This window comes from Nansenia antarctica (assembly GCF_963989245.1).
Source record: "Nansenia antarctica genome assembly, chromosome: 13".
NCBI lineage: Eukaryota > Metazoa > Chordata > Actinopteri > Argentiniformes > Microstomatidae > Nansenia > Nansenia antarctica.
Genome location: NC_137683.1, coordinates 23699530 through 23768128, shown reverse-complemented (window position 1 = coordinate 23768128; position 68599 = coordinate 23699530). Strand labels below are relative to the sequence as shown.

Below are 68599 nucleotides of genomic sequence, written 5' to 3'. Positions count from 1 at the left end.
ACTTCGGTAGAGACCACTGAAACGTGATCAACGGCATGGATTGGACACGGACACGGGATATGGGTATTATCTGGTATCATCTGTATTGGAGCTGGACCTGGTGAAGGACAGGGCCTGACGATTAAGTGTTCCGAAAGAACAGTTCTGCGATAAAGACAATGTTTCCCAGTGGGTACAGGGAGCGCATGGATACATAGCAACACACACACGCACACACGCACAGGCACCTCACCTCAGCAGCTTCCTGCAGACACTATCATTCTAGCCAATGAAGGGAAAGTATTCTCTTTCTGAAGGTTAACTGAAGGATATGAGCTGATAATGGTGCCCCGGAGGCAAGGACCGAAACACCAATGATGTCAAACCCAGAACGTACGTGCTTCTTAGTGGATGTTCAGTTAAGAATACGATATGTTGTAATACTTTTGTAGCACTTACTTTGTATACTTTGTAATACTTACTATTCCTGAAATCTGAATTTTTCGTGTTTTATAGATTTCTGCCAACTTGTCTTTTGTGCAACACTTGGAAGGGGTTGTTGTTGTAACGCCAAACCACCAAATGATAAGATATAATAAGATGTTACTGTTTTCTCCCATGGCAATCCTTGCATTGTGGTGGGACAATAATTATTAGTATTTTATCCACCACCATAAATGTTCGGTCAGGCTTATTATAGCTGAATGCACAGTGGTGGTGGTGGGTGGTTTGGAGTTACAGTACGTTTAGCCAACATTTGATTTGAATAAAGTGCCATTCATGCTGTGTAAAGTTTTTGTGTGTTTTCTCTGCCAGACAGACATGGAAAGTTTAAGATAGCTGTTGGGTTTGACACTGTTCAAGTAGCACTGCAGGAGGTGGTTGAGACAGCAGTGAGTGGATCTGTGACATTGACTGATTGAGTGTGTGTTGAACTACTCTTTTATACAGAGGGCCCTATGGAAAGTGACATATACATCACATATCATATATCAACATACATCATATTTTGAACATTTAGCAGACGTCTTCATCTGAAGCGACTTACAACAAATACAATTGTCTAAGCAAGAGAATCATCTGTCCGTCAGTCATTGTGAGAAACTGTAATCCATGCTATGACCAGGGGCCATTGGCAGTTACCATGTTAGTTTTTTCTTTTCTTTTCTTTTCTTTTTTTCTTTTCTTTGACATGGGAAACATGTCGCCATTCCGTCTTTTCTCTGTAAGTGTCTCAGTTCTCTTTAGGGTTAGAGTTAGGGTTAGGGTTAGGGTTAGGGTTAGCGAGTTGTCAGGTTACCAGTGTAGCAGCCATACTGTCATACGTAACTAAACTGCAAGGTCGCTTTACTTTGTTTTACCTTGGAAATTGGCAAATAACTGATTACATTCAGGCATAATCCTTATTAGTGAGCTGTAGTCGAGGAAGGTTTTTACCTCCACTGGTGCAGCAAAGGAATTACTTACAATCGTAACGTTTTACCAGAAAAAGTATGGTATCGCAGCTAGAAAGAGACGGTACTGAAGTCCCAATGTTGGCTGTCTGTGTAGGCTTCCAACGCTTCAACTGTTGACAGGACGTCCTCTCAGGGATGCTCTTATCTGTATACGCACACACGCACACGCACACACACACACGCACACGCACACACACACACACACACACACACACATACACACACACACACACACACACAATTTAAAACAATTACTGAAACTAAGACAATTGTGTTACAGTGTAAATGCTTAAAGCAGACAGTGGAAGATGGTGCTTGAGGCTAACCTAGACCAGAAGTTGTGTCACAAGCAGCAAAGTCTTGCACAGCACACACCGGGTAGTCTTAAATGTCTTAAATGAACAGCCATCAAAAAGGCTGTTGCCCATAACCACTACTCCCCCAAAGGAAACACCCTATGTGGTTTCTGTTGGTGTTTGATCCTCGGCTACTGAAGTGCATTAGCATCATCTGCAAGCCATTTCGGTGTCCCCCTTCTCATTAACTGAGACAGATCTATTTTTAAAAACAGTCCGCCTGACACACGTCTTTATGTCATCTCAACAAAGATAGATTTGGCCTTGTTGAGTGTTTCTTTCCGTCGTAAGGAAGACGATTACGTATGTCTTTCTGCAGTCTTCAGTACAGCGCATCGGTTGGGTGAGTCAAGCAAGAGCATCTCACTGAGATGATCTCAGTAGCCAGTAGGCCAGCTCTTGTATGAGGAATGTAGCCCTGATACATTCCTCCCAGACAGCAGATAAGTGCCGGAAACAGCAACTATTATGGGCCAGACCTGGTCCAAATGTGGGGGGGGGCGGTTCTGGGTCAGAGTGTACACTTTGCTCATGGGCCAGTTCTGGGATGTGATATCTGATATAAGAGGTTCATTAGATTTTCTCAGGGCGACCCCAGTTTGAAATCAGGGGACCCCCACATGGGGTCCCATCCCCTGAGTTTTGGAACTGCTGATCTAGACTATCTGTCTAACATACAGACCAATTTGACTCTCATTTGGTTTTGATGAGTCTATCAGAATGGCCGGTGAAAACAAAGCCGACTGAAAATATCTGAGCCAATCAACTTGAGATAAGTCTGGAGTTCACCAGACTAAGACAGTAGCAGTTTGAGAAATGACTGGACTGTAACAGAATCTATACATGCTTTTGTTTTTTCAGAACAAATTTCATTCGAATACAAATTGGTTGCACATCAGCTCCCCCTGACTCCCCAAACACACCTGTTGCATCTCCACTGATTCAGGCAGTATACTGTATAAACAGGGTCATTTGGTGGTTTTGGCAGGGGGCCTAAAGCTAGGCGTTTACATCATTGTGTTGCTGGTTAGGTTTAGGGGTACAGTTCAATTGAATGGGAAAGTGTGTCCAAACTTTTGACTGGTACTGGATGTGTTCGTTGTTATTAGTTCTTTTCTATCTCTTCCTCCTAAAGATCTTTTTAAAAATAATTTTCTTAAATGCTCTTCAGTTAAATTGTAGTTAACCTAACCAGAACGGATTTCGTTAAGGTTTTTGATTTGCACTTAAGCTATAAATACCCAGCACAGCCTGGAGTGTCGTTGTGTGTTGAGTCTCTGTATCGTGTCACTACTGCCCTCCTAAGTGCTCAAACCGTTTGCCATCCCTTAAATGATAGGTTTGTGATATTTAATGTTCTAATCAGATGGATCCTTTTTTGGAAAGTCGTCTTTGGGCCAGGAGAAACGTATTTTCCGGTCCAAATTCATGGCACATTGGAACTACGACATTGATATTTCCAACTTGGAAACTCGTTGTAGAAAGATGATACAACTTTTCCACTTGGAGAGTACCAGAACAAACTAATAGGAAGGTCTACAAAAAACGTACTGTACGCTAATTCCAACTCTGAGGTCCGAGTTTCCGACTTGTCATGAATGCAGCATTATCTATGGTTTGGATTTGTTTAAACAAACCTCAGTGAACACCAGCTAAATTTATCCCCCGCTAAAAAAGAAGAGTGCTAGGGGCATTCAACCAAGTTTTAAACACAACCAGGTCTACTCACATTGCCTCAGTTAAATACTTGGTTACACGCGAATTTGATCATTTTGGCCACTTGGTCAGTATTTCCATAGCACTTTTTTGTTAGCAGTGTCTACAATTCGCTGAAGTTAACATTGAATATTTCAACAAATCTGAATGGTAACATTTCTCCTGGCCCAAAGATTGGCTTTAAGACTTATCTGACTATCATGAAAAAGTTATTTAATTGGGTACCATGTCACATATAAGCGCAGCAATTGAAATGTTGATGCATCCCACTTGGAATAAACACTAATAGTTACCATACATGTGAAATCTCTGACAATGCAACAATGATGTGGTTACTATACATAAGGCTGGACCTCAGCTCAGTTATCACTTGATAAATGGTCCACATGTGTACCACATGTCCAAGTGGTAACTGGGCCACTTCTAGATGTTGGCTAAGATTTAACTTGTTCATGGTGATGCTTCGGTAAAGTGACCACTTCTGGCCCAGGGAACAACGTTGTACCTGGACTTCATCAACATTCTGGCCCAGGCTTGGCCTTGGTGTGGCAAAGGACTGGCTTAGTTTTGGAAACCAGACCTGGCCCACCTCTGGACACATCATTCCACGTGGTTACTGGGCCACGTCCACATGCCGACCAAGGCGTGGCCTTGTCATGGCAAAGATCAGGTTTAGGAATGAGAGCTGGGGGGGGGTATTCCATCGACGTCGCTAAAAGAAAATCCAGGCTTATTTTTGATAACTCTCGCGAGATTTAGCGACGTTAATGGAATACCATAGATGTGGGCCAGATCTGGGCCGTGATATTTTTGTAACGATAAACATTAAAAAGATTATAGAAAGAAATGATAAAAGCTTTAAGCTAAATACAATTAAAATAAAATACTAATAAAAAAGAAGATGAAGGAGAGAAGATAAGGAAAGCAAGGAATGGGGAGGAAGAGGAGAGGAGAGGAAGAGGAGCGGAAGCCACTTTAGATTGTTCGGCACCCTGTGAGCAGTGCTGTCCATTCCTAAGATGACAATGTGGTGGGCAGGGGACAAGAAATGCAGGGCGGGTCCACATCCTGCCAAACCACATGACTGTTGTGTTAATCTGTCTGGCTTTCTGTCTTACCTCATCAGTGATAATGGATGCGTACATAAATGTCTCCTCACAAAATACCATATGCTTTTCGGTGTGTGTAACCATGCGGTTACACGCTAAATTACCTCTGCATCTTACTTCCACACAAGTAACACATACTGTGTTATATTATAGGTATCTGATAGAGACAGTTCAGTACATTGCCCTCCATAAGTATTAGAATGAGGAAGCAGTTTGTCTTCTTTAAGATCTATACTCCAACCGTTTGGATTTGAATTCAAACAATTACTCTGGGGTCAAAGAAGATATTATCAGCTTTAATTCAATGGGGTTCACCATTTAGAAAGTACTTTTTTAAAATACTTGGTTACACGCGGAGATATTTCAGCCTCCTAATGGCTTCTTTGACCTTCATTGATGTGTCTTTGGTCCGCGTGTTGATAGACACCAATAGCTAAAAAGCTTCTAAAAGCGTAGAATCAATACTAGACATTGACAGCTCTCCTGCACAAATGATGTTACGGAACACACCTGACTAACCAGAAACAACCCTAGTCGTCTATCTGTACAGTATAGTATAGTGGATAGTGTACATAGCCTTTATATATGTAAACCAGCTCCTTCCCTTCTTGTGTTTTTGTTTTGTTTTTTTGTTTCCTAACACCAGGGGAGCCACCCCTCCTAAATGTCGTTGTTTGGTACCTGTACTGTAGCAATGACAATAAAGACCATTCATTCATTCATTCATTCATTCATTCATTCATTCATTCATTCATTCATTCAAACACCTGTCAAGCCAATTTTCCAATAATTGTGGTGCTCAGAAATAGGGGGACTATGTATATATACTGCATATACTAAAAAGAAGAAGAAAAAAAAAAGGTATGAGGTTAAAGAAGAGATTCTCAGCTGTTATTCAATGTTTTCCTTTTCCTATTAAAGGGTTGTAATTTCTAAATAGAAAAAGGAAAACGTTGAATAAAAGCTGAGAATCTCTTCTTTAACCTCATAACTGTTTGAAACTGTCAAACTGTTGGAGAGCTACTGTAAAAGAAGACAAAATGCTTCCTCTTCAATACTTATGGAGGGCACTGTAATATGTACTGTATGTATACTGTATGTGTATGAGAGAGAGAGAGAGAGAGAGAGAGAGAAAAGGGGGGGGGATTGTGAGTGTGTGTGTGTGTGTGTGTGTGTGTGTGTGTGTGTGTGTGTGTGTGTGTGCGTGCGTGCGTGCGTGTGTGTGTGTGTGTGTCTGTGTCTGTGTCTGTGTCTGTGTCTGTGTCTGTGTCTGTGCATGTGTGCAAAGAGACTTGGTGTGACCACACACTCCTACACTTATCTAAACATGCTTTTGAAAAAAACAGAGACATTTCTCAGGCATTTGTTTTAGTGTACATCCTTTTAACTTTAATGGTGAAGCAAAACAAAACAAAACAATACTGTAAAATAAATTAGATAAAAAACGTAGCCACAAGCACATTTTGATTTGTACAACAAAGCAATGCAACATATTGGTACTGTATCTGGATTTCCATATATACAGAATAAAAAATATATTTTTTATTCTTTGTCCACTTGTTTCAGTGTCAATTCTTTTGTTTTGTTAAAATAAAATGAAAACAAATACAACCACATATTTTTTTCCAATTTTAGATTTTTTTCAACTTTTTTTTTTTCTTTTTCACTATTGACATTTTTGTATGCATCCATGTACACCGTATAGCACAGTAATGAGTTTACATAATGTTTAACGAGTCTCTACTTCAACTAAACAAAAATGTTGTTGGTAATTGTTTCAAATTGCTTCCTCCCAGACGTTGTACCATTGTGTGTACAGTGCTGTGTGAAAGTAAAAAGAATAGACACCAATTCTCCAAATAAAAACTGTCACTTGGTTTATGTAAGATATGAACCTTCCAATATTTGGAGAGATAATTGGAAATGTGTAACAGTTGTAATACTAAATATCCAGGAAACAATATTTCAAACGTTCAAATTTAATGGACACATTCATTTTCTCCCAATACACAATAATGCTGGCCTACAGTAAGTGCTTTTTTTCAGTTACAACAATAAGCCACTCTCCCACAACACATAGCATTGCGCAAAGCATAGGTTAGAGTGAAGCATCGTGGGAAATGGAGTCACTGTGCAGGAGCAGAGGGAATGTAAGACACTGATTTTAATCTATCGCTGGTCTGGATGTCTTTGTGAAGTGATCTGTCACAGCATGGCAGGGATGGTTGGCAACACTCACACAAACTCTTTGGTGTTGTAAAGGGAAAAAAAATATGCAGTCTTACATGTGTATAAGTGTTCTTCAAATCATCTATTAACTTTTTTCACTTCTTCTTCTCTCTGTTTAAAACTCATGTGCTCTATAGATTTGTCAGTTCATAAGTGCTTTATAACCTTTCTTAAAATACCATTTATATTTGTGACTAGGCTGATCAGAATGTTGGTATAGTGCAAACTGAAAACATTTGTAATGTTTCTTTTAACATTTTTTTTAAAAAACAAAAGCAACACAAAAAGAAACAATAATATTATTATTAATAAAAAATTATAATAATTATAATAATTATACATAGAGAAATGTTTGGTTCCAGCAGCTGGTCCAACTTTCAAGTATCTCACGACAACTCCCACACACACACACACACACACACACACACACACACACTTATCCTCTCTCACACCCATGCTCTCTCGCACACACACACACGCTCACACACACACATACACACAAACATAAAACATACTTCTATCACAAAAGTCTTCCTCTTTTTTTTGTTTCGAAAAAGTAAACAAATGAGAAACGAAACACGTAAAAGAATAATACATCGTAATACTTGACAAGTTGCATAGTTTTGAGATTTTTTCAGGCACCTCATCCACATGGTCTCTCGTCTTGCAGTGCATGAAAGGAGCAACTACACCGTGTATGGGTCACATAAATATCCTCCCACCTCTCTCCCTCTGTTTTGTAACAAAAATATATTATTATTTTTCTTTTTTTCGGAAAGTGCCGCAGAGAACTTCTCTGAGTTATAGATACCCACTGGACTTGCCATTGAGTCCAAAGAGAAGTTGGTCTTGACAAGTGTCTTGCGCGCGCAAGAAAATGACAGAGAGATGGAGGGAGAGGAGGGAGGACAGTGATGTCATACACTCTCTCCTCCTTCCATCTCCCTCCTCTGTTTTTTTCTTTTAGTTCTGTTTCTCCGGGCATGAGTCCAGTCTGACCCCCAAGCCCCTCCCCCAGGCCCAAGCCCCTCCCCCAGGCCCAAGCCCCTCCCCCAGGCCTGCCAACCTTTACGAGCAGCCACACTCCTCCACGATCATATTCTGGATGTCCTTCTTAACAATCTTCTGCTCCTCGTTGTAGTAGAGCATGGACATAGCCCGTAGCCGCGTGGGCACGCAACAGGACTTAATGTTCTGGAAGGGGCTGTAGCCCCGCATGCGGTAGTGATTGATGACGGTGGAGTGGAAGGAGAGGGAGGAGCCTGTGATGCTGGCCACATGGCTGGGGCAATCCCCCTCGCAGTAGTTGGCGTGGTAACCAGGGGGCGCTATGATCCAGTCGTTCCATCCGATGTCCTTGAAGTTGACGTAGAACTGGCGCTTGCAGCAGACGCGCACTTTCCCGTCGCACTCCAGCCCGCGCTTGCGGCGCGCCCGCGTGCCTCCCTCGCCCTGCCGCACCACCGCCATCAGGAACGGCCGGTGGGACTGCTCGCGCTCCTGGGCGCCGCTGGCCGACACCAGGATGGGCGTGGCTCCGGCTTCCGCGCACAGCGGGCAGGAGACCCTCAGGCTCAGGGTGCTGCCGCCGCGCCCCAGCAGAGTCTGGACGCTCGCCGACACGGGGAACGTGTGCCAGCCGCTCCGCCGCGTGTCCACGGCCTTCTCGGCCAGCGGCACGGCCGACGTTGTCTCCTCGCGCCCGTCGCCGGTGTGGATCTGCTGCAGCAGTCGTATGGTGACCTTGGCCCGGCTGCGGTTGGTCTTGGCCAGCCGGAGGAAGAGCCACACGTTAGCCTGCTCCACCAGGGACAGATCCCCACCGTCCGCGGAGATGACAAAGTTGATCATGCCTGGGGAGTCGCCTGGAGAGAGAGAGAGAGAGAAAGAAAGAGAGGGTGGAGGGATATGAATGATTAGTCATGAGATCAAATGATACCCTAGTAATAGGCTTACGTAGTGCACTCTTCTTGATCAAAAGTAGTGCACTTGTGTATATGGGGAATAGGGTGTCATTAAGCCGGAGCTTACATCCGTGCTCATTTGAGTGTAAGTAAAGACTTAATACTAGGCTTTTAAACTGTGCCACCCACATCTGAGACTGATGGGGTGCGATGGGGCCACATCAATAGACTACAGTCGTTTAAGTCATACTAGGGCACGTATCATTAGCATTGCCTAGGTTGACATGTCCTTTTGCATACATTTGCATTTTACATTTTTGGCATTTAGCAGACGCCTTTATCCAACGCGGCTTACAACAATTTGTCTAAGTAAGTGAACCATCTATCCGTCAGTCATCACAATAAAAAAGTACTCTATCTCGAGGCCAGGGGCCGTTGGCAGTCAAAATGTTTAGCTTTTTTGTTTGTTCTTTTCACACACACATTAGATCATCATCCAACTTGGCTTACTTCATTCTATCAACAACGGTGGGAATACCACTTTGGAAAGCTCTCTCTTTGTGCAAAGAATGATATTGATTACATTTTCAATAACATGCAAATATCTTTGGTAACACGTATTCACACACAAAAACACACACAGACATACACACACATAGACACAGACACACACACACACACACACACACACACACACACACACACACACACTGACATCTTATACTCTCCATTTCTTCCTGGAAAACCTTGGGGCAGAACATAATTGGGGGCTTAAGCACCAAGCGATAAGTTACGTAACCTATATTATATATTATTTACCTGACCTTTCCTGGACATCTGTCAGTAACAACCTACAAACTGTAGCAGCCAACAGCCCCAGGCAACACTGTCAGAGGGGGCCTGAAGAACGTCAGTTATTACAGTACGTCCTAATAGGTACCCTTACGGCCACATACAGATGGTACACACAGTCACTTCGCTTGTGATGTGGCACGTAGTTTTTTTTACTGATGTCACTAAAGGAAAGGAAAGGCCCGGGTCGGGTTGATGCATCTGGGCTCAGATCTCCGAGCTCACGCTCAAACCTGGCCCGGCTCCAGGGCTCCTCGCTAGCGGATCTACAGAGTGAGCCTCTGGAAAGCTTCTCCTAACAGATCATTTCAAATGTCTCTGGGCTAATCCCTTCCATTTACACAGGCAAATCTTTACAAAGTGATGTCTCAACAACACATAAAGCTCCTTTCTGGCCTTTCAATTTGGCTGTGGTTCTCAGAGTAACAGATTCCTCTCGGGTCTTTATGTGGACAGACACCTCATGTTGTTTCTGTGAGCTGGATGTCCTTATACGAGTGGAGCTGACGCCTGTATTAGCGAGGCTTGCTTTCCTTTGCTTTCCTATGTGGCTCTCGGGTTAGAGAGCTGATGTTTTTTTTTGTTTTTTTTCATGCCCTTTAAAGACCCAATGAGGCATTACCAATGCTTCTTGTGTTTGTCCTCCCTAGTTGCAACAACAATGATGTCACTTCTGTGTGTGTGTGCGTGTGTGAGTGTGTGTGTGTGTGTGTGAGTGTGTGTGTGTGTGTGTGTGTGTGTGTGTGTGTGTGCTAGTGTGTTCTGTGTGTGCGTGTCCGCAGTCCATACCCATCTGTACAAACACAGCCGTGCATCACAATCGATGCCTCAAAAAAAAAAGATCTTTGCCAGCGGTGGTTCCATCATTGTTCTCCCCTTAATCCTGCTAGTGGTCTTAAGAATGGAGTGGCATTAGAGATCGCTAAGCTGTTCAAACCCAAGGGGGATAACCCTAGCCTCTAAGAAAGTCTTCCCTGGGAAGGAAGGCCACTCAACAAGACTCCTGAAAACACGGGTGAGACTAGCGGGAGAAAGACCACTGAGAGGTAGTACAGTAATCCCTCAACAATAAACACCAATCTTGCCGCGAGAGTACAGTTTGCGCAGCTGTCTCTCACACAAAGATGGAAAATAACATTTACACATTCCTACACCCCCCCCCCCCCCCCCCCCCGCCAACCCCCACCCCCCACCCCCACCTCCCTTCCTCTATTCCTATTGCTTGTCTTCAGAAAAGGACAGAGAGAGAGAGAGAGTCACACACAGAGTGAGAGAGAGAGAGAGAGAGAGAGAGGGAGGGAGAGAGGGTGGGCCAAAGTTACCTGATAGCTTAGAGCAGCGTAAGTGGGGGGTTCCTCTCCTATCCAAATACTGTCTTACTTAATGTGTTCAGTAATCCTACCCTTTATCCAGTGTACCTTGGGAGGGGTAACGGCCTTTGATCTCCTCCCTATGGGGTTCCAGTCTCATTGTATGGCCCACTAATACTCCCATCCTCACTAGGAACAACTACAACAGGGTGGACTGTTAGAACATGCCCGAGTGCCCTTTCTTGTTTTTGTTTCACTTGACCGACTGATGCCAATCAATACATGTTTACTTCTGAATGGAATAGAAAGGCATACCTTAAAAGGTATGCCTAAAGATGTGTGTGAACATTCAGTATATGACTGAACTCGTGGACTTTTTTCTATGACCTGAGATGACCAGTCAGTTACTGTAGCAACGACAGTTGAAACAGATCCCATACCTGCCAATGAACAGCCCACAAGTAGTCCTGCTTTCGGAGCAGACTAAACAGAATGCTTTTGGAGGAATATGCTTTTTTACTATTTGTGTTGTTGTTGCCAGTTCCAGTCTTGTTCAACAAATCTAACTGCTAGATTACTGCATACTGTTTCACCTACTGGCAAGATGTGCAGAATGAAAGTCTATTTGTAAACATTGATGTTCAACAAAATCTTCTTGATGAGGATAAGTTATAAGTTATTTCTTAGTAACTGTTATCCTAGAGTTTAGTTTCCTAGAGAGAACAGCATTTTTTCTCTGACAAGGTCTCAACATGCTAGTTGGTTTTAAAAGGAAGACTTGTGTAACTCTAATTCTACTCTAAAAACAACGTCTAGAAGACTAGACTGTTCTAGGAATGTTCCTTAAATGCTGTCGTGACAACGATAACAACGCTAAAAGGCTCGTGCAAAGAAACAACAGAATGTTCCCCAATGTCATTCTAAGAATGTCGGATTATATTACCGCCAAATTGTAGGAGTAACATTACACTTGGTGGCGTAGCACACTAAGGTGTCAGCCATGTAGTCGCAGGGTCCCCCGGTCATCCCTCCTCTCTCTCACCCATCTTTCCTATCAATCTCCACTATCTCTATCCCAGTAAAGCAGAAATGCTCTAAAAACATGTTTCGGATAACGTTGCAGGTCTCTTGGCAATAGTCTGATTATAAAGTACATTGAATTTACAATGATATATCATGTGATGCTTGCAGCATTGTTGTGTAACATTTGCAAAGAGGGCCATGAAAACATGCTAACATGCTAACATGATAACATGCTAACATTCTAACCACTGCACTGGCTGCAAGGTGGGCATGTTCCATCTCCATGAAGAAAAGAACCATGGAACCAAGCCACGAGGAAAGCCTCCATCTCGGCAGGAGCTAATCGATCAGCTGACTAGAAGTGGTAATGGTTAGTGATGCCATCCATCATGTCACTCTTTTCGACTGGCTCCTTGGCCTTCGCCACCTCAGCCTCTCTCTCTCTCTCTCTCTCTCTCTCTCTCTCTCTGTATCTTTCTGGCCTCACACTCTGTGCCGGGCTCTCCTGAGAGAGGGAGATGAACCAGCAGTTGGTGTGATTTATGACCCTGTAAACACAATCAGACACACCGTGTCCAGGAAGGAGCCTGAGCAGCTTCAGAGAGGCACCACAGGACAAGAGCTCCGCAGGCCAAACCAGTCGGAGGAACAATGGGGAGAGGAGGAGAGTTACAGCCCTGCTCGGGCTCCTAACCTTTTAACAGCAGTGGAGTCAGAGACATCTTGTCTCTATCGAGCTGGGCTTTCATATGTAGCTAAAAAAAGACAAAACAAGCCAGCACATTATGATGCTCCTCCTTACACAGCTCTTTGCCCAGCACTTTCTTCTGTAGGCACACAGACCTAGGATCAGCTTAGACCCTCCCCAAATTCAGACCTTAACCATTAGGGAGGGGAACTAAAAACTGACCATAGATCAGACTCTAGACTAGAGGCACATGTCCTGGGAATGTGGGTGCCCTCCTGTCCTATCTAGAAAGCCACCAGAGTCCCAAGACGCTCACAAGTTTATTTTTAATGGACCAGCCAAGAGATATGGGAAACTATTCACAAAGGTCCACTGTTTGTCAAATCTTTCCTCTGCTTTTTTACAGATGCCGGAACTGCTGGCGGTTCCGTTTGTTTTCTGGCTGGGTGAATGAATAAGGTACTAGAATGGTCTGTAGAAGCCAAGGTTTGTGTTAGTGCTTTTTTTCCGATGCCCTTTCAGAGTAGGCCTTGACAGCTACAGCTTCATTTAGAGACCTAGAGATAACAAGAGAGAGTGAGAGAGAGAGAGAGAGACAGACAGACAGACAGACAGACAGAGACAGAAAGTGAGAGAGAGAGACAGAGACAGAGACAGAGACAGAGACAGAGACAGAGAGAGAGAGAGACAGAGACAGAGACAGAGACAGAGACAGAGACAGAGACAGAGAGAGAGAGAGAGAGAGAGACAGAGACAGAGACAGAGACAGAGAGAGAGAGAGACAGAGACAGAGACAGAGACAGAGACAGAGACAGAGACAGAGAGAGAGAGAGAGACAGAGACAGAGACAGAGACAGAGACAGAGACAGAGAGAGAGAGAGAGAGAGAGAGAGAGAGAGAGAGAGAGAGAGACAGAGACAGAGACAGAGACAGAGACAGAGACAGAGACAGAGAGTGAGAGGGAGAGACAGAGAGTGAGAGGGAGAGAGAGAGAGTGAGAGAGCGGGGAGGGGGGAGATAGGCTTCTCAGTCCTGTCAAATACCAATGGTCAAAGGTTTTGTCACGGCTCTGAATTCTGGTCATGACACAAATATTAAATGCAGTGACAGCATCAAGGAAACAAAGTTTCCTTCAGTATGTCAACCGTACTTTTAGCAGCATGGTGGTTCATTATAGACTTAGGCTACTATTCCTAAGGGAGGGCTAACCGAAACCATTCCACACACTTTCAACCCACTTAACCATGCGTGTTAACAATGAGACAAAAGAGACTACTTTATGCATGGCACTTTAAAATAATATGCCCATTGCGTGTCCTTTTTTTTTTTTTTTTTTACCAGAATCCAGATGTAATGTAATATTATTGGTTAGGCCTAGCTGGGATCCGGCCTTTCGTAACTGGTGTGGAATGTGACCAAGTCAATGTCAGCCTCACAAGTCCTTGTAAGATGGGTCCTTGAGGTTGCTAACTGATACGCTGATGTAGAGCTAGTAGAATACACCAAAGCCATGATAGAGCAAGGCATTGGACTTGACATTGACTGCATCCCAATTCTTAGCCCACCCCGGAAACATGAATTTTAAACACATAGGATTGGTGTAAGCATGGGCCTGAGAGAGTTTCCACCGCGTGTACCACTGTCCATTCATTCCATAAAATGAATGTGGGGAGTGCACAAGTGTACTCTTCAGGGAAAAGGGTAGATCAATGAGATGGGAGGGAGGGATCATCTAGAGATCAACAAGCTTCAGTGCAAAGCTCTGGCCAAAGGCAGTAACATAATAGCTAGTGACTTCATGCCCATCCTAAACATTAAACAGTGAATACAACTCTCTCTCTCTCTTTCTCTCTCTCTCTCTCATATGTATATACATCAAATGTATTTCATCTTATGAGGAAGTATGATTCTTTGTGTCAATCTAAATCAAGATTCTGAGCAGGTAACTGCTCGTCTCTTTCTACAGTGGTTGTGCCCAGCAGAGCCAGTGAGAATGGTCAGTGAGGCTAGGCAACTGGGCACTGTACAACCAAGGTGGCCACCGGAGAGCCTGAGTAAAAAGAGAGACACTGCAACAGGAAGATCAGTCAGTGTGAACGTTGGAATTTTGCTAATGATGTGTTTAATAAATCAGTGTACTCTGCGGATAGGAAGGGGGTTGAAAGGGAGAGCAGGCGCAGAGAGAGAGAGAGAGAGGCTGCAGAGGAAATTGGCACTACCAGTATTCAACACTTTTCCCCCCAATGAGCCAGTGGCTTTCATAAAGCTCGGCCCCGTCTGCCCAAAATAATTATTGAGGCCATCTTCTGTTGAATGAAGCAATTATACGCAGCAGAGGGTCCTGCCTGCCATGGCTAACCCCTGTTCTTTACAGTTTGTTTGTTTTAAGTCTGTGAGGCCCTGAACCTCCTTTTTAATCTATAGTTCATTCAAAGACTATTTATAGCCAATGGGGGACTATGGGTTTTTAATGTAGGCAAACAGGCACAGAGAATGCTCGAGCATAACCTAAATTGTGACCACTACAATAGACTGTTTAGACTTTGAACTGTTTGACTTTGAACTGTTTGACTTTGAACAGGTAGCCAACTCCTGTTAAAATCATTTGGAGTAGCCTAATGTTAGAGGCAGCACTGCAGCCACTCACCTTTTTTTTATCAGAAATGACTGATATCCCCTAATGCACAAACATTCAGAAACTATTAATGGACGCATGGCTATTTGTGACTCGTCAATGTATCTCAGTAATTCTAAAAATGAGTATTATCTTATAAATGTGTCCAGGTTGAACGTGCAATTTCAAAAGATTGTTCAATCAATTTAATCATAAGGGTACACCAGCCAGCCCCATGCGGTGTGTGCGGGTATAGCATGCGCCATGCACATAGGTAAAACCAGTGAGCGAGATTGTAATGAACAAAAAAAGCTTTTGGAAATATAGATTTTGTGAAACCCATAGGTCACCGATTAGACTACCTGCGGTAAGTATCAGGTCATGACAAGAGTGTTTCTCTGGGTGAGTGTTTGTTTTCAAAATATTGCGCAGGACAGTTTCATAATTCAGGTGATGAAAGAACAGCATGGGGGTTTGGACGCGCGTCTGTAAAAAGCCGCTTCATCGGAATTCAAGCGAATGTTTCGCCGCACAGAACGGTTGAACTTGCATCTGGATCATGTGTTCTCCCAAAATAGTTTAGTAGAGAGAAAAGTTGATGTCAACGGGGCACCACAGTACGTGAGCTTAGAATGATAAGGTTCTATCTCCGTTTAGGGCAGTTCAGAGATATTGAGCGTCAAAGTGTTTTCATTCCATTATGTTTTGTGAGATGGAACCTTTGTATTTTATGAATTACTAACTCAAAAATGTCAACATTTTAAAAATAACACCACACAGGCATTAATAAACACCTAATGGATCAGATTATGTAAAAAAAACTCAATTATGACAAAAATGGAGATAGAACCTTATCATTCTAACGTCACGGTATGACGTACTGACTTCCATGTTAGTATTTTATAGTTTATGTTAATAGTGTCATGTTTCTGTTAATGTCATAGGCTGCTGCAGGCAAGGCTCGGGAACATGACAACAGATTTATACTACCGACGCATTCTCACACCGCAGAAAGCAACACTTTAAACTCATATGTCCCTCAACAGCAGCATGCACGACTCACACCACCACCTCAAGCATGCACCATACAGGCCTATCATCCCTTTAAAAGAGTTCTCTGTTTTAATTGGTACCCCCATCTGTCGTTTTTACTATATGCTCTGTAAAACACATTTATAAGTGCAATGGGGAAATGTCTCTTGACATTCATTTGTTATACCCTATCAACAACCATTTAACACCACATCTGCAGGTGAATGCCTACTAGAAGAAATGAGAACATTAGAAAGTCTACACAGAATAGTTCTGCATTATCTCTTCTTTGTAGCTACGCCTTCTTCAGTGTATGCACATAACTTAGTGGGACTGTGACACTTGACATCACACAATGAAAGAGTGTCTCTTTAGAGTCCAACAACCACTGGCTTAAGTAAAGTTCTGTTAGTGTTTAGGGTTAGTGTTTACTGCTAGTGTTTAGCCATACAGTAGGGCTGGCTAAATTTAATCAAGTCAAGTCCTCATGAAGAGGGGCTCTTGAACTCACTGCGAATGTCATTCATGACATGGAGTGCACATCCTTCACACTCTTGTATGTCCCCCCCCCCCCCCCATCTCTCTTACATGCTCTCTCATGCTCTCTCTCTCTCCTTCTCTCCTCACATGCGGAAAAAGAATCAGGTCCCTCTCAATACCACCAACTGACATTTATACAGCATTTGTGAATGAGGGATTCATTCAACAACTCTCCTAGACAAACATCAGCAAGTGTGGCATCTAGTTTCCTCTTAATGCTCTCCCTGCGCAGTTATTGTTCAACATTCTGCAGCTTCATTTGCCTGTTGCTGTTTGTTTGCCAGTGAGAGGAAATGGATCACTGCTGTTGTGCTGCCACTGTTTCTCTTTCTCTCTCTTTCTCTCTTTCTCTTTCTCTCTCTCTCTCTCTCTCTCTTTCCCCTCCTGGACCGCGTGTGTGAATCAGAGCGAACTCAGATCTCTCTACACATCACAGGCTTGACAGCGCCTTTGAAAACGCACCACTCTGAACTCGACAGCCCGCTTTAAACCGCCTGCGAAAGAGTAACTGGATACAATTCTTTTTTCCCCCTTTTTTTTTTTTACACCAAACCTGAGGAGTTTCTCTCTCTCTCTCTCTCTCTCTCTCTCTCTCTCTCTCTCTCTCTCTCTCTTTCAGTAACTTCTCTCTCTCTCTCTCTCTCTATCTCTCTCTCTCTCCCCTCATTCAATAACTTTTCTCTCTTTCTCTTTGCCTTGTCTCGGTTGCTACCGTTTCTGAGAAAAGCGTTCTCACAGTTTCGTGGACAGTCTCAAACAGGAGCTGAGAGAGACACAAGCCTGGTTGGGGGGGGGGTTAAGCAGTAAGCAGATAATTGTGTATTCTTTAAAGCAGCAGGAGGTCATTAGGGACCCTCTGGAGGTGTGTCAGGGGGCTAGTGGTATGTGTTTGTGTATGTGTGTGTGTGTGTGTGTGTGTGTGTGTGTGTGTATGGGGGAATGCTGCAGTGCAGCCCAGGCAGTTCTCTAAGGAGTCAACAGGTTGGACTGTTCAATCGCACAGGTGGAATAAGGCAACTACCCCTCTCGTCCTAGGAGGGAGCGCATCGTTTAAAATAATTACGTCTACAAACCTGCCTGACTGGGTTACGATCCTAGTTTAGTAATCCTTGCATGGTGCCTGTAGTTGACTAAACAAGGAGGACCTCTCTTGTCATTTTCTCTCTTTCACAGACACACACACACACACACACACACACACACACCTGTGGCACTCACCAGCCTCGGCAAAGGTTATGACTTCTGTCTGTTCCGCTAGCTCGCTGGCGGTGGGTCGCCCGCGGCCCTCCTCGTCGATCTGCACGCTCCCGTCCTCCCCCACGCGTCCCACATGCAGCTTGCGTATGGCGTTCAGCAGGGCAGCGCGGGGGACCGGGTGGGTGATGTTGGGACGCGACTGCAGATGCAGCATGTTGAGGATATGCCTCTTCACCGCCTCCACCACGTCAGGCTGGGCGCCTTCCTCCTCCTCCCCCTGGCCGTGCTTCATCCTCGCCAGGGCGCAGGACGGGCAGTCGGTGCCCTCCTCCGGGAGCGGCTGAGGCTGTTGTTGTGACCCCGGCGTCTGGCCCCCGCTGCTGCCCACCGCTGAGGACCCGGAGACGGGTAGAGAACCGGAGCAGCTGTGGGCCAACAGCAGAAACAGCCCGCTGAGGAGAGGCAGAGGAGACATCCTGGCAAGGAAGGAGTTTTGCTGCTGGGACCAGGAGGATATTGAAGTGCAACAAACTGTGCAGGAGAAAATGATGAGGAAGAAGGGTGGGGGTGGGGTGGGGGGGGGGAAGGAGTGTAGGTCCCTGTGCCAAAAACACACACACAAAAAAAAGAACTCCCCCCTGAACAAGGTATCTGCAGCTCTTGTAGAAAGGTATTGAGTCTCAGTACTGGTATAGCCTAAGACTTGTAGCTGGAAGTTGGGAAAAAAGTCACACCTAAACTGGGTAAAAAAAGTGTGCAAAAGAGAGTAATCCTTGTCTTGAGAAAGCTGAGGGATGTTTGGAGAAGGAGATGTGAGGACGGAAGGACGGTCTTGCCAGTGCTGGATTTGGAGAGATCAGTCTGGTCCTTAGGAAGCTGAATGTCAGTGTCTGGGAGAAGAAGGGCTGTCTGCCTCTGAAGGTTGCCCCAGGGAAGCTGTAGTTCTCTCTGGTGAGGTCTGGGAATGCTCACTGTGCACAAGTTGAACGGTTTTGTCAGAGTGTTAGAGTGGGCAGGGCTCTCTCTCTCTGCTGTCTCTCTTTTTCTCTCTCTCTTTCTCTCTCTCTCTCTCTCTCTCTCTCTCCCTCTCCCTCTGTACTTCTCCCTGACTGTGTCTTACGGTAATTATACCTCCCTCTTCCCTCCCTCCCTCCCTCCCTCCCTCCTTCCCTATAAATCCCACCCTTACTCTATCACTACATCTGACTCATTTTCAACTATTACCTTATTTATTTATTATTGTGTCTGACTGTAGGAAGGCTTGCTAACTTTTTTCCCCTCACAGTTTTGTGGGCTGTGCATTTTGAAATACTTTAATGACATATGATTTACAGCCACGTTTATTTGTCATGTCACTTTATCCTTGCCAGACCTCAACTTGTTCATTCCCCAACTAACCACTGTTCAATTAGCGTTCGGTGATTTGAGTCTTGTCATTTAAACGCCCATTGATTAGCAACGAGGCACACTGACAACTTTACTTAAGGCATGACTTATATGGATGTATTTTAGAGTTTGTTTGAAGTTTCACCCTTGACGTTGAACTTATCTTAAAGTTTTGTCTCTTGCATTGAACTGGGCTGGCTAGAATGGTCAAAGACGTAGCACACCATATTAGGATGTAGTTGTGCATCCTGCTGGCAAGGACGCATCAGACAAACCACCCCTTTCAGTGTCCTTTGTGGTCATTTGTTTCTTCTTTTGTAAATGGCTCACTGGGTTCGCCAGAACCGCTGGTCGGTCAGTTGGACGTGGTAAAGATCCTGGGTTTTTTGGGGTTCCCCCCCACCCCTCCCTTCCTATGATGCTTACGTTCCCCCCGCCTATTTCCCAGGAAGTGAGCACAGGGTCAACTTCTTGTTTTAATATGTTTGAGGTCAGACGTCTGGGTTTCACCATGACACGATTGTTCTGTGTGACATCATCAAAGGCAAAGTAGGAGGGCTGCCGTGAGTCGTCCCGCCTGTCCGAAAAACAAATGCAAACTCATGCAAACGTCATCTCAGTGTGTGTTACCAAATAAGACATGGATCTTGATCAATGGAAATTAACTGTCGATTTTTAACAGCTCCAGATAGTGACCGCTTATTGCTCACTGTCATCTGTTGTCGTGCGGTTGTGGTTGACATTGATCATTTTTTTGTTTTTGCTTTTTTAAGATGAAAACAAACCTAAGATCATTTTGAATTAGAAAGTTTTAGATATGTTCCATAGCTTTGTGAGACTGCAGTTGGACTATAGCCATAATCTCTGATTGAATATTGCATTGATTATCTTTTTATCTTTCTGGAGTTTACTGTTTATCTACTGTTTACATTTGTGGAAAATCAAGTACAGTTGTACAGTTTTTTGTGTGCTAAACCATTTAGCACTATGTACTACTACTGTTCTATTCAATTATGAATTAACCATTGGTTGAGTTTCTACAGTGTAGACAGACATACGGTACCAGAGGCAGACAGTAGTACAGAAGTCTCACTCAACTATGCCCTCTTGTGGACGTATATCATACATGCACCCACATTATCAGGTGCTTTATTTCATTTCCTTATTTTATCACGCCTCCTATTCTTTTTCCGCCCCCCCTCCCCCCCCCACCCCTTTCTCTCTCCCTTTTTCTCATTCTCTCTCTCTCACGCTCTCTCTTTCTCTGTGTCTCAATCTCTTGTCTGTCTGTCTCTCAGCGTCATCCCTCTCCCTATCCCCCTCCTCATTCCCTCCTCCTATCTCTCAGGCAGGTCAAAGGTCACTTCCTTCCTCTCTGGCATCATGAAAAACATAATAGCACGTCGTTCTGCTCATAACAGATTTACGGCCCTGGAGACCAGGGAATAAGCTCCGTGCTTCTCCACAGACTTTCCCTCCTCTGTGTCAGAGAGTCTTCTGCTGATGGAGCGGCGGAGCGGCGCGATGTGACGCTGAATGTATCATGTCACCCAGAGAAGGACATCAGCTCCTCTGGCCCAGAGGCTGCAGCTGGGATGTCCTGCTGCTGAGAGGTACAATGGGTCCTTCAGGCCTGGATATAAGGCGTTTGTGCGTGTGTGTGTGTGTGTGGTGTGTGTGTGCGTGTGTGTGTGGTTAGTGTGTGTGTGTGTGTGTGTGGTTAGTGTGTGTGTGGTTAGTGTGTGTGTGTGTGTGGTTAGTGTGTGTGTGGTGTGTATGTGTATGTGTATGTGTGTGTGTGTGCGTGTGTGTCTGTGTGTGTGTGGTTTGTGTGGTAAGTGTGTGTGTGTGTGTTTATGATCATTACGATGTCGACGCCAATGATTATGATGATTACGGCGATTATTGTGTATTATTATTATTATTACTACCATTATTATTGTTCTTTATGGTGTGTATCCTGTCTGAGCCGCAGAAGGGGCCTGAGTGTGATGGATGGGTTCACTCCACGTCCACGCTGAGGGAGGGAGAAAGGGATGCCGGGAGTTCAGCAACACTTGAGTCGAGCCATTCCTCACCGTCACGGCAGGGAGCAGTGAGCAGACCCCATTAAAACCAAATCCCCAACAAGGGACACGGGGAGGACCGGAGTGTGAAGCTTGGAGAAGGGGGGGGTGGCGCGGGGGGAGGTTTGCCCTGAGAAAAGGAGAGAGAGAGAGAGAGAGAGAGAGAGAGAGAGAGTACTAGATGAGTAAGTTTTTCTCCAGATGTGTTTTTTCTCCTCTGAGGCGTAACGCTCTCCATCCCCGTTCACGGAAGAAGAGTGTTGACAGAGGCGGGTCCCGGTAATATCCCGCTAATTCTACTGTTACTGTTGTCTGTGTGAGCTGACCTGCGGGTATAGGGAATACCGGTAAATCTTTTTACCTGTAGCAGACCCGTGGTCGTGATCCCGGTAAAATGCCAATCAGGGGTTTTGTGTGTGGAGATGATACATTTCCGTTTCAGCCCCCTTGCTCTGTTTACGTTCAGAGGCGTGATGCTCACTTGATCAGACAGATTAGTAGTTTGGGTATGTGTGACTAAAAACGGTGTCACTATCCTGTTGTTGGACCACTGCTGGGTATTCTTATTTTATTTATTTATTTATTTTTGGTAAGATTTTATTTTCCATTTTCTTTTTACACAAAACATTATACACACCACATCCTAACCTAAATACACCACAACATTTATACGCACCCATTACTTGACAAACATCACAACACATCTCAACTTGACATACATCACAACGCATCACAGCTTGACATACATCACCACACATCACAGCTTGACATACATCACCACACATCACAGCTTGACATACATCACCACACATCACAGCTTGACATACATCACCACACATCACAGCTTGACATACATCACCACACATCACAGCTTGACATACATCACCACACATCACAGCTTGACATACATCACCACACATCACAGCTTGACATACATCACCACACATCACAGCTTGACATACATCACCACACATCACACCTTGATATACATCACAACACATCACAACTTGACAAACATCACCACTGCTGGGTATTCTGGGTGCCCTAAGCGTAATTGCAACTTGTAGTAGTAGATGCCTTCAGAGAAAACGGATAGCGCTAGCACTAACGGAGGTGTAATAATGCTCTAATGGTGCCTATTGTAGTTGTGCTTCATCTTCAATGTCAATAATTCATCATGATGATGATGATTATGATGATGATCATTAGGCTGTTTCGGTGCCCCCTCCGGGCACTTGGCGCCCTACGCACAGCGTGTGACGCACGTGTACATAGTGGCGGCCCTGATGTTATTACACGCCTCACATCTCAATACTGAAATAGATACACCTTGCCTTTTGGCATGAGAGAAACGTGCCCTTAAGGCATCCGGCCCCCTTCACAATAATAAATAAAGCGTGGCGCTAGTGATGCACAATGTAGCGTACCTGAGAAATATCAACGTTGCACACTAATATCTGGAAACTGGGTAGGTAAATCACAGTAAGTCAAGGCCTGGGTAAACGGGGGGGTCAGACGGAAGAAAAAAAAACAGGAATTGGTTTCAGGCATTTTACTGTTATGTTTGTAGGAATAGGGCAGAGAAAACCAGTGCTCAGGTCAGGATGCTGTCTACAGTTGTCCCTCTTCTTATCTCACGGTACTGAAAGAGATTAAGGTAGGGGCCCCCCTGGGCAGACTGACACAGGGAGCAGCCTACCTGAGGGAAAGAGGTGGGGCTCTGGACAGACAAAGAGGGAGATGTGATGTGATGAGAGAGACAGTAAGTGAGAGACAAAGACAAGATGTGGGAGAGAAAGAAAGAGAGTAGGTGAGAGACAGACAGACAAGAAGAGAGAGAGAGAGACAGACAAGAAGAGAGAGAAAGAGAGTAGGTGAGAGACAGACAAGAAGAGAGAGAGAGAGAGAGAGAGAGAGTAGGTGAGAGACGAAGACGAAAAGTGGAAGAGAGAGGCAATAGAGAGAGCAGGGTCTGTCTGGCCACATCACGTCCCAACTGACAGCCTCAATGTGTTGTGTTCCTATTGCTGTGGAAATGTTGCTTGTATAAACAGCCCACCTAGTGTAAGTGGAAGTCTGTCTACAGAATAATAAAAAAACACTTCACTATGCCAATAGTGTTTGTTGTTCCTCGGAGGCCTCTGCATGTTTATATGTCCTGAGTCTGTCCCAGGTTAAAGGACCATCCATTTAAACCATAGCCATGGTTCTATTTCACAGTCCATGCCAGGCTACAATGTGGGTTGGCTGAGCTATAGTGATGATACACTTGGACCCAAATTGACAGTGTGTCTTCAGTCCCCCAAGCCTGTTGGAAAGGTACTGTAGAAGTGTGTCTAATGTGTGTCTGGCTTGCTTTAGTGATGAGACCCCACCCAAAGGGAAAACATCTTTATGCTTTATGAATGTTTCTCGGCGCCTGTTTATTTATACGCAGCGTTCGGTATAGGACTTGGACAGGGGTGTAGTGTAGCTGCTTGGGAAACGGGCACGTTACCAGAAAGTCTATAAGTCTGAATTGCGTCTGTAAATATGCAACTGACATTAAAACATTTGAGCTATGTTGTGAAACAGACTAGGTGAGGCCATAAATCTTAGGTGAATAAAATAATAATAAACATGTTGTACAAATGTTATTGTTAAGAATTTGTTCCTCCCAGAAATGACTTATTAACAACTTAATAAAGGTTGTGGTGGTGTGTTGTTGTAGCTGTAATAAGGGTTCTAGTAAGGTAAGCTGAACAAATGCAGAGAGGAGAGAAAGTAGTGAAAGAGGGGGAGTGGGGGTGGGGGGGCGGGCGGGCGGATGGACGACAAAGACATTATGAACTTGTACACTCAGGTCCCTGACCTTTTTAGCACTGGTGACCTCACTGAGATGGATAGACCTGCTGGAAACCCCATTACTGTAGACCTTTCTGTTGTAGGATGGAGAGAGATGAACCATAGGAGTAGGATGGAGAAGAAGAGGGGGAGGAAGAAGGAAATGGAAAGAGAGTTGAGAGTGAGAGAGGAAGATAGCAAGTGAGAAAGAGAGAGAACCGGACGCGGACAGAGAGAGAGAGAGAGAGAGAGAGAGAGAGAGAGAGGCAGATGAAGAGGGTGGGGTGGGGGTAACGGCATTCTCCAACACAGCTGTGTGTGACGGTGTAGGGAACCCAGACAGCTTAAAACTGTTTCCGAAAGCCGATGGCTCCATGACAAGCTTCTTCCACACACACACCACACACACACACAGACACACACACACACACACACACACACACCCGGGGGGATTTTTTACGGCCCATATGCTGTCTAACGGTAATAAACTGTCCTTTGTTTTGATATGCGCGTGTAGATGCACGTGTATGTGTGCGTCTGTGTGTGTGTGTATGAGTATCCCTTAAGATTGGCTAGCTTTGACTCAACACACATTGGAAAAAAACTAACATAATAACTGTGACCGCCATGCGCCTGCGTCTATGCATGCTTGCGTGCATGTAGCTCCCCCAGAGTTTGACACATCCCAGATCCAGCCGCATGACACCTCAAAGGGTCTGTCTGATTCAGGGGGCTTACGCGGCCCTACCTCACTCTCACTACCAATGTAGTCTATGACTCACCCTCTTAGCTGGGTGGGATAACGCAGCGCCCCTCTGAGTAAGACAGCTTGATAGACGCTGACCATCCTTCCTGTTCAAAGCCCATTATTAAAACAACAATATTAGTAACTACTTTCTTCACTTGGTGGGGCCTATGATTTGAACTGTTGCTATGTTAAGTGCTCTCTAGAATTCCCCAGCTCTTTATTGGCAGGGCCTGACGACAAACGAGAAGCTATTTGGCGAGCCGTGTCGGGAGAGCGGCTTGATGGAGTGTTTTTTGTCATAGCTTATACACAGTATGTGAGAAGAGAGTCATTCGATCCCAATATTTCTGTATCTCTCATCTCCGATCGTTCTGGTGATGCCAGGTTTAGTCACATCAACTCACCAACTCAGCTAAAAGACCTACCTTTACCGGAAGGCTTTTAGCTAATCCATCTTTTGCGCTTCATCCATTAAAGACGTTTTTATTTTATTAAATGTATTTCTACTCATTTGTTTTAATTTATTTTAATTTATGCTGTTGTGTTTATTTGTTCTCGCCATATTTTTGTGTTCTTGTTTTATAAATGATGTTTATTATTATTATTATTATTATTATTAACGTTTTAATTATTATTGAACTTACTGTCCATTCTATTTGATACTAGTATATATTTGGTTTATTTATTTATTTATTGTATGATCAACCTTGTAATGTTCCGCGTTGCCATAATTGTAATCAGGATCAGGAATCTAGCCGTTGATTACTCTTGACCTAATCCATGTGTCTAGCCTCTGTTTTTCCTACACTGGAAAAAAACAAAAGTTATGAAAAAGTTTTGTCATAACTGTAGCGGATTACTGGTTGCGTTGACTCAAGTACCCCACTTACACTCATTTAACCACATAATTGTATCATAGATCATAGTAGCTGTATATGTTTTGTCTTCATTCGGTGACTGTTGGAGAAGTGAGATTCAGGATGCAACGACTGAGTGATTTTCCCCAGTGAAGTTATTAATCACCACCAGCATTGAGAAACTCTGTGTTGTACAACAAACCACACTATTTACATTACTTGAAATCCAACGAAATCCCAACGAAAAAGGAAGTTTAGAACCACAGATGGAGAGTTTTCGTCATTCATGAAGTCATTCTTCACCCCCCCCCACACCACACACCGCCACCCCAGGGAATCAGCTTTAGACCAGACATGTCCTTCTCCTCCACCCTCTGTGAGCGGCGCAGTGCCCTGACTGGCTGGCTGGGAGGGAAAGCAGTGGGCGAGGTGAGGGGCCAGGGAGAAGAGTCTCACAGTTCACAGCTGCCCACCTGGGAGAGAGGGAGGGAGGGAGGGAGAGAGAGGGGGAGGGAGAGAGGGAGAGAGAGGGGGAGAGAGAGGGGGAGAGAGAGAGAGAGAGAATCCCTTGCACTCTCTTTTGCCCAGAGGGGCATGATGTGGCCGCCCACCCCTCCGACTTACCCTTCACCTAACTCACACATTCCAAGAATGAAAGGAGGAAAAGGGAAAGAGCCCAATGGGAATATATAAGTGTAGTCTGCAGTCACAGTAGATTTGTTCTTCATGTCCCTATGGAACCAGTTCACAAACTTTGTGCATCAGCATCCCATCATATACAGGTTGACTTACTGTATAATGTTTCTTTTTTTTTCTTTCTTTCTCATGTGCAATTCATTCACCAACTGTGTATTTCTTTTTCTAGAGGCCTCTGGTGGTTTACGTAACGGTAACTCTCTGCTGTAGTAGTGATTAGGGGTGTAACGATACATCGATTCACATCGATGCATCGATTCATTGACTAACGATCTGATTACATCGATGCAATGTAAAAATATCGATATATATCGTCATCTTATGCGCGCAGAGAGAGAGAGAGACTTGAAAAAGATACGAATGTTTTTCATTTTTGATGAGAGACAGTAAGTCTATCCCTTTTAATATATATTTTGGAACATCTCTCTGAACGTTAACATACTCGCGTTCGCAATGTGTGACTCGCATTCACCGTGTGTGACTGTCTACTCTGGCTCGGCTCCACTTCTCGGCTCCTCCTCCTCTCGCGTTCGGCAATCTCCGGTGATCTTCGGAAATGTTCGGCTTGTGTGAGTGCGTCTAATGAGAGTGCGTCTAACGGGAGTCTAATGGGCGAATACATTGACCGTTTTGGACACCAAAGATATTTTTTAACATCTACTCTTCGAGGCGAATCCAGTCAGACCAATATCAGACCTGCTGGACGTGTGTGACACGTGTGTGGACGTGTGTGTGTGTGTGCGTGTGTGACTGGATGTCTCTCTGAACCTGTGTGTGTGTGTGTGTGTGTGTGTGTGTGTGTGTATGTTAATGAGCTGTATGTTAATTACCACTTATTACAATTGATAATTGTGTTAGATTGGCATTTGATATCGCGTCATATCGATCATATCGTCATATCGATCTTGAATCGAATCGAATCGAAATCGTATCGTGACTGACATTGTGATATCGTCAAACATTGTATCGTCATACAAACAAATCGATATAATATCGTATCGTGATGAAGCTGGTGATTTACACCCCTAGTAGTGATGCACAGATAAAGATCTTATTCATACTTACTGTCCATTCTATTTGATACTAGTATATATTTTGTTTATGTATTTAGTTATTGTATGATCAACCTTGTAATGTTTCGCGTTGCCACAATTGTAATCAGGATCAGGAATCTAGCCGTTGATTACTCTTGACCTAATCCATGTGTCTAGCCTCTGTTTTTCCTACACTGGAAAAAAAACTAAAGTTATGAAAAAGTTTTGTCATAACTGCAGTGGGTCTGTGGCTTATTTACGGTAATTCTCTGCTGTAGTGATGCACAGATAAAGATCTGATAGTGTCTGCCACTCTTAATATAAACTGACATAAACTGCCCCCTTCCCTAGGCCCCTACCACCCCACCGCCCCCGCCCCCCACCCCCCCCTCTGGGTCAGAAGGTACAGCTAAGACCACCTGTCAGTCACAGAACACAGCCTCCACGTCTCCCTGTCTGTCAGGAGCCAGAGTTCTGTGTGAGGCCTGAGCCCCACCTTCGTGTTGATCAATCCATGGCTCAATACGCGATGACACACACACGCCTTAACTGTCTGGCCTCGCTCGTTGACGAACCTCCTCCACTGTTTTAAAAGTATTAAACAAGTCCTAAATTGTCTGGCCTTGACTGTGTCTCCCCCCTCCTACTCTTGTTTTTAAAAGTATTGAACAAGTCTTGAGACTTTTGTGTGTTCAGGCTAGGCTAGGTGTGCGAGGTTTTATTGGTGTATGTATGACATCAGTTGGCACGACTAAGCTGTTTTAGGTAGATCCCCTCAGTCTACATGCCCTGAGGCTAGATGGTTACACACTCCAAAATACAACTATGATCTCATCTCTCTTCTCTGTAACCAAGGGGGAAGTGGCGAGGTTGTGTGGGGGAGGGGCGACACAAAAGAAAACAACATAGGTTGTGAAATCTGTTTGTTATTGTATAGTTGAATTATGGAATGTGTCGAGAAGGCTGAGTTGTGTCCTATAATTATACTCGTTTTTTTTTTCAACCTCATCATGGCAAGTGTAGAACGAAGTGCATACGCTTCACTCCCATCGCATTCTAATTGACCCAAAAAGGCATGTCTCTTGTCTAGTGAAAACCACTTCCTTTGGCAGTGAGAAGAATCTGCTCTGCCTTTTTTCCTGTAGAGCCCATTTGATTTCTTTTTTTCAGGATCACAGGAAACTGTATGAAATTATTAATCAGCACTAGTCGTAATTTAAAAAAAGGATTTCCAGGGGTTATTTTTCACTTTATCTACTACCCGCATTCCCATCTTAGCTTCGCCCAGGGAATCTCGTTTAGAAGACTTGTCATGGCTAGGACTGTGTCTCTCTGTGGACCTGCGTTTCAGACGGATGTGAATCTCTCTCTCCTGCTCTCAGAGCTTCTCCTAAACTGTAGCTTTTTATATGAAAACAGAGAGAAATGAGGGGGAAAAAAGTACTGATGAAGTGATAAATAATGCTTTAAAGGTAGACTCTGGGATATGACGTCATAGCAAAAAGGAGCGGGGCGAAGCTGCCAGAGACTTTCAAAAATGGGGAGATGGAGAGAGAGAGAGAGAGAGAGAGAGAGAGAGAGAGAGAGAGAGAGAGAGAGAGAGAGAGAGAGACATTGGAGCGGCTCAGGGCAGCGTAGCCGGGGTGAGGTTAATTAACAACTCCCCACACCTGTGCTAATTAACCTTGCCCCGACTCCTCTCTCTTGAGCCGATCCGATCCCTCTCTCTCTCTCTTCACAGTCAAGCCTGAAACCACCCCCCCCCCCTTCTTTCTCTCACACACACTCTCACTTTATCTCTCTCTCGCTCAGCCTCTTGTAGGAAGGAACAATGGTACTTTCGGCCTGTCTGGTGTGAGAGCTGTGCGGGACTCGATGGACGAGTAAACTCAAACAGCAACAACAAAGACGCTGTATGTTACTTCAGCTTTAAGACAGAAATGCCAGCAGGTGTATCGAGCCCTGGAGAGTCGAGGTGGCGGCCGGTTTTTCAATACGAATGGTGTCAGTGGAGGCGAATGAGGTGCGAGGTCGCCGCGGTAATCCAACATTTCCTCTCAGTGTTTCCACGGCAGCCTACAGAGTCCGTCTTACTGTTGGAGGGAGGCCAAGCTCCAGTTCCTCTATAATGGTTAGGGACCTGTGGTCCATTTCCTCTTAGTATATAGCCTTATGGTTAGAGGCCTGTTGGTCTGTGGCTACATGCTGCAATCATCTCGCCTCCTGATCGTCTCCTGAGCACCACAAGACTGTGTAAGCCCACTGAGCTAAACACTGAGCTGGGTAGAATTCTTAACTTTGAGATTTTCCCGCACAACTCCGACATTTGATGACATCTTGCGTTGATGTCAATGGGAAATCTGTTAGGGATTCCACCCTATGAGAAGGTTAGGGTTAGGGTTACACTGTTACACTGGCACTGGAGATGAGAGACCTATAATTACAAAATAAAAGTATAACCTGTTTCTAAACAAGTCATTATTTTCACTTTGATGAAGAGATATTTGAGCATAATGTCAGTAGGGAGCCTTTGTGTGGAGCTGGAGGCACAGCTTGAGAGTTTTACTCACAGGCGTGCAAAAAACAAGACTCACTTTCCTGGCCCTGAGGCCACAGACTCACGGCACATCACGTCTGCTCTCACTTCTGTGTGTCGGTTCAGCGCCCGAGCACTACTCCTCTTTGACGTGGGGCCTCCACATCAAACAGCCGGCGGCGATGATCAACACGTACAGCTCAGGGTTTTTCACTCTGACTCCCCGCGCTGTAAAAAGCCTGCTTAGTCAGTAAACACAAACTACAAGCAGACAGACTCTCTCCGACATGAAAGAATGACATCACTGGGGTGAGAAGGTGTCCCTCCGCTTTAATGATGCCCATTTAAGGATTCGTCAGAGAGGCAGGAGTACGAAGCTGAACCCACGCGTTTCCGACACCTGTAAAACCTTCTGATTACTCAGCAACTGAGCGTTGAGCTCCAGCCCCAGCCCCAGCCGAGCCGAGCTAATTACTGAACCCGTGTCCCAGCTTGCACTTGGGCTGAGGTGTGTGTTTTTTTGTGTTTGTGTGTCTGTGTGTGTGTGGTGGGGCCTAGCTAGGGGGGCGTCGTATATGGTTGCCACAGTAAATATACCACCGCACACAACAGGAGATGATGATTCAGTAAGCTTAACGTTTTTTGGGTGGGCTTGTTTTACGAAGCAGATACTGGCGCCTAGGCTGTTAACTCTAATACGAATGCTTCCACTTAAAATGTGGGCACACACAAACAAACCCACACTATGGCTGACTGACGATATGCAGTGAGGGGCTGATGGTTACTGGGGAGTACACGAAGGAAATCGGACCTCTAAAATATGAAAATGTATTACCCTCCCTCATCCAAAATATGTTTCCCCATATCCCTCACAGATTGCGTGGAAAAAAACATTGAACCCACTCCCATTACAAAAAATAATACTGATAAAAACAAGTACAGTAGATACAACAATACACACATACACACATACACACATACACACACACAGTAATTTGGATCAGTGCTTCATTTGTATATCAGGAGGTGCCGGTGTCATGTCAGATAGCGTTCCCTTGTCAGATAGTGTTCCTGAATTTACAGAAAATCTGTTTTATCTTACTCATCTCTTTGACGTTGATGAGGCTTACAGATGGCATTATTCATAAATATATAATTCAAGTCTAAAACTAACTAATAACTATAATTAATATTATTCTTACAAATGCATGAAAACACTTGGAATGCATTGATGACAGTAAGCCATCGTCAACTGTCCCTCAGAAACCACTTGAAAAAGCAATGAGTAGAGGGGGAACAGTTCAGCTCAACACGCGAGCACTGCTGCTCTTTGACGAGGGCCTCCAGATCAAACAGCCAGCGGTGATGAACAACACCTGACACACGTGCAGCTCAGGGTTTTCACTTTGACCCCCCCGCACTGTAAAAGCTGCTTAGTCAGTAAACACAGAGGACAAAGGAACACCGGAACTCAAAGTCATTGCGAGAGAGGGGTTGACCTGAGGGGCTCAAAAGGTCCCGAAATGCATGAGAGTGTCCCATTAAACAAAACGTGGCCTAAAACTAAGTAGTGACATCTACAATCGCGTCTTAAACCTAAGGTATTAGAGAATCACTGAAAGAATCATATTCCTAATTTGGGCGGACTCACAGAAAGATGTGTGTGTGTGTGTGTGTGTGTGTGAGCCATGTATGTGTGTATCTGTGTGTGTACTGTGTACAGCCGTGTACTGTGTGTGTATGTGTATGTGTATGTGTGTATGTGTGTGTGTGTGTGTATGTGTATGTGTGTACGTGTGTGTGTGTGTGTGTCTGTGTCTGTGTGTGTGTCTGTGTCTGTGTCTGTGTCTGTGTCTGTGTGTGTGTGAGCCATGTATGTGTGTGTGTGTGTGTGAGCCGTGTGTGTGTGTGTGAGCCGTGTACTGTGTGTGTGAGCCGTGTACTGTGTGTGTGTGTGTGTGTGTGTGTGTGTGTGTGTGTATGTGTGTGTGTGAGAGAGCCATGCCCTTTCTATATAAATAGGTAAACGGTAACAATCCGCTGCATACTGGTAAACTTCACCTGGGGGCTGTTCCACGAAGCGCCATTAGAGCTAATTCAGACTTGTTTTGATAATTTGATTAATTTCAGCTTAATTTTGAGTTCCGTTCCATGAATGTGGCTCAAATAATTCGCTGTTTGGTTGCTATGCAACCAATCCTTCAGAACTAACCAGGTAGCGACCAGGTTTACGGTGTTAGTTAGAAGTAGCCCAGAAGAGCCGATCGTCGAAGATGCTAGACTGGAAAATGACAGCGTAAGGCTACCCGACTTGAGCTTTTTCTAAATGAGACAGGTTACATGTGCTATTAGAGAGGGAAGTGAGTGTCTGGTAGTCTACATGTATTTTGGGGGGTTTTAGGGATTGGAACCATGCGTTTTCCGCATTGCATACCCTGCCATACCCAAATGACACTAGACTATCCATTATGCTGAGTGGACAGCCTGAAGGTGTGGATACATTGAAAGATAACCAGCCCATCAGAGTTAATACCCTAATGGTCTTAGTGTCAAGACCCTGATGATCTTAACACTGATGTATTGTGATACTAGTGTCTACTTTCACGCATTCATGTCCTTATTTCAGGTGTGTAACTGTACTGTGTAACAGAGTTGGTTTGTAACCACGCTCGCATGATGATGTGTAACCTAATTTCTCTGTTTCAAACTTAGGAAAGAGACAGCCGGTTGCCGCGGTAATACATAATGTACATGGGATGACTGTTCCTGTCTGGAAGACCGGAGTGCTCTTATCCCAGCCCATCCAGCCCTGTAGTGAGTTGGGGCAAGCCAAGTAGGGTTTATATATCGTACTGGGATCAGATGTACTGGAACAGGGGGCCAAAGGGGAGATGCATGTTTAGCCTTTAGGTCACATGGAGATTCTTCACACCAAGTAACCAACCAACGCTGTAATTACCCCCCAAAATTGGGTCAGAACAGTTTTGCAAAATTAAAAAGCGGGATTCTCAGAAAATCTTTATACAAAATATTTATATGTCTTTTGGGCTATATGAAAGGACAACATACTGAACTGCATACTTGGAGAATCATCCACCATTAAGGTTTCCTGCAGTGAATTTAAATGCCTTTGAGATTTGAGACTAGTATATTCTAAAAAAGTAACATTTGAATAATATATGGATGACTTAACATCTCGTCTTGGAGTATACACTATAAATGGGCCGGTCAAAAGAGTTAATGTAGACTTACTTTCCATTTGGATGTACTGTAACATTGCAATAAAAAATGGAAAATAGAGAATTTGAGGGAATGCAAATGTACAGCCCTTGAATACAATTGTAGAAATGTGATTAATAGATCAGCAGGTTGTTGTAAGTTCAGACCGGCGTGGGTGAACAGACCCTTTAGTAATCAGGTCAAAATGTTCAGTTATTGTTACCAGAATCATATTCCTTCTGACTCACTGTTTTGCATGTAATAGTATGAGCTGCATGGGAGGATATCAAATCATAGGCATTATGCCTATTTTATGTAATTTTATGTAACACAGGCCATGTCACCTGTCTCTGTAGATGTGTAAGCATTTGACTATTCTTTTTTTTAAACCGGGGATTTACCCAGCGTTCATTTGTGACCCTCTTGCTGAGGTGAGGCCCATTAAACCTCTCACTAGAGCAGTCCACAGTAGGGGTGGGCATCGACGATCGATAATTGATCGATAAGGATCTTGGTCGATCACAAAATAAAACATTTGGTCGACCAAATGTTTTATTTTGTGATCGACCAAGATCCTTATCGATCAATTATCGATCGTCGATGCCCACCCCTAGTCCACAGGGTCACAACTTCTGAGTCGCATAACGTCCTACTTTATCATGCAGGGCTACCCAGGTCACTGCGTCATCTGAGGACGATTTCTCAACTCCTAATCAACCGGCCACGCACAGGAGCTCCTCGCAAGATTTCTGACCGGGCAGTCAGAAAGTTAGTCAGAAGAGTAGCCCAAGAGCCAAGATCTCCATTCACGATCACCCCCCCGGAAGACTCCGTTACTGAAGAAAAGGCATGTTGAAGCTCATTTGAAGTTTGCTACAGAACATTTGGAGAAGCTTGTAGATTACTGGGAGAATGTAGTCAAATCAAACCTTTCGGCAAACAATACGACGCACCATGTTTGGAGGAGAAATGGCTCTGCATGTGATTCTAGAAATACCATACCTACAGTGAAGATCTTCAAGATTTAAACACTGTCTGTGTTGAAGAATGGGCCAAAATCGTACATTATCACTGTGTTTTTTGTACACAAAGTCTCTACCAAAGGTTTCTCCACCAAGTATTCAATAAATTTCAGTTAGTGTGTCTAATACTTCTTTCCTGTGTCATTCCCCTTTAGTGCACATCACTTTTTATGGATTGAGTTAATACCAATGTCTAGTCTAAATTTCACGTGAATTGCTGCAATGGAAATATGTTGATGTATCCAATACTTGTTTCCCCCACTTTATCATTTTAGGTAAAAATGTTTTCCTTGTGTTCCCTACAGTTGGCTTGACAACTAGCTCTTCTTCTCCAGTAATGCTTCATCTCAGGATGTAGCAGCACATCCAGGGAGCCACCGCACTACCACCATAGGTCATTTAAGTGTACGTGCTTCTATTAGAGAAGTTGATATGTAAATCTTTTTTACTACAGGACACAACATGTGAAACTTTGGGGGGGTGGGAAGGCGGCGTTGCCTGTGTGACTCCCCGAGCCCCCAAAGTGCACTCATAAGATAATAAACCCTTCACGCTGCAGGCGTGGCAGTCCGCAGACTGCAGAAGGTTCTTTGCACCAAGGAACCTCAGACCCTTTCTTATTATCTCGCCTTCCATCTCGCTCCCCTCATCCCACCTCTATCTCTCCATCCATCCATCTTTTCCCCTCTCCAGCCTCTCCTCTTGTCCTCATTGTAGCCTCTGAAGCCCCTTCTCCAAATGTGACTTCAGAAGTCCCAGCCTCGGAAGGGCGAACAAGGGCTCTCCCATTTACACACCCTTATCCAAAGCGACTTACAGTGAGATTACAGGCACAGTCTGGAGTAACTTAGGGCTAACTAAGGGCCTTACTCAATGGCACATTAGTGGTGGCGTTCCCAGATGGGATTTGAACTCATGACCTTCTGATCACCCGTTTAACTCCTTATCCACTAGGCCACCGCTACCCCTTGGGAACATCACTCATCATGGCAGGGGGTGTCCCGGGACCCTTCCGTCCTCCCTCTTCTCTTCTCCTCTCCTCCCTCTCTTTAATATCCCACTGCCCCTTCACTCTTCACTCTTCCCTCCCCAAGGCTGCTGTCCAAGCTGTAGGCAGTTACGGTGCCTCCCTCTCCTTGTCTCTTCTTACCCTATAAACAACACAGTGTCACATATCGGATACTGGGGTTTTGACTAATGCTTGCCTTGCACCCGAGTGTTCAGCAGTCAAACACACAGTTGTCACAGGCTGACAATGAGACGGACCGAGAGAGAGGGAGAGAGAGAGAGAGTGAGAGAGAGAGAGAGAGAGAGAGAGAGAGAGAGAGAGAGAGAGAGAGAGACTCTAGCAGGATATGTAGGGACCGTTATTTATGACCGTTGGGTGTTACTTGCATTATCTAATGGATACATACTATATCCCATTGGATACATACTGTATCCTTTTACTGGACACGAAGGAACTGTATATACTGTATAGTAACATACAGGTGACATATGAGTGTGTTATGGATACAGTCGTAGTGAATGTAGTACATTAAATGCGATGTAATGGAATAGAATAGAATCGTACTTTATTTGAAAGGACCTGGTGAGTTGAAGCAGAGGAGGTGCATATCGACATGTCTAGCAGGCTACCGTCACAGAGCCTGTGGAATCAATATAATGATGGGGGGGTAAAAAAAACGACGACTCTGTTATTCGAGTCTATGTACAACATCCAAAGCACTGTCTCAACACTAGTGGGCTAACGCATTGTGTTTGGATGTAGCTGCCCAACCCCTTGATACATCTTAAAGGTTCACAGACGACAAACTCATGCACCTGTAAGAGCAGCCAACTCTCACAGAACCATTTCCTTCCCCCCTCTTCTTCCTCCCCCTCCTCTTGGATGCTCTACCTCCCTCAATTGTGTTTGTCTCCATTGGACGACTTCCTGGCCGGCTGTGGTAACAGTAACACTAGACTGGAGGGCTGATGGCTGTTCCCCTGTAGGGAGAACACATCCATCAGCAATATGACTGCCTGGGCTTAACTGCCATCTGTCAAACGCAGAGATGGAGAGGAGCCCTCGGTCTGGGCCCCACAGTCAGACAGAGAGATGGGGGGGGGGGGGGTTAGATAGAAGGAAGGAGAAAGGTGGAGAAAAGAGAGAGGGGATGAGAGAAAGAGAGAGAGAGTATTTCCGTCATGTCACTGTATTGGGGGGGAGGGGGGTAGGAAGGATAAAGGTGGAGAAAAGAGAGGGGATGAGAGAATTTCCGTCATGTCACTGTATTGGAGGGGGGGGGGTAGATAGAAGGAAGGAGAAAGGTGGAGAAAAGAGAGAGTGGATGAGAGAAAGAGAGAGAATTTCCATCATATCACTGTATTTTCCGGAGCATTTCCATCATATCACTGTAGAGCTCTGTAGAGCCACTGGCGATGTAAGCACGACGATTCTATAACACTTGACTCTGTCTTAATTAGTTCAGCTTCAGACAGCAGTGGGATTGTAGGTAGCAAGAGGTTTGAAAGGCGACGCTGTTTTATGTAAGTTTTATGAGAGAGTATGTGGTGATCGCTCCCCCGAGTCCTAGTGCCTATATAACAGTTGAGTTGAGTGTTTAAAACACTTAACTTTGAAACTTTGAATCAAGTCACAAATGACATCCGACAAGATTGTCGGATGCCATCCTTGTTAAAAAAAAAACGAAAAGAAACTAAGCCACATGACTTCTAGTGCCCCGCTCAAGTATGGTAGCTGTAAATTAACTGTTCTGTGTAAAGTGCTTTACTGATTTGAAAAAAAAAATATTGTGACTAAAATAGAACATGACAGTCGGATGTGTTGATGCGTCTCTCTCTGTGGTCCCGGCTCCAGAGGGGGCAGATAGACGGTCGTCTTCTAGTGCATTCTACCAGGGAAACCACAACAGTCCATTATGGAAGGTTCAACCGACTGAGCGCAAGATGACTTAAATGGCGAGGGAACGCTGTCTGGCTTTTAGCTCTTCCTCTGCTTTTTGATAAAGATTTCGTACTGGCACAATCCCTCCCTCCCCTCCCTCTCTCCTCCCTTCCCATCCCTCTCTCTCCTCTGGGACTCTGAGCCGGGTCGCTGCACCGAGACAGAGAGCGCCATGCAACATTCAGTGTTGTGTGCCCCCCCCCCCTCTGTGATGTCACACAGTGAACACTATCATGTTATTGCCCTGAACTTTTGGAAATGCCAACATTTGGTTGGGCGGGGCTCTCGAAAGGGCGAGGGAGGGATGAGGTGTAGGTGTGAAGAGGCAGGGGAGGGGGCGGGGGCGGGGGCGGGGGGGGGGGTGTCCTGCTGACTACCCGAGAGAAAAAAGGAATGGTATAAGATAAAGTCTGTAGTTTCCTGGACAAACAAGTTGGCTTCACCTAGAAACAAATGTGTGGCCCCTCTATTCCCTGGACACTTACAGCTGAAAGGAACAGGATCCAAGCCATGGACTTACGCCTACACAATATTATATTATATTATTATATTACCTGTGGGCGAAGGAGCATTTCAACTGCTGTCTCTTTGTGACAAAGACAAAGCTCACAATGGAATGCTTATGACCTCGAAGAGCTCTGCACACTGGGGTAGTCCCTGAACAGATCATGGCATAGCATGCCCTACCCCTGCCCTGAGTTGCTACATATCTATCTATCTATGTGCGTATATCTTGCTCTGTGTCTATGGATGACTTCCATACGTCCACATTGTGTAGCATGGGGGATTCTACATTCTCTTCCTGATAAGTTTGTTCAATGCTGCTGACACAGTTAACGATAAGATAACCAAATGAGCCAACGCCATTCCTCCTAGCCAATGATTTATTTGCACAACTAACTGATTTCCAGAATGAGTCAGCACAGCTTCTAAAATTGCATTGTGGCTGTTTTGTTTGTTTTCAAATGTCCACCGCCTCCACACTGAAAAAGTGACTCAGGTCTACAATATTACAAACAAACACTATGTCACACAAAAACCGTTATACACACACAACCATTGTCCACATCCATTACATTCTGATCCATTTGAATTTGCAGCCCAGATAGGAAATGTAACCTTTCGGGATGTGGCTTTATCTGTCAATGTTTTCCTTGGCAGTTATGATGTTATCATGAGTTATGATGTACAGGACCTTCTATTGGTCAGGGAAAGGTCAAGGCAACCAGGTGTGACATGCAAAGCAGAGTCCCCGTGTGGGGCTATAGGGGTGACTGCACATAGGCCCCTATATGGAGGAGGGCCCTCCATGGAACGTTGGTTAGTGATGTACTGTATTTCCCTCTACGCTATCCCCTGTTGTTTTACTGTCTATCCATCTTTATTTGTTATTATTATTATTTATTTGTGTGTCATTGACATCACAGTGCCTCTAACAACCTGTAAGTCAAGAGGTGAAAGGTTGAAGATGAGTGAGAATGCAATGAAACTGTATATTGTGTATGACTGTAAATACTACTAGAAAAAGGAAGTTCCTAAAAAAAGCTGTGTGGGCTTGCTTCAGCTGACTACGTCGTTCTATGGTAGCAAACTCATTTTGAGGTTTTAAAAGCTTAGAGAGATGTTCAGAGAAATGTTTCATAGAAACCCATGTTATTTTTTTCTAATTGAAATGCCTATAGCTTAAAGCTGTGTCCATACAGCAAACGACAATAAAAGACAACATCGTTTTTTTGGTTTTGGGTATTGGTGTCTTATTAGTGAAGTTCGCCCTCTACTGGGGGTTTGGTGGAATTGCAGACCAATACCCTCACACTCTTCTTCATCAATCCCAGACACAAAACAGACACCTCCTTTATCCCCTTAATCATGCGAAACACGCAGACGTTCCCTCAAAATCAATTTATTATTACTATTACTCATTATCACTGCATTCACACTGGTCTTGTTGGTTCAGGAGAGGAGAAACCTATTAGTGGCATTGTGGTGTGCATGATAACATCGGTGGACGGGTGACAGTACAAAACACAACCAGTTGAGAAGGCAACCAAAACCGTAGATTGGTCATTAGGCATTGTGGACTCTGTAAGGCACTATCCAACTTCAATGTACAATGCACTTTGTTAGCTGCCTCTATTTACAGTACAGACGGTAGAGCGTGTCAATGCCCAAATTAAAGACAAACAGAAAACACCATTATACAGTGTCTACCTTAGCTGTTAAAAACCTATACAACCTTTACAGGACACTTGTGTTTATTCATACTATACAGTTAATTAATTAACAAGGTTTTTCTAGTAAAAACTGTGGAGAAAAAAGGCATTTATTCACTCGTCAGCGGCGTTACACTCCACTGACATGGTCATGTCTTCGTCCAGGTTAGAGGATGACGACACTAACCTAACCTGGCCTAACCTTACAATGGACCTGGGGGGCTGTAGTTGCACCATTGATACTCAAGATGGCGCCGTGGAAGGCGGCGGTGTTTGCGTGCCTTCGACGACCACATTGCAGCAGTTTGTTTATTTGATTGTTTTTAATCGTGTTTTTTTATTTTAACATTTTAAAAAGCTACGTTCTGTCTGTTGGGCCATGAGGTCAGGGAGGGTTCCTCCTCACAGCTTGGCCTTGCCCTGGAAGAAGTTCATGATGGCCGCCATACACTCATCTGACGTCCAGCGCTCCACCAGACACACCACCTCCTGGTCGTTGACGGCGTGGAGCCGCTCCTTGTCCGCCGCCCGGATCAGCTGCTTGGACAGGGCTAGAGACTGGGGAGGGACAGGGTGACAGGGTGGAGGGAGGAAATAAAAGACAGTTAGTGAATGGATATAATGAACATACAGTATGCGTATGTGTCTGTATGCGTATTTCTGTATGCATATGTGTCTGTTCATTCTAACACTGTGATACTGTTTTTTGTGCATTAAAAACAAGTACAGGTCACTTGTAAGTAAGTAAAGCTTTATTTATATAGTGCCTTTCGTACATGAAATGCAACTCAAAGTTTATTTATTTATTTATTCATTAATTTACAAGGTTTTTCTAGTAAAACTATGGGAGAAAAAAGGCATTTATTCACTTGTCAGCGGCATTACACCCACTGACATGATCATGTCTTTTGTTTTTTGACGAGTTGATTTTGAGCCCAAGTGAAGCAGCTGTTATCTCTAGTTTGTGTGGTTTTTTCCTGCATCTGTTGGTGTGTGTGTGTGCTAGCAGTGCCAAATCATCAGCGAAAATCCAGATCTTCTAGCTGTTCGGTCAGGCTCCTCTGTATGCCGGCACTTAGCCCTAGATTACTCCAGGGAGATTGTGTCCCTGTAATCTGTCGCTTTGGATAAAAGCATCTGCTAAATGGTAAAAATGTAGACTCACGTTTTTGGGCAGCTTGGAGTAGGCCTTGATTCTGGTCCACACCTCCGTTTGGAAGCTGCTATCGGGGAACACCTCCGTCACCAGACCACGCTCACATGCCTGGGTGGCTGTCAGCTTCTTATTGAACAGCAGCATCTCACTGGCCTAATAGTAACGACATATGAGAGGAGGTCCAATCAGATCAGCAAAAACATTGATGATGCATCTTCCGGAGTATAATCATTATGACATCATGAGTTTCGAGTCTTAAGCCCAATGCACACGGCGCGCGATTTTGTCGCACCGCGAATTCGATTCCATTGTTTTGAATGAGACAATGCACACGGCGTGCAATGCGATTTTGTCGCACGACAACATTCGATTCTCCATTCACACCCACACACTTCGGTGGTGTGAATTGAGAATCGAATGTTGTCGTGCGACAAAATCGCACGCCGTGTGCATTGGCCTTTAAGCCTTTAACAGATGTGACGATGTGCAAATAAATCAAATGTCTTGACAGTTACAGTTATTAGACACACCTGATTTACACATTGGAAGAGGGCTTCTGTTTGAAGTGTGTCAGATGCAGCTAAATGAGCAAGGGTGTGTCTGAGGAGTGTGTGTGTGTCTGAGGAGTGTGTGTGTGTGTGTGTGTGGTACCTTGGCAGCACCCATTATCTTAGGGAAGGTATAGGAGGAACACCCCTCGGCACTCTGGCCCAGCTGGGTGAAGGGGGTGTGGAATGTTGCCTGGCAGGAGAGGAGAGAGTGGGGAGGAGCACAGGTTAACGAAAGGCAACCCTGACTGGATTTAAAGAAAGGTAACCCTAACTGGATTTAATACATATTAAAATGGAGAATGGGGGGGGGGGGGGGTCATGCACCAGGAGTGGTGGTGTGTGTGTGTGGGGGGTTAACCATGAAATAAACCAGTGACATGCCTCACCCTCTCTGTGGCATAGATCACATCAAAAAGGCCTAGCAGAGTCACTGGGATTCCTACTGCCGGACCGTTGATCACTGAGATCAGGGGCTTAGGGAAGTCGATGAAGCCCTTGACAAAGTTGCTACACACACATAAACACGTGTAAGAGTAGGAGTATTGCTGGTGTTATGAACATGAGAATCATTTTGTTATCTAGCCACTTTTGGGTAGATAGATACAGTGGGGGATTTATTTTTATTTTTTTCCAACATATTTCCATTGCAGCTATTCACATATTTAGAAATATAGACCAGGCATTGGTATTAACTCAACACACACAGCAACAAATAAATAAATAAGAAATTAACTCTAATCCATAAAAATGTTATGTGCAATAAAGGGGAATGACACAGGAAGGAAGAAAGTAGTTTTGTTTAGTTAATACCAATATCTGGTCTAAATTTCATGTGAATAGCTCTGATGGAAATGTAAAATATGTTGAATAAAATAAATTGTTGCTGTGTTGAATACTTATTTCCCCCAGTGTAGATTGTTACCTCAGCAACACGCCCGAGGCCTTGGCCATCTCCTGGATCCCACCTTCAGGGATCTTGGTGAAGTTCGCCAGGTCATTGCCACTGCAATAGTAGTCTCCACTACCTTGGAGGGGTGAACAAGAAGATCTTTGGTCAACAAGGGTCTTATACACTCAATACCGCTGTACTGAACACGCCTCTGGTGTGTTGTGATGGGAGGATGGGGAAGAGGATTTATTAGTACCTGTCATCACAGTAAGGACAGAGTCATCTTTGCCAGCTTCTTCCAGAGCTTGGATGATCTCATTATACATCTGGACAGAAAGGGGAGAAAAGGTACAATATTATTCGCTTTCAAAGACCGAATCAGTAAACAACGTATTTGTGTTTATCTTTTTAAGCAGTATGAAAACGCTATGAAGGCAGTAATCATACACATAAATGAAATCCCTACTAAGTAACCTTGTTGTATCACTAGTAGTGGTCTGCGCGGGCCTGAAATCTCGGCTCGAGCCCGTGGCATTAACGCACGGCCCTACCCTACCCGACGAGCTAAACATTTACCCCAGCTCGAGCCCTACCTGGGCCCGAAGCCTATTTTCCAAGGGGCCCATCGGGCTTGCAGACCTTTAATCACTGCCTCTTAGGCCATGCAAACTTTAATTAATTAATTGTTAAACAGATTTCATTTTCAGAAAGGTGAGGCGAACAATATCAGTGTATCAAGTGTACGAATATCCAGAAAAACCCTACTCATTTCATTTGGGGACCATATGCAATCACCCACTTCACCCATGCATTGCGTCAGCTGATCAGATGACCATATTAATAATAATGTAGCATTGTTTTTGGGGGGCGGCCCTAAACAAGATTGTGGGGCCTCACGTCGACAGTGATGGCGTTCTTCCTCTCTGGTCTGTTTAGGGTGATGGTGGTGATGTTGTCCTCCGTGGTGACCAGCAACGTCTTGTACATGGCGGCACTCCCAGCAGGCTGTGCAGCGACCTGGCCCTCAGCAGCCAGCAGAGAGACAATCAGGTCCACATACTTCTGCCTGGCCTCCTCCTGAGAGATAGAGAGGGAGATAAATGGTAAATGGACCAGGGTTTCCGTTAGAAAAAATTGCCGCCGGACATCGTGTCCGGGAAGATTTCGATTTACCGGACAAACGTGATATATTCCGGACATATTAAAATATAATAAAAATATTTTTTTTCAAAATTATATATATTTTTTTCCAAATCTAATATAGCTGTTTGTCGCGGTGATTACTGTTGTGTAGCGGCCTATATATGCCATTTAATGTCTATTTCTCATCCGATACGATTAGATGCGAGCTATATAATATATAATAATATAACATGATTCGCATGCGCGCTATATGTCCAGCGCTGAACGGGCGCCTCTGGGAACTGAACAGACAGCATCGATCAATGAACGGACTCCACATTACGTTAACTGAAGTTTGTTAAATTGTTTGGGATTAATGTGAGTTTTCTATTTTCTCTTTCCAGTTTGACCCTTTTTTTTATCAATAAAACAACGTCATTTCTATAACCAGGTCTCGCTGGTTGGGAACGCATTTCGTTTAGCTGATATGTTACGCAACCGAACAGCTTCGGGAAAACGAGTAGCAGCGCACATAGTAGTGAGCAAATACTGACTTCCACTTTTAGTCCTAGGCAAAGGTCCAACACAATCAATTATTACACGTTCAAATGGCTCCCCTATAGCAGGAATGGGATGCAATGGTGCGGGTGGAATGGATTGATTAGGCTTACCCGCCATCTGACAAGTATGGCAACAGCGGCAGTGCTTGGCAACATCCGCCTTCAGTCCGGGCCAAAAGAAATGTTTCAATATCAGCTGATAAGTTTTAGTTATACCTAAATGTCCTGACCACTGGCTCTCATGTGCTACAGATAACACCTGTTGTCTATAACCCACAGGCACAACCACTTGTTTTACAGTATTCCACTCACAACCATTTGCATTAGGAGGAGACCATTTACGCATTAATATCCCATCGTTAAGGAAATAAACTACGTTGCCCCCTATTTCAGATTCCTCACTAGCTGCATGTAAAAAACATTTGTTTAATGACTGATCAGCTACTTGAGCGACACGCAATCGCTCGCCGGTTACCGGGAGAGATAGGCTGTCAGCGGATGGTATGGTAGGACTCGGGGAGGATGGTAACTCTACCACTTTCTCCCTGGGAGAAGCTGAAACAATCGGGTTCTCATCCCTTTCAGAAAAGGCTTGCATAATCACACTATCACAGAGAGAAACATCGCTATCCTCCTCTCTGCCTCGACTCGATTGTGCACGAGTTATAGCGCACACCGGAAACAACCGCTGTTTCGCATAGGCAGCCTACACATTAGGAGACATCATCATGCCGGTGTCAAATCATATCATAATAAAAGAAATACATAGCCTATATATTCGTCTTTTTTAAAATAGAAGGAATCAGAATGTGAACTTTAGCGAATTGTATTCAAATTGTGGACTAATTACGATTAGTCGACGTCATCGAAGTCACCGACTACGCCAATACGTCGGTTTGCGTAATATGCGTCGGTTAGCCGTAATAAACAAAATGTCTTTTTTTTTTTTTTTAAACCTTTATTTTACCAGGCGAGACAATTAAGTGTATGAGTGAAAAATGGATAGCTACTAGCTAATGTTACACAGTACAAAAATTATCGTTAGAGTTATCGATAAATTAGTCGTTAGACTAATCGATAAAATAATCGCTAGATTAATCGTTAGAAAAGTTGTCGTTTGGGACAGCACTACTTACAGTATATAGCGCCTTATTCCAATGCGCTTTACAATGGCCTCACACAACAATGGCGGCAAGCTACCATGCAAGGTGCCGGCCTGATCATTGGGAGCAATTTGGGGTTTAGTGTACCTGAGAGATTGAGCCCAGAGACTTCCAAGCATCCCACTTGACCTTGTTGACAAATTCCAGCATCCCTGGCTTGGGAGTGTTGCACTGTCCCTGAGTAGCCTAGTCAGAAACAGGAGAGAGAGAGAGAGAGAGAGAGAGAGAGAGAGAGAGAGAGAGAGAGAGAGAGAGAGAGAGAGAGAGAGAGAGAGAGACAGAGAGACAGAGAGACAGAGAGACAGAGAGAGAGAGAGAGAGAGAGAGAGAGAGAGAGAGAGAGAGAGAGAGAGAGAGAGAGAGAGAGAGAGAGAGAGAGAGAGAGAGAGAGAGAGAGAGAGAGAGAGAGAGAGAGAGAGAGAGAGAGAGAGAGAGAGAGAGAGAGAGAGAGAGAGAGAGAGAGAGAGAGATCATTTGAATACAGAGATTGGGATTGGCCAATAATCTGGGCCTAGTTGTTCAAAACTTTTCATCTGTATCAGAATGATCCTGATTCTTTTTTCCTATCCAGGATCAGATTATATCCGGCTGATTTTGAGTCGTACGGGGGAAATCAGCCAGCTCGATCTGATCCTGGATAGCAAAAAATGAATCAGAATCATTCTGATCCAGATCAAAAGTTTTGAACAACTGGGCCCTGATCTTGACCTGACAACTGTATGTCGTAGCCTATATATATGGGGTCCGAATGGCTTCCCTATTGTGGCCGCCAAGGTATACCCTAATAAAGCCAGGTAAGACACGGTCAACATCAAACATCCCAATAGTCTTACTTGTTTAAAGAGGGCATAGATTTGGAGTTTAGCCTCGTTGCCGGGGTCGTTCTTCAGCGTGCCCATCTGGCTCTTGGCATGGTTGAATTCCTCCACGGACGCCCCCAGGGCGGACATCGTCATGTGCAGCTTCAGACTGGGAATGTGTGACACTTGAACTGCCCTGAGGACATGCAAGGCAATCAGTGACATGACCGTTAATGATATGGTACCTGTCCTGTACTATATTAATGACAATAAAGACCATTCATTCATTCATTCATTCATAATGGCACTGCTCTGCTTGTCGATGGCAAAACATAATAGGCTATGATATGACTCTGTTGAGGGCAATGTAGATCTAAGTGAATACTAATGCAACAGCAATGGCCTTAACTCATCGAACCTGAGATAAAGACTTAACTAGTGAAACAATCATAACAGATATTCTATTGCATAAATGGGGTTTGTGATATAAAACAGGGACAGCACCAAGCGGATGATCACTTCACCTTTCCTCTAGTGACGTTAAAGCATGTTGAAGGGTATACCGCCGTCCACTAGGTGTCAGTATTTCGCATGTTCTGGACAGAGCAAAGGCACCCATCCCCACACAGCAGCATTGAATGTAGAGCAAAGGTCATAAACGTGCTAGCCTAGGTGAAAGTCTATTTAATCTGACCCCCCGGTAGAGAGGATGAAGCCAGCATGTCGAGCAGAGCAACAATATCCTTTATTGAAGCTCGTTAAAGCTTTGCAAGAAAATACAGCAGTAGCAATAGCTTGTCACTCAGGTTCCCTATGAATTGGGGCTAGCCAGCTAGCTAACATGACAGCTAAGCCACATGCTATCTCTCTGATTCGACCTCACGTCCCCAGACAGACAGACAGACAGGGTCCCAGACAGACAGACAGACAGGGCCCCAGACAGACAGACAGACAGGCAGACACACAGACAGACAGGCAGACAGACAGGGCCCCAGACAGACAGGCAGACGGACGGACGGACAGACAGTCAGACAGACAGACAAGGCAGACACACAGACAGACGGACGGACGGACAGACAGACAGGCAGGCAGACAGACCGACAGGGCCCCAGAAAGACAGACAGACAGACAGACAGACAGGGCCCCAGACAGACAGGCAGACAGACAGTCAGACAGACAGACAGACAGGGCCCCAGACAGACAGACAGACAAGGCAGACACACAGACAGACAGGCAGACAGACAGGCAGACAGGCAGGCAGACAGAGACAGACAGGGCACCACCAATGTCGACATGAGTGTTCTACGCGTCATCCAAACTTTGTGTGAGCAATTAATGAATGTCCTCAAACTCACCTGGCAAATCTGACAAATCGCCACGGTGAAAACACGTTTAGTACAACAGCCATAACAGACAGTGAATAATTAATCCCAGTCCAAAGTGCAGCACTGCTACGCTACTTCTGACAAAAACCGGTGTCGGTACACCGGCAAAGAGAATTCGCTGTTTACAATCGTGATCCCGCCCTCCTCACACTTCCTCCTCTTCCATTGGCTGAACCATAGAACCATCCGACCTTCTTCTCAACCTTCAAAAGAAGACGTACCCAGCGTGATTGGCACTGCCGCCTGTCGGTCTGGATGGCTGCTCTGCAAGACAGTGCACCTCACCTGCCACTCTCTGATGGACAAACCTCTTGAATGAATGAATGAATGAATGAATGAATGGTCTTTATTGTCATTAATACAGTACAGGTACCATACAACGAAATTTGGGAGGGGGGGCTCCCCTGGTGCTTGGTAAAAAATACTAAAAACAAGAAGGGAAAAGAGCTGGTTTACATAAATAAAGGCTATATACACTATCCACTATACTATACTACTATACTACTACTATACTATACATGTACTGTAGTCGGTGGGTCATTCTACGAATAGGGGACATTTTTGTGTCGCAACAATGTATTTGTTTAATAGATTTAAAATGATTAAAATGAAATCAAATGTACCATTGGATAGTGGTGCACGTTGTTTCTGATATTTTTTCACAAAAAGACAATCAATATTATATGGATTATAATAATAAATAATACTAATTAGGATTTATAGAGCAGCTTGAAGTGATAACCTACTCTGTGCTCAACCCACCTCTGTTCTCTCCCCATCTGTCCTCTTTTCACTCTGTGTCTTGTCTTGCTGTCTGTTTCTGACTGTGACATGGCTGTTACTGTCTTCGTTGTCTGCGTGTCCGTGTCTCTCTCCATGATCTACTCTTCTGTTTGCATGGCTCCCTTGTAAAAGAGACCTTGGTCACAACTCCCCAGGCTAGACAGTAAAAAAAAAGTACATACATACATGAAAGCGCACACACACACACACACACACACACATAGACACACACAGACACAAGCACACACGCACACACACACACATGTCCAGACACGATATCCAAACCCAGAAGCAAAGGGGAAAACAAAAGTAGTGAAGAAGATATAAGTCAGAAAATATGCAACCGTGGCCTGTGGTGGTCCAGTGGTCTGGCACCGCTGTCTACAGTGCACACATGTGCCCATGTTGGCTTGGGTTCGAGTCTGGCCCATGCCCTGCTGACATGTCCTCTCTCCTTACTTTCCTGTCTGTCTTTACTATATCTGTCCAATAAAATGAAATGTGAGTGGGACAACCCAACTCAGAAAAAATTACTTTAAATTGTATTTATTTTTTTAAATATGCAACCGCCTTGAACCGACCTGAAAATGTGTGCGTAAAATGACACCAGGACACCGGACGCCCCACTACAGGTTAACTCTGGCACATCTGAGCTCTAATCCAAGAGATCAGAGATTAGAAAGACTTCACACACAAACACAGGAGGCTAATTCCCCATGTCAGTGTGTGTGTGTGTGTGTGTGTGTGTGTGTGTGTGTGTGTATTGAGCGCCCCAGTCCTACTCGCTGCGATAGTGGACATAACGTTTAGAACCTATAGACACACTTCGTTGCATAAATGCATTTCATGAAGTCCAGAGAAGCTTTGCAGAAGCTTTATTTTGATCCATGCCATGATGGTAATTGTGTAGCATATCTGATAGCATATATCCGATGAGGTTCCGTGGAAAGCTCTTGGAATACCTCTCAGGCTCACTATTAGGTAAATATATCTATCAGGATGTCAGCATCCTATTTCACCTGTGTACACACACCGACTCCAAAAGAGCTTGTCATATAGCCAAGTTAGGTGTCTTTAGTGCAAAAGGTGTATTGGGGCAAACAATAAGTAGGAGATATTGTCTAAATGTATGAATAAGGAGAGAATCTAAATGTAAATACTTTTATTGTGTCTTCTGTGTATTGTGTGACTGCCTGTGTGTGTGACTGTGTGTGTGTGTGTGTGTGTGTGTGTGTGTGTGTTTGGCCATGAGAGTCCAATCCAACCCCTCACACACTTCTCAGTGTCTGGGCCTTAGGGATGCAGAATGGCGTGGCGTGGGCGCTGGCCGTCCTCTGCATGAACTGGCTGGTGGTGAGGGCCTTGCTCTCTCCCTGCCATTGTCCAGAGCCACTAAAAGCGGCTTGGTGGCCACGATGCGGCCGTTCATACCAGCCATGGCCTTGGTGGCCGCCTCAGGGGAGGAGAAGCACACGAAGCCATAGCCCTGGCTGCGTCCACCCTCCGTCGCCACCTTTGCACTGGTGATTGTTCCGAAGGGGGCGAACACCTTGCGCAGGGCCTCATCATCCATGCTGTCCAGGTTCTTCACATACAGATTTACACCCTGGTAGAGAGAGACCCTGTTTAGTGAGATGATTTTTCAACCCCTCAAATACATAGACAATAATTACAAAGTACATCAACTTCTATGTTAGTATTAATAAATTCACAAACCTTGTCTCTGGTCATGCGGTCCAGCTTCTCGCTGTCAAACTGGCGCTTCAGCTCAGTCTGGCGCTCTCCTCTCTTCTGGGCGCGGCCCACATAGACCCGCCTCCCATTGACTGTTTTACCATTCATGTCGTCAACGGCCTTCTGGGCGTCCTCGTGCCTTTGGAAGTTGACAAAGCCGAAACCTTTGGACTTCCCGCTGTCATCAGTCATGACCTGGACTCTCAGGGTCGGGCCATATTTCTCGAACCTCTTCGCCAGCCTGCGGTTGTCCATGTCCTCTCCAAAGTTCTTGATGTAGACATTAGTGAACAGCGTGCCGTTCATGAGGTGGGGGGCAGCACAGGTCTGTGCCTTGGGGATGCAGAATGGCAGAGCTGCAGGCTGGTTGGGGTTGATGACTGGGTTGGGCACAATGCTGGCCGTCCTCTGCATGCACTGGCTGGGGGTGAGGGCCTGGCTGGGGGTGAGGGCCTGGCTGGGGGTGAGGGCCTGGCTGGTGGCGAGGGCCTGGCTGGGGGCGAGGGCCTGGCTGGGGGTGAGGGCCTGGCTGGGGGTGAGGGCCTGGCTGGGGGTGAGGGCCTGGCTGGGGGTGAGGGCCTGGCTGGGGGTGAGGGCCTGGCTGGGGGTGAGGGCCTGGCTGGGGGTGAGGACCTTGCTGGTGGTGAGGGCCTGGCTGGGGGTGAGGACCTGGCCCTCCCTGCGCTCTTTGACGGGCGAGGACCCGGGGCACGGGGTGGACGCTGGCCGTCCTCTGCCTGCACTGGCTGGTGGTGAGGGCCTGGCTCGCCCTGCGCTGGCTGGTGGTGAGGACCTTGCTCTCTCCCTGCGCTTGTCCAGAGCCACTAAAAGCGGCTTGGTGGCGAACACCTTGCGCAGGGCCTCGTCATCCAAGCTGTCGTCCAGGTTCTTCACATACAGATTTATACCCTGGTAGAGAGAGACCCTGTTTAGTGAGATGATTTTTCAACCCCTCAAATACATAGACAATAATTACAAAGTACATCAACTTCTATGTTAGTATTAATAAATTCACAAACCTTGTCTCTGGTCATGCGGTCCAGCTTCTCGCTGTCAAACTGGCGCTTCAGCTCAGTCTGGCGCTCTCCTCTCTTCTGGGCGCGGCCCACATAGACCCGCCTCCCATTGACTGTTTTACCATTCATGTCGTCAACGGCCTTCTGGGCGTCCTCGTGCCTTTGGAAGTTGACAAAGCCGAAACCTTTGGACTTCCCGCTGTCATCAGTCATGACCTGGACTCTCAGGGTCGGGCCATATTTCTCGAACCTCTTCGCCAGCCTGCGGTTGTCCATGTCCTCTCCAAAGTTCTTGATGTAGACATTAGTGAACAGCGTGCCGTTCATGAGGTGGGGGGCAGCACAGGTCTGTGCCTTGGGGATGCAGAATGGCAGAGCTGCAGGCTGGTTGGGGTTGATGACTGGGTTGGGCACAATGCTGGCCGTCCTCTGCATGCACTGGCTGGGGGTGAGGGCCTGGCTGGGGGTGAGGGCCTGGCTGGGGGTGAGGGCCTGGCTGGTGGCGAGGGCCTGGCTGGGGGTGAGGGCCTGGCTGGGGGTGAGGGCCTGGCTGGGGGTGAGGGCCTGGCTGGGGGTGAGGGCCTGGCTGGGGGTGAGGGCCTGGCTGGGGGTGAGGGCCTGGCTGGGGGTGAGGACCTTGCTGGTGGTGAGGGCCTGGCTGGGGGTGAGGACCTGGCCCTCCCTGCGCTCTTTGACGGGCGAGGACCCGGGGCACGGGGTGGACGCTGGCCGTCCTCTGCCTGCACTGGCTGGTGGTGAGGGCCTGGCTCGCCCTGCGCTGGCTGGTGGTGAGGACCTTGCTCTCTCCCTGCGCTTGTCCAGAGCCACTAAAAGCGGCTTGGTGGCGAACACCTTGCGCAGGGCCTCGTCATCCAAGCTGTCGTCCAGGTTCTTCACATACAGATTTATACCCTGGTAGAGAGACACACCCTGTTTAGTGAGATGATTTTTCAACCCCTCAAATACATAGACAATAATTACAAAGTACATCAACTTCTATGTTTGTATTAATAAATTCACAAACCTTGTATCTGGTCATGCAGTGCAGCTTCTCGCTCTCAAACATGCGCTTCAGCTCAGTCTGGCTGGGGGTGAGGGCCTGGCTCTCACTGCGCTCTTTGACGGGCGAGGACCCCGCGCCTGGGTCTCTCTTCACCCTGGAGGTGGTCTTAGGGGAGTGTGGGGGATTCAGGCTGGTAGGGGTTGATGACCGGATTGGTGGTGAGAGCTGTCCTGGCCTTGGGACTCTGACTCTTCGCCTGGCTCTCCCTCTACTGGCTTGTCCTGGCTAGTTACAACAAAATATAACATAAATATCCATATACAACATAAATATCAAACACAGAAAATGTTATAAGATGTATTTCAGTCACCTTACTACTCAGAGTCCTCTGTCCTGCACTTAAAAAACACTTGTTTATAATGGCCTTTGAATTTACTCATAGTTTTGCTCAGTTTTACACTCGTATCTAGTCCATAGCTGGTAGAGAGACACACCCTGTTTAGTGAGATGATTTTTCAACCCCTCAAATACATAGACAATAATTACAAAGTACATCAACTTCTATGTTTGTATTAATAAATTCACAAACCTTGTATCTGGTCATGCAGTGCAGCTTCTCGCTCTCAAACATGCGCTTCAGCTCAGTCTGGCTGGGGTTGAGGGCCTGGCTCTCCCTGCGCTCTTTGACGGGTGAGGACCCCGCGCCTGGGTCTCTCTTCACCCTGGAGGTGGTCTTAGGGGAGTGTGGGGGATTCAGGCTGGTAGGGGTTGATGACCGGATTGGTGGTGAGAGCTGTCCTGGCCTTGGGACTCTGACTCTTCGCCTGGCTCTCCCTCTACTGGCTTGTCCTGGCTAGTTACAACAAAATATAACATAAATATCCATATACAACATAAATATCAAACACAGAAAATGTTATAAGATGTATTTCAGTCACCTTACTACTCAGAGTCCGCTGTCCTGCACTTAAAAAACACTTGTTTATAATGGCCTTTGAATTTACTCATAGTTTTGCTCAGTTTTACACTCGTATCTAGTCCATAGCTGGTAGAGAGACACACCCTGTTTAGTGAGATGATTTTTCAACCCCTCAAATACATAGACAATAATTACAAAGTACATTAACTTCTATGTTTGTATTAATAAATTCACAAACCTTGTATCTGGTCATGCAGTGCAGCTTCTCGCTCTCAAACATGCGCTTCAGCTCAGTCTGGCTGGGGGTGAGGGCCTGGCTCTCCCTGCGCTCTTTGACGGGCGAGGACCCCGCGCCTGGGTCTCTCTTCACCCTGGAGGTGGTCTTAGGGGAGTGTGGGGGATTCAGGCTGGTAGGGGTTGATGACCGGATTGGTGGTGAGAGCTGTCCTGGCCTTGGGACTCTGACTCTTCGCCTGGCTCTCCCTCTACTGGCTTGTCCTGGCTAGTTACAACAAAATATAACATAAATATCCATATACAACATAAATATCAAACACAGAAAATGTTATAAGATGTATTTCAGTCACCTTACTACTCAGAGTCCTCTGTCCTGCACTTAAAAAACACTTGTTTATAATGGCCTTTGAATTTACTCATAGTTTTGCTCAGTTTTACACTCGTATCTAGTCCATAGCTGGTAGAGAGACACACCCTGTTTAGTGAGATGATTTTTCAACCCCTCAAATACATAGACAATAATTACAAAGTACATCAACTTCTATGTTTGTATTAATACATTCACAAACCTTGTATCTGGTCATGCAGTGCAGCTTCTCGCTCTCAAACATGCGCTTCAGCTCAGTCTGGCTGGGGTTGAGGGCCTGGCTCTCCCTGCGCTCTTTGACGGGCGAGGACCCCGCGCCTGGGTCTCTCTTCACCCTGGAGGTGGTCTTAGGGGAGTGTGGGGGATTCAGGCTAGTAGGGGTTGATGACCGGATTGGTGGTGAGAGCTGTCCTGGCCTTGGGACTCTGACTCTTCGCCTGGCTCTCCCTCTACTGGCTTGTCCTGGCTAGTTACAACAAAATATAACATAAATATCCATATACAACATAAATATCAAACACAGAAAATGTTATAAGATGTATTTCAGTCACCTTACTACTCAGAGTCCTCTGTCCTGCACTTTAAAAACACTTGTTTATAATGGCCTTTGAATTTACTCATATTTTTGCTCAGTTTTACACTCGTATCTAGTCCATTCCAAAGGGATGCCCCACAAACAGAGATGCACCTTCTTTTCAGAGTCGTACGAACACTAGGCTGTTTTAGATTCAAAGTCCCTCTTAAATATTAACCACCTTCTCTACCCATATACATTTTCTGAATGTTGCTTGGTGTTATTTATAACCTTAAGACTGGTTGGGGTTGATGACTGGGTTGGGCACGGGGTGGACGCTGGCCGTCCTCTGCCTGCACTGGCTGGTGGTGAGGGCCTGGCTCGCCCTGCGCTGGCTGGTGGTGAGGACCTTGCTCTCTCCCTGCACTTGTCCAGAGCCACTAAAAGCGGCTTGGTGGCGATGATGCGGCCGTTCACGCCAGCTATGGCCTTGGTGGCCGCCTCAGGGGAGGAGAAGCACACGAAGCCATAGCCCTGGCTGCGTCCACCCTCCGTCGCTACCTTTGCATTGGTGATTGTTCCGAAGGGCGAGAACACCTTGCGCAGGGCCTCGTCATCCATGCTGTCGTCCAGGTTCTTCACATACAGATTTATACCCTGGTAGAGAGACACACCCTGTTTAGTGAGATGATTTTTCAACCCCTCAAATACATAGACAATAATTACAAAGTACATCAACTTCTATGTTTGTATTAATAAATTCACAAACCTTGTATCTGGTCATGCAGTGCAGCTTCTCGCTCTCAAACATGCGCTTCAGCTCAGTCTGGCTGGGGGTGAGGGCCTGGCTCTCCCTGCGCTCTTTGACGGGCGAGGACCCCGCGCCTGGGTCTCTCTTCACCCTGGAGGTGGTCTTAGGGGAGTGTGGGGGATTCAGGCTGGTAGGGGTTGATGACCGGATTGGTGGTGAGAGCTGTCCTGGCCTTGGGACTCTGACTCTTCGCCTGGCTCTCCCTCTACTGGCTTGTCCTGGCTAGTTACAACATAATCTAACATAAATATCCATATACAACATAAATATCAAACACAGAAAATGTTATAAGATGTATTTCAGTCACCTTACTACTCAGAGTCCTCTGTCCTGCACTTAAAAAACACTTGTTTATAATGGCCTTTGAATTTACTCATATTTTTGCTCAGTTTTACACTCGTATCTAGTCCATTCCAAAGGGATGCCCCACAAACAGAGATGCACCTTCTTTTCAGAGTCGTACGAACACTAGGCTGTTTTAGATTCAAAGTCCCTCTTAAATATTAACCACCTTCTCTACCCATATACATTTTCTGAATGTTGCTTGGTGTTATTTATAACCTAAAACATAATTTCTGCAGTTTTGAATTTAAACATTTAGACATGTACTAACACATCTGCACAAATTGCTGTCTGCTGCTTATGTAGCTTTTCAGCCACTCCAGGCAGTTTTTGTCATAGAGAACCTTAAATCTGTCTATAAATAACCCATATGCTTTATTCACATCTGATTTATCACACAAAGTCTTCCAATTGCATTGCAGGAAATCATTTCTAAAAGCAGATACCGTTTCCTCAGTTCTTATTCTCTTATACCGTGTTTCCGTTGACTCTTTTTCCTATAATTACTCTCATATACCGTAAAGACAGTTATACAACAGTTAGTTCCGACCAAGTAATTTGATTGGACAAGAGGCATTCCATGAGTTACGATATACAGTATAACAGCACTGGGACTTTTAACTATGTATCACCAGTGGCGGACTCAGGCTGTTTGAAGGGCAGGGGCGAAAAGAAAAAAAGGGCACTTTAGCGCGACGTTTTCATCCGTGGGCGCACCAGAGTCCGCCAGTGTGTATCACTCCGCCGCACAGATGTTCTACTAAATTACCGTTAATTACATGTTTGTGTTCAGGTTACTAGGCAACAGTCCATTTGAAGTTCAGTTGCGGAACTATTTGTTGTTTATTTTTATGATTAAATAAACAAACAAATCATAATCTGTTGTCGCTTATTACTGTTAACTAATAATTCGCGCTGTAGAACTGTTGTATAAAAGCAATATCACACTCGAGGTCGTGCTGTTATACTGAATATCAGCACGGCTGTGATTCGGTCGTAGGTACGAGGCCGCATACACACTCCCTCTCGTGTGATATTGCTTAAGTAAGTGATTGCTAATATCATTGATTAATAATCCACCTATCGCCTTACTTTCCAAATTGTTTGTAAATATATTATTGATTAGGGAGGCACACTCAGATGTTATCCTGCTTGGTTTGGAAAAGGCTCAAACTATACATTGTTTCAATTAATTTGTCTGTTTTCTCATGTTTGTGTGGATTCAACAGGTCGATGTTAAAATCCCCACAGACATAGCTAATCTTTTGTTTTGAAGAGGAAAATAACCTTTCCATGTTAATCATGAATGTATCCATGTTAGATCCTGGTTTTCTGTAAACACAGCTTACAATTAAGTTTTTCATTCTTTCCACAGTTATTTCCACCGTAATATATTCCATAATATCATCAATGGCTTTTCAGTGGCTTTACAATGCATTACAATGCGCTTTACAGGAAGAATATAAAAGGGCACCTTGCCTTTGGGATGCAGAATGATGGAGCAGGCTGGTTGAGGTTGTCGTAGATGATGCTGCCCACACTCATAAGCAGACCCCGTCTAACTAGGCACGCTGGAATTAATGTCTGATGATGTTAGCTCTCAAACAGCGTGTCAAACAAAAGTGTCAAATAAAACTGGAAACAATACTTAATATACTAATATATAGAATAAGCTCTGTAGCACACACAATGTAGATATCAGTCAGATGAAATGCAGAATGGAAGAGGGATGTTCAGGAGACACTTGAAACCGGAATTCGGAACCCCAGTTACTAAGTTCTCTTTTGTGACATCATTGTCAATTGTTATTTGTTGCATCAGTAAAATGTAAAGAAATCCTTGATGTTCTGTTTCAATATCAGTATAAATTAATAACCTTTATTTATTTGTATATAATTGATTATATATATTTATTATATCATGTATTTGTATATAATAATAATAATAATAATAATCATCATAATCATAAATCATATTTTGTATAGTGCATTTCTTAGTACTCAAAGATACTTTACCTCCATGGAGAAGAGATGTATCTATAATAATAACCCCTCCCCCCTCCCCTGGCCTCTCATCCCTCCCCCCTCCACTGGCCTCATCCCTCCCCTGGCCTCCCCTGGCCTCCCCTGGCCTCCCCTGGCCTCCCCTGGCCTCCCCTGGCCTCCCCTGGCCTCCCATGCCAGACACTTTGAGACACTGCCAAAATAAAGCTTGAATGAAAACAATGTGTTGCTCTCTGTGTCTAGTAAAAACTAAATCTAAAGATTCGGGGCTGAAACCAAAATGCTTGGGGGCTGAAGCCCCAGAACTTAGCCTAGGCCTAGTGAAGGCCAGGCGCTGTCGCAGACTGATCACTCCGCTCAAGGACAAATAGGGCCAAAGGAGCCCGGTCAGACGTTTGCTGGGCAGTGCCGAAGTGAGCGGTGTGGTCGGAAGAAGCACATCGGACCTGTCGATCTGACTTCAGACCTCGTTGAAATTGGGGAGAATTAGGGAACATTTTAGCCTACCGCACCACGAATAAGCTCTGCATTGATTGTTCCTGCAGAATGGCGCTGATTTCTATTCAGTCAAGTATGGAATATGCGAAAACACTTCTCCCCGAGGCACTGGTGAGGTAAGCGTGGAGACGGTGCGCAGGTGTCACTAATTGTATTGGTTTTTCAATTAGTCGTGAGCTTAGAATGATAAGGTTCTATCTCCGTTTAGGGTAGTTCAGAGATATTGAGCGTCAAAGTTTTTACATTCCATTATGTTTTGTGAGATGGAACCTTTGTATTTTATGAATTACTAACTCAAAAATGTCAACATTTTTAAAATAACACCACACAGGCATTAATAAACACCTAATGGATCAGATTATGTAAAAAACTCAATTTGGACAAAAATGGAGATAGAACCTTATAATTCTAACGTCACGACTTCTTAATTGAGGCTGCCTGAGATTTTGGAGAGTTGGGAGATCGAGGCTCATTCACTTTAGAGCAGTGGTTCTCAAACCTCTCCTCGGGGACCCCCAGCCTCTCCACATGTTTTATCTGTTCCAACTAACCAAGTTGAATCAGGTGTGCTGGTGGTGGAATAGATCAAACATGTGGAGCGCCTGGGGGTCCCCGAGGAGAGGGTTGAGAACCACTGCTTTAGAGAAAGGCACTCGTGACGTTGGAATTATAAGGTTCAAAATTGAGTTTTTTTTTACATAATCTGATCCATTAGGTGTTTATTAATGCCTGTGTTTTTATTTTATTTTTTATGTTGACATTTTTGAGTTAGTAATTCATAAAATACAAAGGTTCCATCTCACAAAACATAATGGAATGTAAAAACTTTGACGCTCAATATCTCTGAACTGCCCTAAACGGAGATAGAACCTTATCATTCTAAGATCACCCACTGTGGAGAACCGCAGTTACCTCTGACCGCGTCAAGCAGCAAAGCCTTCATTGTGGGGGGCTTGTGTTATTTTTCATTACCAATCATTAATGTTTTCTTGACGTGTAGCTGAAACGGGCTCTATATGACTTGTAAACTGGGATACAAATCATGATGGTATTTGAGAGATTGATTGCGCATAATCTTAAATTGATAAGTGAGTGTTGCTTAACAGTTCTTTTCCTCACTCGTTTCAACTGTTTTGGCATGGTCAGTATTTTTATTCCAATTACGACTAGCACTGTTTTTGCCATCCAAGAAAGGATGCAAGAGGATAGTGATGACCACAGCAGTGGTTTTTAATACTTTTCCTTGTTAAATAAGGTTTGGTTCTGGTGATCACCTAATCAGTACCTCACTAAGTATAATGAGGTGTGCCTGTGTTGGAATTCAACAGACACTGGAATGAAATGGCTGCCAGAAATGTAGAGATGCTGATTTTAAATGTTTTCAGGGATGTATACACACACCCCTGAGAAAAGTGGTTTGGAGCCCGCTTTGTAGGCGTTAATATACTGTTATTGTAGCCTATATTCAATATGCACTGAATGTCGATACTATACTTTAACCCTTGCCTCTAATAAAAATGTGAAGGAACCCACAATTGGCAGCAACAGATTTTAGTCTCATTATCACACGTGATTGGGCATGAAACTCAAACCTTGAATAGCTGCTTAGCTGGGAGAACAGCCTGTTTTTACCAAGGACCATTTCTAAAAATGTTCTTGTCAATATTTAGACCATTGGCAACATTTGAAGACAGTGCTTGGTCTGTGGAGTGTTCCACTTGCATTCTTTTCACCTTTTTGTTATAAACGTCTTGTCCAAACAAGCCTGTTGTTCTACACTGAAGATGTTGATCATCCCTGCAGGTCAGCCCTCTCCCTGCAGACAACAATCACACAGTGCATCATGCCACGCCAATCCCGCCCCTTCAAGGTGTGCACCCATAGTGGAAGGCAGATGAAGTGCCTCATGGCAACCTCCATTAGTGACCTTCTGGACAAGGTAAGGCAAGAGAGGTTTCCAGCTGGGACCATAGGGTTAGGGTTAAGACCATATACACTGAAAAATGTATGCACTCACTGCAATGTACGTATAGCTTTGGATAAAAGCGCCAGCTAAATGGTGCATATATGTGATTATTTCCTGTCAGGTCAGGCCATGTTAACGTCATTAGCGTTTAATATTTTTTTCACCTTGCTAGGCAGAATTCATTGGCCAGAAACATTTCTGCTTAATGTAATTTTTCCCTGCTTACGCCAATCACGCTCACGTTCCCATAGCAATAATGGGGTAGAGTTGTCCACTGCCATACAGCAGAAAGATAGGACAGGGAGCGCAGTGAGAACACACCACCAGGTGGCGCTGTGGTGCAAGATGCTCATTACATCTGAACGCTGTGGTGCAAGATGCTCGTTACATCTGAACGTTGTGGTAACTTGTATTTTATATTTAATACAAAATAGTGATTCAATGGTGAAACTGTTGTGTGTAAATATAATAAATGAATGAAAAATGTCAGACCAGACATTTCATCCATATACAAATACTCTCCTCATTGAAACAATAATGTTTGTAATACAATGTAATTCTCCTTCTCTTGCCCAACACGTTACACCACATTGATTGAGTGGGAAATGTAGTTGTCCTTCTCAAGCCAGGCTGTGTCAATGTAATTCAACTTCTCCTGCCCAGGTGGCCAGTGCATTCCTGTTGACGTGTCAGGCCCTGACCCTGGTCTTGGAGGAGGATGGGACTGTGGTGGACTCTGAGGCCTTCTTCCAGTCCCTGCCCACCAACACACCACTCATGGTTCTGGGGAAGGGAGAGGCGTGGACCCAGAACAAGGTACCGTAGTCTAGAACTCGAAGTCTTCTAGAACTTTACTAGTTCCTTTCAGGGGTACAGCAATGCATCAGATAAAATGCTCCATTTGTGATGTGCAATTTATCTTCTTTTGCCACAAGCTGGAGGGTATTCCATCAACGTCGCTAGAGAAAAATCTAGGCTTATTTGGGTAAACCCCGCGAGACTTATCGAAAAGCCGAGGCTCATTTTGATAAGTCTCACGGGACTTGTCTAAATAAGCCTGGATTTTTCTTTAGCAACGTCGATGCAATACCCTGGTGACACTGTCAAATGTCTATTTGTGTATTTTCTGCTACCTAGTAGCTATGCTGCTTGCTATTCCCTACCCTCTGGTTTTACAACCATGATTGTGGTCACCATGGACCTACTCTGACATGGTCCCTTGTCCATTTCTGCACAGATTCTCTCTTCAAGTTTCAGGAAGGATTCTCCCAAGATTGGAATAGCCAAGTTGAGTGTTGATCTTTACAAGCAGAACCCCAAAGAATTCATTGGTTGCTTGACCATCAAGGCAAAGCTTCATGACATCTATACGCTGTCCTACGACATCAAATGCCAAAGAGCCAAGCATATGTTGAAGTGAGTATACCACTACCCTTGCCAATCACTGTTGCAGTGACACCATTGAGTGTAATTGGTCAGCTACTACCGATATCTCAAATGGGAGATTCATGTGTGAAAAGGGTTTTGAACAGGCACACCATAAAGTCACAAGCCATGGGTCAAGAGATAATGAGATAAAAGCCATTCTTGCCAAAATCTTGCAATAAATGAATGATTTTTGCACAGTTTTGAGTGTGCGGATGGTGCTTTTTTCACTCTATAGAATACTCAAACAGGAAATTGCTTTAGGAAAAGTTAGGCATTACATTTGACGATTTCACAGCCATATCAGGTAAGTGACTGATCAATATGATGTAGAGGCTATAGCTCCATTTCGAGCCCAAAATGGTAGGTAAAATAAAGAAAGAAAAGAAAGAAAATAGTGATGTATTCGCTAGAATTTCCACAGCATCTCTTTAATGTTGACCATCAGTTTATACATAATCAATGACTGCAGAATTCCACACCAGTTGTAACAGTAAATATTCATCCACCCCACCCTCCACCTTGTAGGTCTCTTCTGCATTGCCTGACGCGTGTGATTGGAGTTGCTGGCCAGTTACTTCTGTGCGTATCCTCATATATGCTACAGTACATCAGGGATGACTACTAGGCCTTGGCCTTTGGCTGTTTTCCCGGACAGAACCTTAACCTGACTGGCCGTTAGAGGTCACTGTTTATACTGTCTCTTGTGAGTCCCTCTATCGTCCAACCACAGCTGATGTTAAGGCTTGTACATCCACTCTGTCCTCCATTTAGCAGGCACCTTAAACATGCTTCATTCAGGTTCTAATATGTTCCATTAAGGCTCTACCAGTGTCGGTTTCCTCTTTACTACCTATCGAAGTCTTGAGCTGTATTTTTTTTTGTCAATATGCCAAATGTCTTCATAAAACAGGATTTTCAAAGTGGGTCATGCTTCTTCTGTGTTGTTTCCATACGTGTTAGGTCTGCACAGCATGCAGCCAATCATAAAAGACGGCTAGAATAGATAAGTATAAAAATGTGTGACGCTGACTTGTTCAGTATTCATACTTATATATTGAGAAACCTGATTGGCTGAACTCTGTTTAACACTTATGGAAGTAACATGAAAGCAGCATGACCCAATTCGAAAATTGTATTTCATGACTTTTTCTGTTTAATCTTAGGTGCCTGCTAACTCTATAGGGCATAATGGATGTATGACACTGAACATTCGCTACGGTCGAACCTTAGAGGTGACCCAAAAGACAGCATCGACATTAACCTCTAGGGAGCGGTTGGGCTAATTGGACCCATTATCCAGACCAAGGTCTTCTTTTAAAGGCTGTTTTATACAATCGTTTTCTTTGGTCAAATTCTGATTTAGTTTTTAGACCAGGATGTTTTTTTTGTATTGTTCTTTTCCTTTCTGTCAACGTCCTTATTGTGTCAGCTTTTAACTGTGGGGCGGGGGGGAGGAAGTGAGTGGATTGGCAAAGCATGTCTGAAATGTTGCTTTGAGTCGCTTGTGCTGAATCCCAAATCAACACTGAGCTCCTACTCCCTAGGTAGTGTATATGGGTGTATTGGATAGCAATATGGCAAATTACACCTGCCCAATCTGGCAACTACAATATTTCCTGCACCTATTCTGTCCTCTAGGATCTACAGGAGAATCATGGGGGTAGGGGTTGATTTGTGGTTGGTATGAGGAAGATGTGGAGCAATATAATTGTTTTAACTCTGCACTTTAATATATAAAAAATAAAGAAGTCAACATTTTATCATGTTCAGAAATAAAACAATGTCATTGAATGTTTTCCCTGTCAAATCTATAAATAAAGAATTTGTTCTAAACAGTTGGTGGCGTGATTTCATTGTTTGCTGTACAGTTATGATATACTGTATACTCTCTCAGACTTATCTCAGTTGGCCATGTAGTAGGGCCAAAGATCGATGAATTCCAACTAAACTCTGAGATTTAGATTGTATTGGCACTGAATTGGCTTTTTACCATTTATCAAACCTTTCAACTTAAAGCAGCAACTGGCTACACCACCAATGGTTTACAGTGCACACCAGTTGGAAGTGGTTTATGTTTTGAGTGTTGAGTAATGCCATAGGTCGATTCTGTACACATCATTCTCCTTCCCTGCCTGTTGGGATGGATATCCTGTCATTGGTCTCTCGGATAACGGTCCTGTAACCTGCATATGATAGACTGTGTATATGACGAACTGCAATTCGCATGGATGCCACAGACGTAAACTCGTGAGCTTAGAATGATAAGGTTCTATCTCCGTTTAGGGTAGTTCAGAGATATTGAGCGTCAAAGTTTTTACATTCCATTATGTTCTGTGAGATGGAACCTTTGTATTTTATGAATTACTAACTCAAAAATGTCAACATTTTAAAAATAACACCACACAGGCATTAATAAACACCTAATGGATCAGATTATGTTAAAAACAAAATTGACAAAAATGGAGATAGAACCTTATAATTCTAACGTCACGCTGTGTATATGACGAACTGCAATTCGCATGGATGCCACAGACGTGAACTGTACGTGGGCTGTATGTATCTGGGCTAAGTTACAGGCAGGGCTCCATCATCCGGAGAGCGTGATTCCAAAGCACCTCCGCTAAAACCTGTTAAAGCAGTGGAAGTGGAATGTGTACAGGGTAAAAACTATTTGACTACAACAAAACTAAAGCAATGGCTAAAGTTGTGAATTGTCTTGATACATAATTTTTTTTAAATTTTTTTTTTTTAAATGATCCAGGTATAAACTATTTCCACGTGTATCTGTTCAAGCCTTCCTCCTGTCGGTAAACCGGAGAGGTGTCGACTTCTGCGCGCAACTACACGTGCAGTTCCCCCGGCAGGCTTAAAATATCAATCTGATGTATTCCCCAGCATCCTTCTATGAATATATCCAGTCCCCAACAGCCCGATCTAATTCAAAATACATAACTTCAACCGTTTATAGATTATTTGCCAGGTGGTAAGTAAAGTAACTGACGGCCTGACGGGATCCAGCTGTCTGGTGCGTCTGTGTCGGGGCGTGTCTGTCTGACGCGCCTGGAGGGGAGAGGAATGTCCCTCTGCTCCTGGTCACACTGCTCTGAGACACACCCGCCGCAAGCACAGGCCAGGTCAACCTCCCACTGATCAAAATGAGAGAAATTGTTCATATGCAAGCTGGCCAATGCGGGAATCAGATTGGCACTAAGGTAGGTTTAGTAATTAATAAACAGGTCTGGGTTTTAATTTGAATTGCAGAGGCATGATGATTTGTGGAAAGGAGTTGTCAACTTTCTAGCATGACCATTGTTGAATGGCAGTTCAATACTAATACTAATGTGTCAAGTTTTGTGAATAGCGAATAGGCTGATTATAAACATACAAAAGCTATTCTTATCATAGCCCGTTGATAATGGCAATAAATAAGGTCAATTGCCATTAACTAATGGCCAAATTAATGGCCCAAAACACTTTTTATAACGGTTCATGCTGCTCTCAATGAGTGGCACGATGAACTACATATGGGCGAATTATTCCAGTAAAAAGACTATGCTGACAAAAAGGTTTTATATTCTACTACTATGACTTTAATTGAGGAGTTTCAACTGTGTTCTGTTTTTCTCCTGCCCTGGGGACAGTTTTGGGAAGTTATCAGCGATGAACATGGCATTGATCCCGCAGGAAACTATGTGGGCGACTCAAAACTTCAACTTGACAGGATTAATGTGTACTACAACGAAGCCTCCTGTAAGTGTGTGTGTGTGTGTGTGTGTGTGTGTGTGTGTGTGTGTGTGTGTGTGTGTGTGTGTGTGTGTGTGTGTGAGTGTGAGAGAGAGAGAGAGAGAGAGAGAGAGTGAGTGAGTGAGTGAGTGAGTGAGTGAGTGAGTGAGTGAGTGAGTGTGTGTGTGTGTGTGTGTGTGTGTGTGTGTGTGTGTGTGTGTGTGTGTGTGTGTTAGTGTGTGTTAGTGCTGGCGCGTGTGCATGTGTGTGTGTTGTGCTGTTTTTTTCCTTCTTCCATATTTACTACAGGTTATAGAATACAATAAAATGACATTGCCATTACAATTAATGCATTGGGTATCCTTTCTTTCTCTTTGTGTAGCACATAAATATGTTCCCAGGTCGATACTGGTGGACTTAGAGCCTGGCACCATGGACAGTGTTCGCTCAGGGGCCTTTGGAAAGCTGTTTAGACCTGACAACTTCATCTTCGGTAAGAATCTAATGTCTCTTACCAATAATTGTGGTGATCAAGTTCAATCACTCAAGTGTACAGTAGTAGCAGACCCCAAATGTCTTACGGGTGTCTCAGTGGTGCAGTGAACGACGGGTGTTCTGACAGACAAGGGCCCTCAATGAGATGGTTTCTCTGTCGTGGTCTTGTCAGTAAACAACACTTTAAACCATCCCCCATTCCAAATCAAGTTCCCTAGAATGAAACTCTGGGGACAGAGTTGATCATTCATATTAGCAGCATACACGATCATGTGTGTGTGACATCATGTGACGTGAATATGCTGAATGAAGCATGAGGATGTAGTCTATGAACGCCTCAGAACTGGATGGTCATTGTTGAGTCCTTGTGCCTGACCTTGCATGTATAAAATGGTGTGACCAGCACTACAAAACATACAGCATGTGACAATAAACGGCACAGACAAGATGTTTTAGCATCAGCGTTGTCATCATCTATTTATCATTGTATCATGAACGCTTTAATAACCTTTTCTCGCACAACCATAACGATCATCATGTGGTTTTCCAGTCCAGTTTACTACTAAAGTACACCATAGTCTCTCTAGCCCCTTATTGGGCTACTGTATATCAAGCATATGGTAGCTGCCAGCTAGTTGTCAGGAGATAGAAACATAGCCTCATAGTTATCCATAGTATCTTTCCTCTAGCAGCAGAGAAGGACAATGGAAAACTGACATGAAGCTTGTACAAAATGTCAGACTCAACCTAGATTCTTGTTTAAATCTTTTAGCCATTTGTTTTATCAACTCCCAATGGGATATGTGGTAGATGTTTCATTTGACTTTCTTTCCTATTGAGAAGTTAACCGCACACACACATGCACACACACACACACACACACACACACACACACACACACACACACACACACACACACACACACACACACACTAGATCTGACCCCACTGATCTTTTCGTCTAGGACTGGATGATATATTGTTCACTGGTGTGGCGGTTTTAAGGCTACTGGCATATAGGATTTCACTGATTCACTGCCTTTCTGTTTTCGCTGCCTGTGCAGGGCAGACAGGTGCAGGGAACAACTGGGCCAAGGGCCACTATACGGAGGGAGCCGAGCTGGTGGACTCTGTGTTGGACGTGGTGAGGAAGGAGTGTGAGCACTGTGACTGCCTCCAGGGCTTCCAGCTCACCCACTCCCTGGGAGGGGGTACAGGGTCGGGCATGGGCACTCTGCTCATCAGCAAGATCCGGGAGGAATATCCCGACCGCATAATGAACACCTTCAGCGTCATGCCCTCGCCCAAGGTACTGCAATTACATTTACATTCTTGGCATTTAGCAGACACCATTTATTCCAAAGCGACTTATACAATACATTTGTCTAAGTAAGTGAATCATCAATCCACCAGTCACAGCAGGCAAAAAGTAATCTATGCTCAGGCCAGGGGCCATTGGCAGTCTAGAAGAAGCATTTATTTATATATATATATATATATATATATATATATGGATGGCGTTTTCAGAAATGATACCTCTCTTTTTCCACCACTCTTTCCCTCCAGGTCTCAGACACAGTGGTGGAGCCCTATAACGCCACGCTCTCCGTTCACCAGTTAGTAGAGAACACAGACGAGACCTACTGCATCGACAACGAGGCGCTGTACGACATCTGCTTCCGCACGCTCAAGCTGACCACGCCCACCTACGGAGACCTCAACCACCTCGTCTCCTGCACCATGAGCGGGGTCACCACCTCGCTGCGCTTCCCGGGCCAGCTCAACGCCGACCTCCGTAAACTGGCCGTCAACATGGTGCCCTTCCCTCGGCTACACTTCTTCATGCCAGGCTTCGCCCCTCTCACCGCCCGGGGGAGCCAACAGTACCGCGCCCTCACTGTGCCGGAGCTCACCCAGCAAATGTTCGACGCCCGGAACATGATGGCGGCGTGCGACCCGCGGCACGGGCGCTACCTGACGGTGGCCACGGTGTTCCGTGGGCCCATGTCCATGAAGGAGGTGGACGAGCAGATGCTAGCGGTCCAGAACAAGAACAGCAGCTACTTTGTGGAGTGGATCCCCAACAACGTGAAAGTGGCGGTCTGTGACATTGCGCCTCGGGGACTCAAAATGTCGTCCACGTTCATCGGCAACAGCACGGCCATCCAGGAGCTGTTCAAGCGGATCTCTGAGCAGTTCTCCGCCATGTTCCGCCGTAAGGCCTTCCTGCACTGGTTCACGGGCGAGGGCATGGACGAGATGGAGTTTACGGAGGCAGAGAGCAACATGAACGACCTGGTGTCTGAGTACCAGCAGTACCAGGAAGCCACAGCCAACGATGACGAGGAGACTTTCGACGACGAGGAAGAGGAGATCAATGAGTAAGGAGAATGGTGCCGCTTGTGTTTTCTTTTTCAGATTGTATCCCTTTTTCACCCAATTTGGTAGCCAATTGAACCCAACCTAGCATCCAATTATCCCCTGCCAATTGCATAGGATCCGCCGCACGACCCCGTGGCCGGCAGTCCCAGAGGAGGCCGCCAGGCAGACTAGCTGACTGGCTCCTCGAGCCCAGCACCGTTATTCCGGCACCTAGGGGGCGGTGTTGCGCGACGGATCCTTGTCCGGAAATACTCCTATACCCGCCCTCGGGAGCGGCCGCCCAATATGCCGCTCTCCGTGTGTGCCCCAGCCATATCCGGATCTGGCGAGCTGGGATTCGAACCCAGTCCCCGGTGGGCAGCATGCACTAGTGGCCAGTGCTTAGACCGCTACACCACCGTGGGGCGCCGCTTGTGTTTTCTTGAGACAGGATATCTTTGTTTTGTACTGTATTGTGTTTTTTCTTCAACTTTGTTTGTTTTGAAACTGTGAATTTTCTGAGGTCTTGGAAGAAAAAAAAGAAAAGAAAAAGTGGTTGAAATAAAACCCTTCAAAGACCTTTGAATGTTTTCTATGTTGAGTTTTTGTCCCAGTGGAGTTTTGTACAGTGTGCTGTGTGTTTCAGGATTTGATGGATTCGTCTGTGTTCATGTTACTTGTGTTACGTTTGTTTTACAAAAGTTTGATAAGCGCATATTGATTAAGCATCTACACCAGTGCATAATTACAGATTTTCTTTTTTGAGGGGAATAAAATACCAAAAAACCCAAATCTGAAACATGAAACATTCATCCTGGAACATTTTCCCTCTCTCAATCTTTATTCTACCTTTGAGGTTTTTATTCTCTCTGAAATAGCAGGCTAATTTTTTTTACACTGGTGCAAATGCTTAGCTGGTCTATCCCTTAGTGCTCTATGGCTGAATAATGGGCTGCAATGAAAAGTACATAGTCAACAACTTGTTAATCTCTCTCTCTCTCCACCTATTGTGTCGGAACTTGATTTCCTAGCACTTCTATTTAGGGGCCAGAGAAAGAGAGACAATCGTTGTGGGCAGTGCTTTGTCCACATCCATCTGGCAGGCCATGTAATGCACCAGACCGGCCTTGACATGGCTATGCTGGGGGTAAATCCCCCACCTCCTTTATACCCTTTAACACACACACACACACACACACATATATATATATATACACA

The 68599-nt window shown here is 44.8% G+C and overlaps 4 protein-coding genes across 6 annotated transcripts; 2 read left to right on the top strand and 2 right to left on the bottom strand.

Annotated features, from left to right (window-relative positions):
* Positions 1 to 7914: 7914 nt before the first annotated feature.
* inhbaa (inhibin subunit beta Aa) lies at positions 7915 to 18481 on the bottom strand (the record flags this gene model as incomplete). The annotated part of the gene is made up of 2 exons (XM_080544436.1): positions 7915 to 8711; positions 18028 to 18481. The coding sequence occupies 2 exons, from the start codon at positions 18479 to 18481 to the stop codon at positions 7915 to 7917; spliced, it is 1251 nt and encodes a 416-aa protein (XP_080400562.1).
* A 20732-nt stretch (positions 18482 to 39213) lies between these two features.
* On the bottom strand, positions 39214 to 47302 carry eci2 (enoyl-CoA delta isomerase 2). Its single transcript, XM_080544105.1, has 10 exons — positions 47153 to 47302; positions 45831 to 45993; positions 45085 to 45183; positions 43050 to 43229; positions 42409 to 42478; positions 42186 to 42288; positions 41650 to 41770; positions 41364 to 41453; positions 40722 to 40865; positions 39214 to 40114 (listed from the first exon to the last, which is right to left on the bottom strand). Exons 1-10 carry the CDS (start codon positions 47203 to 47205, stop codon positions 39959 to 39961), a joined length of 1179 nt encoding a protein of 392 aa, XP_080400231.1. The 5' UTR covers positions 47206 to 47302; the 3' UTR covers positions 39214 to 39958.
* An 11950-nt stretch (positions 47303 to 59252) lies between these two features.
* cidea (cell death inducing DFFA like effector a) lies at positions 59253 to 60795 on the top strand (the record flags this gene model as incomplete). The annotated part of the gene is made up of 3 exons (XM_080544121.1): positions 59253 to 59348; positions 60039 to 60191; positions 60613 to 60795. The coding sequence occupies 3 exons, from the start codon at positions 59253 to 59255 to the stop codon at positions 60793 to 60795; spliced, it is 432 nt and encodes a 143-aa protein (XP_080400247.1).
* A 3163-nt stretch (positions 60796 to 63958) lies between these two features.
* tubb6 (tubulin, beta 6 class V) lies at positions 63959 to 67405 on the top strand (the record flags this gene model as incomplete). 3 transcript variants are annotated; one of them, XM_080544339.1, is made up of 5 exons in its annotated part: positions 63959 to 64015; positions 64445 to 64553; positions 64909 to 65019; positions 66085 to 66329; positions 66587 to 67405. In XM_080544339.1, the coding sequence occupies 5 exons, from the start codon at positions 63959 to 63961 to the stop codon at positions 67403 to 67405; spliced, it is 1341 nt and encodes a 446-aa protein (XP_080400465.1). The 3 variants fall into 3 exon arrangements, with proteins under 3 accessions (XP_080400465.1, XP_080400464.1, XP_080400466.1); XM_080544338.1 differs by having other exon boundaries at positions 64445 to 64559; XM_080544340.1 differs by lacking the exon at positions 64445 to 64553 and having other exon boundaries at positions 63959 to 63998.
* Positions 67406 to 68599: the final 1194 nt, after the last annotated feature.

Bases quoted from the DNA above. Each gene is read 5' to 3' on its own strand.
- eci2 (XM_080544105.1), bottom strand. From the start codon at position 47,205: ATGGCTGTTGTACTAAACGTGTTTTCACCGTGGCGATTTGTCAGATTT. The intron at 42,289-42,408 runs GTACTAATAAAT...CACCCCTCCAAG, and splicing joins TGTCCTTACTGTGATGACAG to GTAGTGGAGACTACTATTGC. The intron at 40,866-41,363 runs GTACCACACACA...CGTTACTATTAG, and splicing joins AGATAATGGGTGCTGCCAAG to GCCAGTGAGATGCTGCTGTT.